The sequence below is a fragment of the Neomonachus schauinslandi genome, chromosome 8 (genome assembly GCF_002201575.2).
Source record: "Neomonachus schauinslandi chromosome 8, ASM220157v2, whole genome shotgun sequence".
Lineage (NCBI taxonomy): Eukaryota > Metazoa > Chordata > Mammalia > Carnivora > Phocidae > Neomonachus > Neomonachus schauinslandi.
The window spans coordinates 123260159-123332247 of NC_058410.1; the positions used below are offsets into that span (position 1 = coordinate 123260159).

Below are 72089 nucleotides of genomic sequence, written 5' to 3' on the forward strand. Positions count from 1 at the left end.
TACACCATACACAAACATAAACTCAAAACGGATTAAAGACCTAAATGTGAGACCTGAAGTCATAAAAATCCTAGAGGAGAACACAGGCAGTAATTTCTCTGACATTGGCCATAACGTCTTTCTAGATAAGTCTCCCGAGGCAAGGGAAACAAAAGCAAATATAAACCATTGGAACTACATCAAAATAAAAAGCTCCTGCTCAGCAAAGGGAACCATCAACTAAACAAAAAGACAACCCTCTGAATGGGAGAAAATATTTGCAAATGACATACCTGAGAAAGGGTTAGTGTCCAAAATATACAAAGAACTTAAACAGCTTAACACCAAAAAAAAAAAAAAAAAAATCCAGTTTAAAAATGGGCAGAAGACATAAACAGATACTTCTCCAAAGAAGATATCCAGATAACTGACACATGAAAAGATGCTCAACATCACTCATCATCAGGGAAATGCAAATGAAGACCACAATGAGATATCACCTCACACCTGTCAGAATAACTAAAATCAAAAACACAAGCGGGCGCCTGGGTGGCTCAGTCATTAAGCAACTGCCTTCAGCTCAGGTCATGGTCCCAGGGTCCTGGGATCGAGTCCCACATCGGGTTCCCGGATCCACGGGAAGCCTGCTTCTCCCTCTCTCACTCCCCCTTGCTTGTGTTCCCTCTCTCACTGTGTCTCTCTCTGTCAAATAAATAAATAAAATCTTTAAAAAAAAAAACTAAACTGAAAAAACCCCACAAGAAACAAGTGTTGGCGAGGATGTGGAGAAAAAGGACCCCTCTTGCACTTTTGGTGGGAATGAAAACTGGTGCAGCCACAGTGGAAGACATTATGCAGGCTCTTTAAAAAATTAAAAATAGAACTACCACATGATCCAGTAATTTCAGTACTGGGTAATTATTCAAAGAATACAAAAAACACTAATTCGAAAGGATATATGTGCCCCTATGTTTATTGCAGCATTATTTACAATAGTCAAATTATGGAAGCAGCCCAAGCATCCATCAATGAATAAATGGATAAATAAACTGTGGCGTATATACACACAAAGGAATACTCTTCATCCATAAGGGTGAATGAAAACATGGACAGACCTCAAAGATACTATGCTAACTAAAATAAACAAGACCCAGAAGGACAAATATTGCATGATTTTACTTATTTGAGGTAGCTAGAATAAGCAAATCATAGAGACAAACAGCAGAATAAAGGTTACATTAAGGCATGGGGAAGGAGAAAAGGAAGAGTTATTGTTTAATGGGAATACAGTTTATGTTGACAATAAAAGGTTGGAGATGATGAAAAGCGTTTGTGTATAATTGGTAGTGATGAGTACACAGCACTGTGGATGCAATTAATGCCACTGAGTTGTACATTTACAAATGGTTAAGATGATAAATATCATGGTATGTATATATTACCACAATTTTAAAAACTGTTAAAAAATAAAGGAGAAATAGTTACTCAGAAAACTAAAAATTGCCAAATTCTAAAATTCATATGGAAATGGAAATGGTAAGGACCCAGAATAGTCAAGCAATTTGGAAAAAATACAAAGTTGAAGGACTTACACTACCTGATTGCAAAACTTGCTATAAAGTGGGGCACCTGAGTGGCATAGTTGGTTAAGCATCCGACTCCTGGTTTCAGGTCAGGTCGTGATCTCAAGGTCGTGATCTATCCTCCATACCCTCTGCCCCTCCCCGACTCCATCTCTAAAATAAAAATACATCTTTAAAAAAAACTTGCCATAAAGCTACAGTAATTAAGACTGTGAAGTTTTGGTGTAAGAACAGACACATTGATCACTGGAACAGAATGGATAGTCCAAAAACATACCCATTCAAATATATCCATTTGATTTCTCAGCACAAGGACTAAGGTAATTTAATAGTGTTGGAACAACTGGATAGTCATGAGAAAAAAATAAAAAGAATCTTATCTCGCACTGTAACAAAAAAATCACCTGGACAAGCTAAAATTACACTATGCCTAAAATAAAACATCAAAGAAAAAAAGTTTCCTTCACTGAAAATACATTTCTTGTGTAACAAACTGTATGTATTGTAACAGATTTAAAAAAAATGGAATTAGTCACATATAGTTAATATGACTTTAGAAGAGCATTGAAACAAAAGCTGTCTCAAGGCAGCCCAAAAAGCTAAAATAAAATACTCCCCCAAAAGCAGTCAACTGTTTTCAGTAATGCTTTCTAAGTTCTCAAAGCACTTCATATTAGATTTATTTTTACAACAAGTTTAGAGAAGTTGTAATTTTAAAAGTCTCTGTTAGATATTTACCTAAAAGCTATCTATTATCAGCCACTTTTCTTATCAAATATTATGTCTTAAATCACAGAGCTGAAAGTAACAAACTTCCCAAGAGTGATATTTAGAGTGGATAGCGAAACATTTCAAAGAACAGAAAGAGGATCAGTAAGAAAATCACATAACTAAGAAGATAAACGATCATACCAGTTTTTTCTTCCATAAATTACCAACTCAAGGATAGTACAAATTAATTAAAGAAGTGGGTAGTTGTGTTGCCTCTTCCATGTTTCTTTTTTAAAGATTTATTTATTTATTAGAGAGAGAAGGGAGAAGGGGCAGAGGGAGAGGGAGAGTGAGTTCTAAGCACACTCTGCGCTGAGCATGGAGCCGGATGTGGTGCTCGATCTCACAACCCTGAGATCATGACCTGAGCAAAAATCAAGAGTCAGATACTAACTGACTGTGTCACCGAGACACCCCTAAATATATTTTTTAAATTTAGAGAGATATGTATAAAATCCTAACACACAGTGGAAAAGTGACAAAATTATAGCTGTGCTAGACCATTCAATAGGCATGGTATACTGCTAAGTTTTTCAGTTACATAGTAGAATACAGGTTCCCTTGGAAGAGCATTTCCTAGGACTCAGAAGTTGCTCTAATTCATACAGAAAAACTGGAAGTGATTCAAAACACCTCACTATTCTCAAAACCCTTTTAATTACCATGGAATACCAGTGGCCACTGCAAAAGAGCAGAAAGAAAAGAAAATTAAAGACAGTATGTCTTAAACAACTTGTTTTTAAATCCTGTCTCTGCCAACTTACTGGCTCTGTGAACTTGGAAAAATTACCTAACCTCTCTGTTTTGCAGATTTTAATCTGTAGAATGAAGATAATATTGCCTACTGCATAGATTTATTAAGAAGGTTAAATGAACTAATATGTTTAAAGCGCTCATTACAGTGTCTAGTACATAGTAAGTGTGTTTGTTATCATCATTATTACATTATTATTATTATGGAAAATGCTAGGAAAAAGAGATTTTTCAAAATTATTTACAAAAAGTGGTTAGGAAGATCAATTCAGCATATAGAGTCCAATGCCAATTTTGATGTTTGACTATTAATAGCTTTCAAGCCCAACATTCCCCTATCCTCCTTGTCCCACATCTGAGCAAGATGATAAAGTCCAAATGTCCCCTACTTTGGTGTAAATTCAGACCACACCAGCCTGGCCCCTGGCATGGGAACTCTACCCCTTAACCACCAGGATAGCCCCAAACCTGTCTTCTTTCCCTGCTCTCTCAAGCCATTTTCAAACCAGGTTAGGAGCCAGCTATGTTCTCCCCAGAAAGCCTCATTGTGTACATAAACTTTTTCATACCTGCTTGGCATATTTGTGGTGGCCTCAATCTCAACATCAGAACCAAATTCTGGGTGGGGTCTATCTTCCTTCTATGCAAGGTTTTCCAAAGAGAGAAGAACTAATCCAAACAAAAATTAATTATATAAAAAGGATTGAAGAATGTTATGAGAAAGCCGAGAAGTCAACTAAAAGATTCTGAGAGACACATATTATGGTGTCAAATGTATATATGAGTATCTAAAAAGTAACTATTATAAGAATTTCAAAACCTTCTAAAATATGTTAGTATCAATAAAGTGAAAAACAACAGGCCTTGAGTCTCTTCATTTTCATAGGTCTCAGGATTATCAAATTATTCATAAAATATACTGATTAAAAGGCAAGAGAATATATAATTGGGGAGGGGCTCTATACTCCTATTTCCAAATTCAAGTTCCATTTTTAAAACAGTAATACAGAATATTTTAATTAAAAAAAAATTTTTTTTTTATTTCATCCATCAAGTTTTGCCCTCCTTCACTGGTTCTACCTTTTTGTTTGTTTGTTTTGTTTTTAAGATTTATTTTAGGGGCTCCTGGGTGGCTCAGTTGGTTGGATGTCCAACTTTTGGTTTCAGCTCAGGTCATGATCTCATGGGTCATGAGATCTAGTCCTGCATCTAGCTCCATGCTCAGTGGAGAGTCTGCTTGAAAATTCTCTCTCTGCTCCTCCCCTCACTCATGCTCTCTCTCTCTCTAAAGTAAATAAATCTTTATTTATTTTTAAAGATTTATAAATAAAGAGAGAGCATGTGCCCACGTGTGAGTGGGGGGAGGGTCAGAGGGAGAAGGAGAGAGAATCTCAAGCATATTCCCCGCTGAGCCCAGAGCTGGATGTGGGGCTTGATCTCATGACCCTGAGATCATGACCTGAGCCAAAATCAAGAGTCAGACGCTTAACTGACTGAACCACCCAGGCTCCCCAGGTTCTGCCTAAATTTTAAATGATGAAAAATAACCTACAAAAGTGTCACATTAGATCTAAAAAAAAAAAAAGAAAAAAATTAAGGAAAATGCCAAAAAAATGGAACTGGAAGGAAATGTACCAAAATGTTAGTAGGACAATGTCTTGGTGGGAGAAATATAGATAACCTATTTTTCACTTTATAGTGTTCCATATTTCCTAGCTTATCTCCTAATAGCAAGCCACTTCCGTATGTTGCTGTTATTTTGTTTCCTTCACATTCAGTGTGCAAATGTGAATAGAAATTGTAGGCATGAGCACTGAAATGCTTGAGAATCTCAGGCAAAATTTTATCTGCCTAAAAAAAGCACAGGAGTATACAGATTATCTATAATCTTCAAAATGTTTGTGAAGACTAATCTGAAATGTTATTTTAATTCTATGAATTTTAGTGACTACAGATATCATTTAAACCTGCATCTATATACTTACAGATCAATATACACTGACGATAATAAGATCAATATATCAAACTAAGTCCTTTATAGATGAAAAAAGCACAAGAATAAAGTTACAATTTATAAAAGGGTATAACACTGAAAGATGGAAATCCAGGCTCAAATATAAAAATCATCCTTTCATATTCATACTGACCTCATATTTCTGTTTAAGGTAGCCTCCTCTTCATCCAAGTGTTTTACCCCTGCTCTCATCTGTTTCTCTTTTACTTTGGTAACTTTCAGTAACTAGTATTTGTATATACCCTTATAGATTACAATGTACTTTTCAATGTATTGTGTAATTAAGAGGAACCACTCAGAATATCCAAGTAAAACTGACATTTATAAATTTTGTTCCTGGAAAAATGAATGAACTTATGTGTACCTAAAAATTAGAAGTGATCTCACTGGCACCTTCTGGTATATATCATTTTAGAGTTTACAAGCCATTCTTATACACTATATGCTTTTAAAAAAGTTTCTAGTATTGAAGTATACTTGGCATACAATGTTCATTTCAGGTGCACAACATAGTGATTCAACAATTGTATACATTAACACAGTGATCACCACGGTAAGTGTAGTTACCATCTGTCACCATACAATGTTATTACATTAATATTGGCTATACTCCCAATGCTGTACTTTTCATCTCTGTGACTTACTTATAACTGAAAGTTTGTACCTCTTACTCCCATTTACCTATTTAGCCCTTCCCTCCAGTCCCCTCCCCTCTGGCAACCACTAGTTTGTTCTCTGCATTTATGAATCTATTTCCATTTGTTTATTCATTTGTTTTTCAGATTCTACATATAAGGGAAATCATATGGTATATGTTTTTCTCTGACTTATTTCACTTGCATAATAACTTCTAGGTCTACCCATCTTGTCACAATGGCAAGATCTCACTTTTTATAGTTGAGTAATATTCCATTGTGTATATACATACCGTACCATCTTCAGCCATTCATCTATTGATGGACACTTGGGTTGCTTCCATATCTTAGCTATTGTAAATAATGCTACATTGAACATAAGGGTGCATATATCTTTTTGAATTAGTGGGGTTTTTTTTCCTTTGGGTAAATACGCAGTAGTGGAATTATTAGATCATATGATATTTCTATTTTTAATTTTTAAGGAATCTTCATATTGTTTTCCACAGTGGTTGCACCAATTTACACTCCCATAAGCAGTGCACAAGGGTTCCTTTGTTTCCACATCCTTGCCAAACTTATTTCTTGTCTTTTTTATAATACCTATTTTGACTGATGCGAGGTGATATCTCATTGTGGTTTTGATTTGCATTTCCTTGATGATTAGTGATGTTGAGCATGTTTTCATGTATCTCTTGGCCATCTGTATGTCTTCTTTGGAAAATATCTATCCATGTCCTCTTACTACTTTTAATGGGATTATTTGATGTTGAGTTATAGCAGTTATTTATATATTTTGAATATTAACCCCTTATTGAATATATCATTTGCAAGTATCTTCTCTTATTCAGTAGGATGCCTTCTCGTTTTGTTGATGGTTTCCTTTACCATGCAAAAGCTTTTTATTTTGGTGTCATCCCAATCTTTGGGTTAATCTCTGTACACATCAGGACATTTAATACAAAGCAATTCCAATTTCCCCCAAAATACTACCTAGGACTTAAAACGGGGCAGTGCCAATCAACCAACCAAAGGAAATAGTGGACTTCCTTCCAGAGAGAACACCAAAGTTGCTACCAAAAGAGGAAGGAGCTCTCAACTGAAAAAGCAGAGTCAGGTAGCCAGTATCTCTTTCAAGATACAGGGAAAGTACAGAAATAGTTCCCTTGTAGGACTAATCCAACTCTGTAGCAGATCTCTTCACTGATAATCTATCAGACTCTCTACTAATAAGAATCAGATTTTTGGGGCGCCTGGGTGGCTCGGTCGTTAAGCATCTGCCTTCGGCTCAGGTCACGATCCCACGGTCCTGGGATCGAGCCCCGCGTCAGGCTCCCTGCTCAGCGAGAAGCCTGCTTCTCCTTCTCCCACTCCCCCTGCTTGTGTTCCCTCTCTCACTGTCTCTCTCTATCAAATAAATAGAATCTTAAAAAAAAAAAAATCAGATTTTCTACTAATAATCTACAACAGGATGTCAGTCATCAGTTTAATAAGCACCAAAAGGAGGCAGTATCTATTCCAAATAGTTTGTTGAAATGGCAGAAGACTATAAATAGATGGAAAATAACTGAGGAAGCAGTGGCAGAAACTGACAACATGCTTCCCCAGTGTATAAAAATGGCGTATGTCCCGGAAGCTTTGATTTTATGCTTTCTTTGGTCTCGAGGACATTCATAGTACATAGCTATCTACCATTTCCTCACTAGTTTGGATTCATGGCTATTAGGTTATAAAATTTAACTTATGCCTAGTTCCCTACTAATTTAAAAAGTTTAAAAGCAAACATCTATATAATTACATTTTATAATAATTTCAACAAGAAAACATTACAGAATACATTAAAACAAAACGATTTAACAGAAAAGAAAGTAAAGCACAGAGCATAGGCTAGCTCAAGAGAAGGAGCAGGGAAGACATGACCCTTGGGAAGGCAGTCTCATGCCCACAGTCCTTCTACCCCACTCAGCCACATAAGAACAGGCCGTGGGCGGGAACACTTCCTTACCAAGGTAAAGAGTCCACACAGCCTGTGTTGATCTTATCACCTTGTGTAGGAAGATATATCCCTGTTTCAGGCTCATTGTGTGCTCCTTTGTTCTGCTGAAGTGGGCACCTCAAAGGCCCTCAGACGTGCCCCTAGCGTTCAGTATTTCAGTCTCCACAGGGGAGGTGTCGGCGTCCTTCTCCCACAGCATACGCGGAGTTGGTGCAGGCCATTTGTCCTGCACTGGCTGCCAGGGGACCTGCTGGCCAGGGGGGACCAAAGCACACTGTTAGAGCTGATCTTGTTCTGCCCCTTCTATACTTGAGAAAAAGCATTGTTTCACAGTGCTTGACTGTGTTCTGTTTTCCTTGGCGACTCTGACATGAAGATGCTGTAGACAGGAGTGTCTGGACTTCTATTCCTGGGGGCTGGCACAATGATGAGCTTTGCTATCCTCCATATAGTTGGAGTCTTCTGGCATTGGTAACCGGTGCAGTGTTCGGATTAACAGTAACGGCAAAAGTCATTCCTCCCTCTTTTGTCTGATTAACTTTTCTAAGTATCATTGTAGTTCTCAAAGTATGGTCCATGAATCATTAGGGGTTCCCAAAACTTTTCTGTGGGGTTGACAATGTCAAAATGACTTTCATAATACAGGTATCCCTCATTATCTGAAAGCAGAGCGTTCCTATGAAACCTTCCATTAGGCAAAATGGGGTAAAGCGAAGAAACGATTACCATTAATTTATACAAAAAAGGTTCTAAGTGTTCCCAGACCCAATAAAACCCTCTTAGGCTTTTCTGATACCTTGCAACACATCTTGCTAATGGATGCACAAAATAAATTGAGATAAGGCACAAACGCTCACAGACACAGTTCAAAGCTATAGCGGCTCCGCACTGAGATGGCGAGGATAGCTCCTGGGGAAAGCGCTTGGCAGTGCCGCCCTCCCTACTTGGGGAGTATAGCTGCTTGCTGCAAAACAGATGCTGAACACTATTTTTGCTTTACGTAAAAGTGGAAATCCTCTGTGGCTTTCTTTCAGTTAGTGAGGAAAGAATATAACGTAGGTCTTTCATAAATGCAAGGTGGCATAATGCAAACTTTCAAAAATCAGGGGATACCTGTAATACCAAGATGCTGTCTGCTTTTGGCTGTGCTGATGTTGTACTGATGGCACAAAATCAAAGGTGGTAGAACTTCTGGCACCTTAGTATAAATCAAGTGGCACCAAACTGTACAAGCAATTCTCGTATTCTTCACCAGTTTTAATTCACAGTAAACAGACTGTAACTCTATTGAGATATGTCTTTAACTCTACAAGATTAGGGACATATATTCAAACATAGATTAAAAGGAGACAATGTAATACATACACTAGAAAATCATTTTCTACTCCTACACACTTTGATTATACCTAATTGTATCAAACTGCCTGAAATTATGCAAACGACAAGACGCTAATCATACGGTTACACTAAGACATGCAGGTGCCATTACTGTTTGTGTCTAAAATACAATTTGCCAGATATCATCGAAGACGAATGAATAAGAACAGCAATAACAACCAAAAGAAATGCTCTAAACGTACCAGTGAAATTACTGTGCAGATTTAAATAAGTTATCATCATGAGAAGTCTCCTGTGATTACGTACATGTTCAGCTTCACAGAAAGCTAAACATTCTGGACACTAAAAAATACCATGATGACTGATTCCTTTTCTTGGTGACTGATTCCTGTGCAGCCCCCCCCAAATCATTTTGTGTCAAGAAAACTTTTTCCGTATCAAGCACTCCAACCAGCATGTGAAATTTTAGGTGTCCTCCCTTTGAGTTCTATTCAGTCATTTGTCAATTACAACAGAAATGGACAAATCCAAAAAGTCTCTTTTGACATTCACAGTGTAAGTACACTTTGGTCTAAGATATCAGGCTATATAGAAGGCTTCTTTCATCGTAACATTTTAACAGGTGAATTCTTGTCATTTCTTCCTTCTTTTCTGCCTTTTTCAATTCTCTGTTTGGAAACTACTTTGGTCACTTAATTGTACCAAGGTTTTGAGATTATATACTATAAACTCTTTATAAACCAACAGTTGTAAAGCACTCAGACTAGGTCTTTTATCTTTCCAACCTGATTTTAGCTCAGAGGATATTAGCCACAGAGAGAAAAGCCCTTTAGCAGGAATTGTCCAGCTTCTTCAAATAGTGTGCTTGCTTCACGTGTGTGGGGTACATGAGGACTGTTGTTTTGACCACCTGGGGTTAGAATCAGCACACAGAACTCGGGTTTGGGCGTACTCTACATTGATAACAGAAAAGGTATCTTTCTCAAATTTTCTTTGTTTTCTGACTAATCTACACTCTAAAATTGTTGATGTTTCATCTGAGTCAAAATTTATTTCTAGTTCAAAACTGTAATGCCACCTATCCTTTAGAAGAAAATTAAAACGTGGTTCTTGAGGTTTTTCTTTGTGCTGCTGGTAAACTAGCAAATCTTGCACCTTATATCTAATGAAAGTATTTCAACCAGTTGCAACTTGAGCTTCAAAGTCCTTCCCTAGGGAAGAAAAAGGATTGGGCATTATGCTTTCCTCTGATAATTGTCAGGATCACATGAAATTTACTTGAATTTAAATTTGAATTCATTAACAACACAGACCTACAAATAAAAAAAAAAAACAAAAACAGAGAAATGAATGTATGAGAAGGCATTTTAAATGACTGGTGTTAAATTCTTTCGTTCTCACAGTTTTATTGAGATATAATTAACATACCGAAGGGCTAATGTTAAATCTTTGCTACAAGGCATAAAATTTTAAAAATAATCTATCGTGTGCGGTGCCTGGGTTGCTCAGTCGGTTAAGTGTCCAACTCTAGATTTCAGCTCAGGTCATGATCTCAGAGTCATGAGATTGAGCCCCCTGTTGGGCTCTGCACTCCGTGCAGAGTCTGCTTGAGATTCTCTCCTTCTCCCTCTGCCCCTCCCCTGGTCGTGTGCTCTCTCTCGCTCTCTCATAAATAAAAACTAAATAAATAAATAGATAAATAAAAATCTTTTAAAAATAATCTATTATGAATGTGGAGGGAATAATGTTGCTGAAATGACATCTAGTTATCTCTGATTCCACCCAGTAACACAATGATACACTTAGAACATATACAGGTCTATCTCACAAATTTGCTAGCTGAGAGGTTTTTTTTAATAGATTTATTTTTTAGAGCATTTTAGGGTTACAGAGAAACTGAACAGAAAGTACAGTATCAATATATACAGTAGTTTCTCCTTACCTGCAAAGAATACGTTCCAAGACCCAACAGTGGATGCCTGTAACCTCAGATAGCACTGAACCCTGTATATACTGTTTTTTCCTATACATACATACACCCCTATGATAAAACTTAATTCATAAATTAGACACAGTAAGAAATTAACAATTACAATATATTATAATAAAAGCTATGTGAATGTGGTCTCTCTCTCAAAATACCTTATTGTACTGTACTCACCCTTCTTCTTGTGATGATGTTTGATGATAAAATATCCATGTGATGAGATGAAGTGAAGTGAATGATGTAGGCACTGTGACAGTGCTAGGCTACAACTGACCTTCTGAAGATATATCAGAAGGAGGATCGTCTGTTTTTGAACCGTGGTTGACCATAGGTAACTGAAACTGTAGAAAGTGAAACCATGAATGAAGGGGTGGGGAGGACTACTGTACTCTCTCTCCCTCCCACCCTCAGTTTCCCCTATTATTAACATCTTGCATTGGTGTGGTACAGTCTTTATAATTAATGAACCAAAATTGATGAATTATTAACTAAAGTCCATAGTTTACATTAGGCTTCACTCTCAGTGTTGTACATTCTATAGGTATGGACAAACATATAATGATGTGTATCCATCATTATAGTATCATACTATGCCATGACTTCTTTCATATACTAAGATTTCTTTCACTTAGCAATGTGCACGTAAGATTCCTCCATGTCTTTTCATGGCTTGATAGTTCATTTCTTTCTATCACTGAATAGTATTCCAATAGTATCACATTCCATTGTATGGATGTACCACAGTTTATCCATTTACCTACTTAAAAACATAGCCAAAGAAGAACATAGCCTATTGAAGAGCATAGCATACAGTACATACAGATGTCTACTTCACAAATTGCTGCAATTAAAATTTTTTTAAATACAAAGTGCTTTAAATTCAAGGTAGATTTATTAAATTTTAAAAATTTTAGTGAAATGAAATTTCATGAATGAATGAAATGAATTTAACGAAAAATTAAATCACAATGTGTTGTTGAGCCTCTAACACATGGAAATATAACATATTTGCTAAAGGAGGTGGATAGGAGAAAAGCTGTACTGGGCTAAAGAAATTACTCCGAATGGTAACACAAACTCATAAAGACAATAAATGAAGAGAACCAGAAATCATAAATAAGAAGGTCAAGGTCAGGGGTGCCTGGCTCCCTCAGTTGGTAGAGCATGTGACTCTTGATCTTGAGGTTGTAAGTTTGAGCCCCACGTTGGGTGTAGAGGTTAAAAATAAAATCTTAAAAAAGAAAAAGTCAAGGTCAATATAACAAAAGCTATAAATATGTATATACTTGCTCTCTTTCTTTCAGCTTCTTTAAAAGATATAAAGTAATCATTGTAACAATATATTGTTGGGTTTGTAACATCTATATATACAATGTGTATAACAATTATACCACAAAAATGCAGAGAAATGGAATAAAACTACATTAGAGTGAGGTTTTTAATCTCATTGTAATTAAGTTAGCATAAAACTAAAGCTGAGTCTAGTAAATTAAGATATTTATGGCAAGCCCTAAAGCAACCACTAAAAAAATGCTTTAAAAAAGTGAAAAAAAAAAAAAAACCTATGAATAAACTTAACCAAGGTGAAAGACTTGTACTCTGAAAACTAAAAAACATTGATGAAAGAAATTAAAGATGACACAAATAAAAAGAAAGGTATTCTATGCTCATGGATTGTAAGAACCAATATTGTTAAAATGTCCATAACACACAAAGCAATCCATAGATTCAATGCAATCCCTACCAAAATACCAACAGCATTTTTCACAGAACTAGAACAAATAATACTAAAACTTGTGTGGAAACACAAATGGTCCTGAATAACCAGAGCAACCTTGAGAAAGAACAAAGCTGGAGGTATCATAATTCCAGATTTCAAGTTATACTACAAAGCTATGTAATCAAAACAGTATGGTACTATCACAAAAATAGACAAATAGATCAGTAAAACAAAATAAAGAGCCCAGGAATAAACCCATGCTTATACGGTAAATTAATCTATGACAAAGGAGACAAGAATATACAGCAGAGAAAAGACAGTCTCTTTAACAAATGGTGCTGGGAAAACTGGACATTCAAAAGAATGAAACTGGACCACTATCTTACACCATACACAAAAATAAACTCAAAATGGATTAAAGACCTAAATGTGAGACATGAAGCCATAAAACTCCTAGAAGAAAACACAGGCAGTAATTTCTTTGACATCAGCCATCACAAAATTTTGCTAAATATGTCTCTTTAGGCAACAGAAATAAAAAGCAAAATTAAACTATTGAGACTATACCAAAAGAAACAGCTTTTACACAGCAAAGGAAACCATCAACAAAATCACAAGGCAACCTAGTGAATGGGAAAAGATATTTGCAAATGATATGTCTGATAAGGAGTTAATATCCAAAATATATAAAGAACTCAAACAACTCAACACCAAAACAAACGAACAAATAATCTGATTAAAAACGGGCAGAGCACCTAAATAGATATTTTTCCAAAAAAGACACACAAATGGCCAATAGACACACGAAAAGATACTCAACATTACTAATCACTAGGAAAATGCAAATCAAAACCACAATGAGATATCACCTTACACTTGTTAGAATGGCTTGAATCAAATAGACAAGAAATAATAAGTGTTGGCAAGGATGTAGAGAAAAAGAAACCTTTGCACACTGATGGTGAGAATGTATATTGTTGCAGCCACTGTAGAAAACATTAAGGATGTTCCTCTTAAGATTAAAAATTACAAATAGAATGATCCAGTAATTCCACTACTGAGTATTTAGCCAAAGAAAATTAAAACACTAATTTAAAAAAGATACATGCAGGGATGCCTGGGTGGCTCAGTCAGTTAAGCATCCAACTCTTGGTTTCTGCTCAGGTCATGATCTCATGGGTGCTGAGATCAAGCCTAGCACCAGGCTCCACGCTCAGTGGGGAGTCTGCTTTAAGACTCTCTCCCTCTGCCCCTCCCACACATGTATGCTTTCTCTTTCTCTCTCTCTCTCTAAAATAAATATATCTTAAAAAAAAAGATACATGCACCCCTATCATTATTTACAATAGCCAAGATATGGAAGCAACACAAGTGTCCATCCGTAGATGAATAAAGACAATGTGGTACACATATACAGTGGAATATTATTCAGCCATATAAAAGGATGAGATCTTGTCACTCACAACAACATGAATGGACCTAGAGGGTATAATGTTAAGTGAAATAAGTCAGACAGACAAAGACAAATACCATATGATTTCATTCATATGCGAAATATAAGAAACAAAACAAATAAAGAAAAAAAGAGACAAAAAAATAGACCCTTAAATAAGAGAAAAACTGGTGGTTGCCAGAAGGGATGTGGACGGATGGGTGAAATAGATCAAGGAGGTTAACAGTACACCTATCATGATGAACACTGAGTAATGTAGAGAATTGCTGAATCATTATATAGTATGTCTGAAACAAATATAACACTGTATGTTAATTATACTTCAATTTAAAAAAAAGGAGGAGAAAATGTGAACAAAAATCATTAAAGAAAGTAACTGCTCCATTAGGAAATAGTCACCTGATGCAAAATAAAGCAGTAAAAGAGGGATAGAGGAACAAAAAACACATTAGATTATAGGAAACAAAGTAACATGGCAGACATAAATCCATCTTTATGCAAATGAATTAAGCATTCTAATCAAAAGGCAGAGGTCATTAGACTAGACTAAAAAGATCCAACTGTGTGCTGTCTATAGGAGACACTACAACAATGATCTCTCATGCAAGCATGAACCACTGGACAGCTGGAATTGTTGTATAATATGAGACAAAGTAAACTAAAATTTTTTAAAAAGTTACTGGAGGGACATTTGGTAATGATAAAGGTGTCAATCCAAATGGAAAAGGTTTGTAAACATGAATGCATCTAATGAGAGAAGTGAAAGGAGAAACAAGTAACTCAACAATAATTGAAGTTTTTAAGACCTCACTTCCAATTAGACATCTAACAGACTCCAAAGTATGATCTGACTAAAACAGAACTCTTCTTTCCCCCCACTTAAAATCTGTTCCTCCTTCAGTCTCTATCTCTGCTGTAAGCAGCAACTGCATCCATCCAATTGCTCAAGCCACAAACCTCTAAGTTGCTGTCTCTTGCACCCCACATCCAATGAATCATTGAATTCTATAGCTTGTCCTTTCAAAATATATTCAGGATCCAGCCACTTTTTCCATTTCCACCCTGGTTGAAACCACCACCATCACTCACGAGGATTACTGAATTACACTCCTAACTGGATTCCATCTTTCCCTTTCTGGTGCCCTGCTGTCTATCTCCATACATCAGCCAAATGAACCCTCCAAAACAAATTAAATCAGGTCATTCCTCAACACTGAACTTATTCCATAAATTCAAAATGAAATCTAAATTCTAAAACCTCCCTTTCCAGCTTTTTTCCTACTCCTTAATCACTGTACTCTCTTCACACTGAACACTTTATGATGCAATTCTTAAAAATAACAATGTATGTATATATGTATAAAAGGTGAGAAAGAATAGGCCCTACCATAAAACATGAATAATTATTTATAAATTATAGCCAAATATAACTTTTATTGCAAAAAAGTATTTCTAACTTATGTTTTTATGAATAATTTATATAGTAAAATATATAAAAAGCCTATGTATAAAACTCCTTAGACCCAGTGTGGTGATAGTATTTAACCATATACAAAATCTGGGAAAAAACCATGCATGTTACCAAAAAAAATCAGAACAAAAGAAATTTAAAAATACAAAAATCGAAAAAAACTTTACATGTAGAAATAGTTAGTTGGTATTTACTAATATATGATCCAGGCATTTTCATTCATTATTTCAATTAATTCCCATAATAACCCTTGTGATGAGAACTATTACCCTCATGTTACTGATGTGTAAAATGAGGCTCAGAAAGGTTAAATAAGTTGCTTGGTAGAGTGGTGAAGCCCAAGTCAACTCCCCTTGAATGGTCACGTTCTAAATACTATTCTAAATATCGCTTCATCATAGTCATATACAATAGTGCAAAACTGAAATGACATACACATCCACCAACAAAGGAAAAAAGAGACATCACCTGGTTATAAAAATGTTTACTGAAACTAGAATTATGTAAAAATAGATGGGTGTGGTACATGAAAAAGCCAACTATCGCATTCTACTCATGAGTACAAGAAAACTTAGTATTTCATATGGAAATAAGTCAAACCAAGCCAATATATTAATGTTGGTTCAGTTTGGACAATAGAACTCTAGGTGGTTTTGTTTGTTTTCTTTTGCTTTTTGTATTTTCCAGATTTTCGTGAATGCTTCAGAACTGTTTTTAAAACAACAAAAAACTAAATTTCATGGAACAAAAGTCAAAGTTCTTGATTAGTAATAAAAGAAAATTCAGTCTCAATGTCTTCCAGCTACGGATTCGAAATCTAGATCTAAACTAGATAAAACCTTAAGTATTATCTAAAAGGCGATCTACATTCTTTTAACTGACATCTGAGAACTCTCCATGGACCAGGAGTTTTTTTCAAAGGATTTTATGATACTCTCTATTTTGTTTGTAGCCTACGTTAAGATGAGCTAAATTAAGAGCTTATCGGGATTGATGACTATGTAGCTTAGGTGGTCCAAACGTTAATAATCTCTTTCCATAGGAGGAACATAATTCAAAAGCACTTTCAAACTACCCCTGGAGTGTGTATCTTGCACGAAAGTAATAATACTTAAAAGGAAGCAAAGATGGTTAAAAAAAAGTCAAAAATGCATGCTTGTTCTCAAAACCTTGTCTCCGGGCCAGAACACTTTTTTGGTATTGTTTGGTAGTGAGGCTCCAAGCGTTGTGGGTTTTACGCTCCCCGTCTGCAAAAGAGAGTCAACGTCCGCTTTTTTTGAATTCGGCTTTTCGCGGCGGTCAGCAAAGCGTGCCAGGTACCCCCAGCCGCAGGCCGCGGATTTCGGACCTACTTACTACTAGTCGGGCCGGCCCTGCGGCTCCGGAAAACCGCCTCAGCTCTAAAGGTGGCAAGAGCGGCGAAACTGACAGGGGCAAAAGAGCGCGGGCTCAGGGCCCGAAGGAGTAGCGCAAAGGCTGGGCGGCTCCGCCAGGCGCGACGGAAATGTACTGACCATAAAAAACCAACTCTCAACCTACAACCGCAGCTACAGAAAAGCTACCGCCGGCAGCGGAGGGCCGCTGCCTCCCTCAGGCACGCCCACCCCTTTCGCCAGACGCACGCATGCACGCACGTACGCACGCACGAGCGCGCTTCTCTGGGCGCGCGGACGGAGTGCCCACGGTCGGGAAGCGCGTGCTCGCCGAGGCCCCGCCTGTTCAGGGACTTCCGGCCGGCGGGTTCAGCCGCTATACTGTCCCTCCCGCGCGGGTCGGGTCTAGCTATGTCTGCACGTTTTCGGTGCAGCGGTTCCCAAACTCTGGGAGGAAAAGCAGAAGAGTGAAAACCTGGACTTAAGTTTGTCTTTTAATAAACGTTTGCTGACTTATTTAAAGTAGTAAATGATGTTTGCCTTAATTTTAACTCCGCCTTCCCTAAACCCCATTCTTCCAAAACTACAACACAGTTTTGGGTGAATCCTTAACAAATCCCTCCTAGTGCGGTCCGAACTGGTAGTAACTGTGCAAGGGAAAGCGAATTGGTGAGAAAATCTTAAAGGAAATTTGCCAGCATCATTTTCTGAAATGTTTTGTTTTTGTTTTTACTATGCTCTTTTTAAAAAATTTGAAGGGTTTGCCCAAGTCCAAATTTGAGCCAGTCATAATGTGGCTTCAAACCTGAACAACTTAGCGTCTATTCTCCCCACCTATCCTCCCTTAACCACACTCGTACGGCATGGTGAGCATTGTCAAATCACTATGTATACATTTGAAACTAATAAAACATTAATGTCAATTACACTTAAATTAAGAAATTTTTTAGAATCAAACAGCAGAGGTGACAAAGGAGATAATATTGTGGTTGAGGAAACTGAGATTTGCCTATGAGCTTTCAGCAATAAGCTACTCAGCATTAAGGAAGAGACCCGGGGAAAATAAGGTATATCTGGATGCCCATCCATTGCTCTTTCCATTACCTTTAACTGAAAACACATTTGAATATCAAAGAGCTGTGTAGGTGGGTGCTCAATAAGTAGATGCTAAACAAATGACATTTCTGTGGGAAGCAGCAGAGTAAGGAAAGAGCACAGACAGGAGTTAGATTTCATTTCATATCCTGGCTTGGCAATTGGGAACTAAGTCATCATAAGTTACTTTACCTCCTGGTGCCAGTGTGCTAGGCTTCTTTTGCCCTAACGTATATTCTACTTTATATCCAAGATGAGATCTCTTGCAGGTTTGCACTTATTTCCAAGAATAAATCTGAAATAGGTTTGTACATACATAACTATGTTCATCTATTTTAATTTTAAATTTTATTTTAAATATTTTTTGTTATTTTAATAACATTTGAGCCAATCTGGATACAATGACACATGGCCTTGCCTTCATGGGGGCTGGGGCAGAGAATATAATAAACCATAAATATAAGAATAAATTCATGAATTCATACTACTTTTGAAAAGATACATAGAGATGAGAATCTAGAGGCAGAAACAATTAGAACTCTGAAATCCCAACCTACACACTATTAGTAAATAATAGATATAAACCATCTTTAACATACTTCTGAAAACTTTTTCCTGTGGAAAAAGTCTTCCAAGTTATTATACCTGAATCTCATTGTTAAGGAGAAAGAGAAAAATCCTTCACAAAGAAAGCAATGCAATTAAGGACCATATAAAGAAATGCTACAGTGGAGTCAGGGGAGAAGAGGGAATCCCCAAAAATCAGTGTTAGTGTTCCATATTAATAGAGTCCACGAAGGTAAAACGTTTAACATTTTAAACACGTCTAGGATTAAGCCAACGAGGGACTCATTTTGTAAGAATATTTGTATATCTTCCCCTCTGAAAACCAAGATACAGAGCAAGCCCAGATATTCTGAGGTCAAATTTCTATGGTGAAACCAAACTCAGTTGATTACAAGAATGAAAGCGATCGTCACCCTGATTTCAGGTTCCAGAGTATAAAGAAAGATATTTTTGAAAGAGAGGGAATATAGAAACCTACGTGGTGTTAAAAGCTCTCCAAGAACCAGTAAATATTTTCTCATAAAATATTTCATTTAATCGATTACTGTAGAATTCATTATAGAAAAACAAAATCACATAAAGTGATTTGGACCAAAAATATTACTGAACCAGCAAACCTAACGACTCCCGAATCGTTACCCCTAAATTAAGCAAAAGCTGAAAGGAAATGCAAAAGTTTCAAATAAATGTATTAATAATAATTCCGTATTAAAAGACATTTACGTTCTAGATACAGTCCTAACTTCCCAGTATTCTCAAAATGTCTTTCTACAAACTTTCCCTTAATGCCACTTCAGATTGGGTTATCTATCCAGTAATAAGGCATTTACTATGTCTCCTACTCAGCCCAGCAGCAAAATCATCATCTTGTCCTAGTTTGAAAATTAACTCAACTTGTGGGTCCCTCAGTGAAACTAGTTCTCGGAACCGCACACAAAATACCGGTATCTGACTCGCTCTGTCCCTTCTTTAGCAAGTTTTCAGAACCAAATGTTCGGTGCCAACATTCACTAGCGGGTAAGCCTAAGTAACTCACCCCTAAACCCTTAGCAGGTGCCGTCTATACCTCCTCACGCCCAACCCCCGCCCCGGAAGTTGCGTCATGGCGCTCGTGCGCCATGTCCCCGGATGCACTTCTATATCCGGATTCTTAGAGCGGACTCAGAGCTCCACGGTTCCCTACGCGGTTAGCACATGCGCGACGGCTCTGCTCCCTCTTCCTCCACTTCCACTACCTTATACCGTCCGGGAAGCCGCCGCCACCGCCGCCGAGGAGTCAGGAAGTTCAAGATGGCCGCCGCGGAGACTCTGTCGGTGCGGGAACAGCCAGAGTAAGTAGTCTCTGTGAGCGGTGCGGAAGGCCGGCGCCCAGGAGGCCGCCGAGTGGGAAACCGCGGAGACCTGCATGGGCGGGCGGGAAAGTTCAGGCCTAACGGCGAGAGCCAAACTTTGTCTTTCCCCGCGCGATACGTTGTTGGGCGGGCGGGCGGGCGGCCTTCGAGCTTCGCTCTCCCGGAGGCCGCGGCTGTTGGGTCGAAGGCGGCCGCGGCCTGCCGCGCGTCGTTGCCCTGGGAGGCGTACGCGCGAGCGGCCTCTACAGGTCCCGTGCGCGAGGCGGCTGCCGCGACTGTGCGGTCGCGCCTTAGTATTTCTCCCTCTGGGACCGAGCCGAGCTCCCTGGTTGCAGCATTCAGTGCATCGGTTTGGGGCACTCGAGGAGCAGTGGCGGGAGAGGGGCAAGCCATAAGACTTTCTGCCGTCGTCCTGCTGCTGGTGTCAGTTTTAGGACCTGAAAGCAGGGAGGAGAAGGGATGTAGGGCTAACCTCTTTGACCATCCCAGAGCTATATAATAGTTTGTCGCTAACCGGGTACTTCATTTCCCCATCTCTGTGCTCTTAACTCCATCATTCGATCTATTTTTTCCCCCCTCTGCCTATTGGCAGCTTATTTGCCAACTTGCAAACTTGAGGCAAAGTAAGATCAAGTTCTTGGTTTTGAGGCCTGACATTTTTGGCCTGAGTTTGTAGGGCTTCTTTGGGAGTACAAGGGGAAGAAGTAGTAGCTACTTCCAAACCCAAGCACTTTATGTCTATAATTAAGCTAACGTAAGAATCGATGCGGCCAAGTGAAAACATAACTTGTATATGCTGCAAAGTCTAATCGTTGCTTAAAAGCAGTATTTTGTTCTCCTGTTCATATTGGGAAAACTCAAACAAGAACCCAAAATAGAGAGTGCATTTTAAAACAGAATTCATAGAGCGATCGTTTTGTGCATCAGCATTATCTGATTTTTTAAAAAATCTGTTTTAGGAAAGAGATACAGTCTCCCAGCAACTAGGGACTGAGAGGAGAAATTTTTACTACCAGGCGCCCCAGCACTTCATTGCTATGCATTCAGTTCTGGACTCCTCAATCATTTGCTTTACTCAGAAAATTAAACTAAGTTGAAATTAAGGGCTTTTGAAGACTGCTCTGTTATCTTCACAAATTGACTTAGAAGAGAGCAGATGGATTCTAAAGTTTTAACTAGACTTCACCTCCTTTTGTTTCTCATCGAGTTCACAGTGTGGCACGTTCCAGTATTTATGCCAGTACAATACAGATGTTATGCAGCTGTTTTTTCTAGCAATCTCTTCAAAGTTCTGTAGTATCATGTCCATTTATTTGATTTCAGGGACCGTTCAGATTAATTTTGAGGAGTGCTGGGATCATATTTATATGCATATTCAAATACTAGACTTGATAATTAGCATTTATTTATGCCTTTGCAACATGAATGCCCCTGAAATAAATAGTCTTTAATTCTACCTCGCCTCCTCACAGGACTCTTGGTATAAATGGAGTATTTGGTCTGTTAAGTATCCCACTTAAAATGTTTAACAAAGATAAATTTTGTATGAAAGCAAGTACTGTGCGCTGCTCATAGTGAATGCTGGAATATAGTGTCTGAACAGTTCTTTAGAGGACACTGAGTAGTTTACAATTGTATGATCTCTATTCGAAGTGGAACATTTGGGACGAAATAAAAAGTTAAGTTCCCTGAAGGCTTTTTAGTGGCTTTTACGTTTGTCCTTTAGCTCTCTTTAGTTCAGCCTCTTTGATGGTTTTATTTATTTATTTATTTTTTTTTAAAGATTTTATTTATTTATTTGAGAGAGAGAATGAGACAGAGAGAGAGAGCACGAGATGGGGGAGGGTCAGAGGGAGAAGCAGGCTCCCCGTCGAGCAGGGAGCCCGATGTGGGACTCGATCCCGGGACTCCAGGATCATGACCTGAGCCGAAGGCAGTCGCTTAACCAACTGAGCCACCCAGGCGCCCCTCTTTGATGGTTTTAAACATTTAAATTTTTATCGGCATTCACTTATTTGCACTTACCAAGTACCAGATACTGTTCAAAGCACTGAACAAATATTTTATCCTTATAACGACCCTATGGAGGTAGATGCTGTTATTTTCTATATTTTACAAATGGTTAAACTGAAGCACAGAGAAATTAACTTACCCAAGGTCACACTAAGTGACAAACCCAGGATTTAAACCCAGGTAGTCTAATTCTAGAGCCCTGCTCCTAACTATTGTACTGTGTACTCGCCCACTATACATTGTGGCTCCTTTTAAAAATAGCCTTTAAGGTTTGAAATCCTTTTTATTGACTTCCAGTGTCCCAGAAAGGTCCCTTTTTTTTGATGTGACAGTTCTAATTCTTTGAAGCTTAATTTTCCACACCCGATTTGGAAAAGGAGGGATGGAGGAGTTCATTTTAAGACTAGTTGGTCTTTTGAATCCATTCTTATTTTTACATCTACATTAATTCTGTATTAAAGTAGTTGAAGTTGTCAGAGAAACAGGCTTAATTACTTTCTTTGTAAAGAAGAGAATGCTCACCATTCTGTTTCCAGAGCATAAATTGAATGCCTCCCAGATAAAATGTCATTAAGAGTATTCTTTTTAAAAATTTGAAAGACGAAGTTAAAATAACACTAGTGGTTCGTAATCAGTCTTTATTTTAAAGTTGTTTCATTGTGCCAGATGCCCAGAGACCCTTCTTTGAAGGATGAAACTTATACGTTGCATTTAACAAAATAAATGATAACACTTCCATATAGTCTGCACTTCAAATCAGCTTCATTTCCAAATAATGTGATTTGAAGGATATTACTCAGTTCTCAGTAAGTACTGTTTTATGACAGTCTTGTTGTAGACAGTTTTAAATGTTGGTTTAAACATAGACCTGCTAAATGTGTAAATTGTAAAGTGTTAAATTGCAGAACGTAAATGTTAAAATGTAAATTTACATATATGGAACTTAAATACCTGTATTTATTATAAACATGAACTATGCAAGAAGACTATGAAGTTTCTTATCAGGGTAGCTTTCCGTAAAGTTTTAGAAGAAAGTTGTTGATGATGAACCTAAATTAGCTGTTTTAGCACAAGCTTGTTACGTGTAATATGCCATCAATTCATTGAGTTCACGATTTCCTGATGTACCTAGTCAGACTTCAGTTGGTATTTTCTATGGAATTTGCATTGAGAGAGCAACTTGAGGAGGGTGAAGGTCTACTAACCCCAGTGTAGGAGAACTCTAGAATTATTAAGGTTAAACTAATAGGCCCTAAGTGCTTATAGCATCTTTATCAGTAGTGTAGTCATTTCTTTAGATAACATTCATTAAGTTACGTTAGAAACTAGGGACACTCATGGAAATAACTCAAGTGACACTGGACATCTTGATGTAGCTTCTAATTCTCAGAAGCTTTAGGAGCTAGGTTTTCTTTTGAAGGGAATTACTTCCTCTGTGGGTAAACTCTTAAGAATTTTGATTTGCAATTCCTTGAAGACTTGTAAATTGTAGAAAGCACTAGAAAAGAGTTCAAAGAGTAGATTTTTCTTGGGGAGGGAGGTAATTAAATTTAAATCATTTTGGGACACTGCATTCACCAGATAGGTGTATGCACGGTGTGAGGCACTGGAGATAGAACCGAGCAAAAACAAAATGGTTCCTGTCAAGAGATGAGTGTAGTATAGCCAGTAAGCACAGCTGTAGTCTAATGAATACAATTTTTATGTGTTATTCTGTATAAATCATTTATTGACACAACAAATTACTTATTGAGTACCTGCTTACTATAGGTTAGAAAGTTTACTAGGCCTTAGGGATAGAGCAGTGAACTAAATAAATTAAAATTCTGCTCTCATAGGGCATGTGTTACAATACGGAGAGACAAACAAGAATTAGGTGGTGGCAGTTACTTTAGAGAAAAAAAATAAGCAGAGAAAGGGGATATGTGGTAGGGTGAGGGTTGTGATTAAAATGAATTGGTGAGGAAAATTTGACTGAGAAAGTAATTTAAGCAAAGACCTGAGGCTAGGCAAAGGAACCAGCAATGTATATGTTTGGGAAAAGCATTCCAGGTGGAGAAACAGCAAGTACAAGTACCAAGGCCCTGAAGTAGGGTTTACCTATTGTTTAAGGGGAGTGGTGTGGCTAAAGCATGGTAAGTGTGGGAGGAAAGTAGTAAGATCAGTGTGTTGGGGAGGTTGGGCAGATAGTATGGGGCCTTGTAAACAATTTTGGTTTTTATTCTCAATGTGATAGGAAGCAATAATCAAGTTTCACACAGAGTAGTGATATGATCTGACATTTTAAAAGCATCTTCAATCAAATGGAAGAGCTCTTGACTGACTTGGAATGTAATACTAGCCTTCTCACTAGCTTGATGTGTGTTTGACCGAAGGCAGGACCCTTAAACTTCCTTGAAACTTAGTCTCCTCTGTCCTGGAGACTTAGTATTTCTTCAGTACTTTGTGTGGTAGCCTTTTATATATGAACCAATTATTGCTACAACAAGCCTGTGATTTATCAATACTGTTATTTCCCCAGTTTGTACAGTTGAGAAAACTGAAGCTTGGAGGAGCGACTTGCTTAAGGTTAGACTAGGTGTGTCATGTTGGAAACACCATTTGAACAAGGTAGTTTGACTCAATCCATGCTCTTTGACCATATTACTGAAAATAACATTCTTAGTATCAGCCCTGACAGCTCCACAGTGTCATGGTGAGTAAATATTAATCCAGTTTCTGAGGAAGAATAATCTCACTTTTGAGGCACTTCGTTTGTGCTAGGCACTATTATGAGCCTTAATAACATCTGTTAACAACCATGCAATCCTTACAGTTTGCTTTGAGGTAGATACTATTTTCTCCAGTTTGTAGATGAGGTGCCTGCAGACTTGAGGCCACACAACTAGTATTGGAATCAGGATTTGAAACCAGATAGTCTGGCTATGGAGACTGGTTCCTAAAGACACATTAGAGGATCTTTAGATAGTTTGAGTTTTAGCTTATTGACTAGAATTTTGTACTTTGGACACTGAGATTTTATATGCCTGAAAATCATTGTCGGCCTTTAAACAGGTTCTCCATACTTGTCTGCATATCTTGAATTAGCCTAATTCAGTTTTTCTCACACGTTTCCCCCTATAAGTCGAGTTTCGGCGCGGGGAAAAAAAAACCTATACTACCACTTTCTAGGTTGTGTGATGGGAGATTTCAGGGTAAGGGAAGTGGTTACCTATATGAGGATATAGCCTATATAAGGAACAAAGTTGAAAAGTCTTTGTATCGGGGCACCTGGGTGGTTCAGTCGGTTAAGCGTCCGACTCTTGGTTGCAGCTCAGGTCGTGATTTCAGGGTCCTGGAACGAGCCCCATATAAGTCCCCATGCTCAACGGGGAGTCTGCTTAAGGATTCTCTCTCTCTCCCCCCCCCTCCTGCTGCCTCTCCCTGCGGGTGCTCTCACATTCTCTCTCTGTCAAATAAAAACCTTAAAAAAAAAAAAGAAAAAGAAATGTCTTTGTGTATTCTACTTAAATCTGTGGTTTCCCCCCTCTTCCCACCATAATAGAACCATGTTGTTTGTTTGTTTGTTTTTTTTTTTTTTCACATAAAGATATTACACTTTCTTTTTCTAAGTCTTTGAGAAAATTTGATGATCCAGAGAACCCTGGAAAGCCTCTTTGCAAAGCCTCTTTTCTCCACTGGTGCCAAAAGTTCAGTTGCAGCTTCTGCAACCATTCGGTATGGTCAGGGGGGATTTATTTTTTCCCAACAGAGAAGAACAACCATTAGCAGCCTTCTGTTTTTGATGTCTCGCCCAACTGTGAGGAATGTGCTAGTTTTAATTCATGTTGATTCCTGTAAGCATTTGACTGTCTCAAGTATTTCCCCCAGAACTTTTTCAGGAAATGGAAGTCATTTGGCTGATATTTGCTTCGTGACTCCAGGTTCCTTAATTTATTGGACAGAGATAGTAATTTATTTTAAGGACAAAGTGATGAAGTGGGGAAATATATAAAGCTAAATATTATATATTTTATTTTTCATACGTGTTTGAAGTGCAAGTCTGTGGAAATTTCACTTGTAGGACCAAGTTGACATGCCCATCTTAACATTGTATGCTACAAGAACTCTTCTGATGACGGAATTTTGATTAAAGTGCCCTGGAAGATGCAAATATATATATATATACTGTCATCTTTGTTATATATTTATTTTTTGTTTATTTATTCTGTCGTCTTTGTTCCCCATTAGAGAGAAGTCAGTCCAAACTAAAACCTCTCAACCAGAAGATACAGCTTTCTCTGCAGCTGTCTTCAATACTTTATTCTTTCTCACAGTCCACATTACCAAAATGGAGATTGGCAGTCTGACAAAAATTTAAATTTCCTGCCATGTGGTAGTTCTATGTTCTTCATGTTCTCCACACCACCTCATTGTTATCAACTAAGAACTTTTCAAAAATACCTCTAGTATGTCACCTCCCTCCTCAGCCCTTCCAACTTTACTGAAGACTGAGACCTGACTGGAGGACCAGATTTTCCTCTGACTCCTGCCATAATGGCAGTGTCTTTACAGACCACCATCCGGCAGCCTAATCCTGCAGTTCCTGGGCCTCTGACCCCAGTGAGCCTCTAACTCTATCTCAACCATTCACTCCCAGAATCTGCTGCAATATCTTTTCATCTCCTGGAATTGGTCCATTTGAGATCTTAACCATTAGACCAGTTTCTTCACAAGTTTGATGCCTGGCAACACTGATCTGCTTATAGTTTGCTATTTATAACTGTACCTTTTGTCACCTTTTTTTTTTTTTTCCTATCTAAAGTACTCTTTTCCCTTCTCATTAATTTCTTACTCATTCTCTAGGACATTTTTACACAACCTTTATTTTATAATCTATGTACCTTCTCAATAAACATTCCTTCTCTCCTTTCAAAGTCTCTGCTTAACAAGTAGCTGGGGCTTTTCTGTGATCTCCTTGACCGTTTTCAGAATGATTTTAGTTGATCCTTCAGTGTTCCCGTAATGCCCTTATTTGTGTCTTTATCATTGCATTCTTCCAGTGTTTCATGTGACTTTCTTTTCCCCTGAACTATGATTTCCTTGAAGTGGCAGGTACAGGTCTTGTACATCTTTGTTTTCCTGCTACCTTTCTTAATGCCTGCGTTAAGTGTAGTGATTTAAAAAAAAATATTAAAAGAAATTGAATTCTGAGGCACCTGGGTGGCTCAGTCAGTTAAGGATCTGACTCCTGATTTTGGCTCAGGTCATAATCTCAGGTTCATGAGATTGAGCCCCACATCTAGCTTCACGCTGGGTGTGGAACCTGCTTAAGATTCTCTCTCTCCCCCTCCCATTTCTCCCCTTCCTTCTCTTAAAAAAAAAAAAATTCCTTAGTTCTTAATTTTGGCACAAATAATAAATTTAGTAAAAGTACAGTAGTATATAACTTGAAGGACTTGGACAAAATAATCCATATCTTCCTCCAAAAATAGTGTGTCTGAATCCAGATGATTTAAAGTCTTATGTTAGTCTCACATTCTGGGATGTGATGTTTTAGTATGGAATGATTTTAAAGGAAAAGGTTAAATAATACTATTGTAGTCTGTGTTTAACCTGGGATTAATGAACAGCAAGGATTTAGCAAAATAATTTAGAATCATAAACTCTTTCAGCATAGTCTAAGCATTTAAGCACAAAAGCTACCCCTTTGATGTAATTAATTTTATTAATATATTTTTTTTGCATGGCACCAATCAATATGAGTGTATTTTGGGAAAGTAATCTTTCATTTGAAATTTAAAGAGACTAAATAGCCTGTTGAACAAATACTGGTTGAACTGTAGGCTTTTGCTGATATTGGACTATTGTTGACCTGCAGGAGACCCTTTGATGTGATTCAGTGGTTGCTCAGTGGCCACTACAGGCTGAGCATCCTAACTCCTTGTCAGCTCACTTTGAAATTTTAAACCTTTGGGGGGTTAAAACATCAGCCACCAGTGCACACTTAGAGTGCTTTTTTTGGATATAGCTGAATATTGGTTGTAAAGATTATAAAAAGAAAAAGTACACTTTTCAATATAAAGTGGAGAAAGAGATTAGTCTCCCAATATATGGCAGTATGTTTTCTGGAAAAAGAAAATAGGGGGTGGGGCATGCCTTTGGTGTTAAGTCTGTGTGGGAAATTATGGTTTAAAAACAAGTTACTGAGTGACTTTAAATCAATATTAACATTTTACTGTACTGGTTTTGGATTTTCTTTTTATTAAGTGTGATTATTTTGACTTCCCTCATTATGTATGTATTCTGTGTATTTGAGTTCAACCATTAGAAACAAATTGAAGTTAAATCACTAAGTCAGTTTTTGCCATATATCTTTGCAATTAAATGTCTGAAGCTGTTCTGAAAATATTTCAGTGACTAACTTCATGTATTACATTGAGATGTATTTTATCATTATTTTGTTATGACTAAATGCTTGATAAATGATGAAATTTTAAAATGTGTTTGATAAATTTATAGGATGGAAGATGCTGATAATTCCGAAAAGAGTGTAAATGAAGAAAATGGAGAAGTATCAGAAGACCAGTCTCAAAATAAGCACAGTCGTCACAAAAAAAAGAAGCATAAACACAGAAGTAAACATAAGAAACATAAACATTCCTCAGAAGAAGATAAGGATAAAAAACATAAACATAAGCATAAACATAAGAAACACAAAAGAAAAGAGATTATTGATGCTTCTGACAAAGAAGGTATGTCTCCAGCAAAAAGAACTAAACTTGATGATTTAGCTTTGCTGGAAGACTTGGAAAAACAGAGAGCCTTGATTAAAGCTGAACTTGATAATGAGTTAATGGAAGGAAAGGTCCAATCTGGGATGGGGCTCATATTGCAAGGCTATGAGTCTGGCTCTGAAGAAGAGGGGGAGATTCATGAAAAAGCAAGAAATGGAAATAGGTCTAGTACCAGATCATCAAGTACAAAGGGGAAACTTGAACTAATGGACAATAAAAATAGTACGAAAAAGCGAAGTAAAAGCAGATCCAAAGAACGGACTAGACATAGGAGTGATAAAAAGAAAAGTAAGGGAGGTGTTGAAATAGTTAAAGAGAAGACAACTAGGAGCAAGTCAAAGGAGAGGAAAAAGTCCAGAAGTCCATCCAAGAGAAGTAAGTCTCAAGATCAAGCAAGGAAATCAAAATCTCCTACCCTTAGAAGGCGATCTCAAGAGAAAATTGGGAAGGCCAGATCTCCTACTGATGACAAGGTTAAAATTGAAGATAAAAGTAGGTCAAAAGATAGAAAAAAATCCCCAATTATAAATGAAAGTAGAAGTCGTGATCGAGGCAAAAAATCCAGATCCCCAGTTGACTTAAGAGGTAAATCCAAAGACAGAAGATCACGGTCCAAAGAGAGAAAATCAAAACGGTCTGACACGGATAAAGAAAAGAAGCCAATTAAATCTCCCTCTAAAGATGCTTCTTCTGGGAAAGAAAATCGGTCACCCAGTAGAAGACCGGGTCGAAGTCCTAAAAGAAGAAGTTTGTCTCCAAAACAACGGGATAAATCAAGGAGAAGTAGATCTCCACTTGTAAATGACAGAAGGTCTAAACAAAGCAAATCACCTTCCCGAACTCTGTCTCCTGGTAGAAGAGCCAAGAGCCGATCCTTGGAAAGAAAACGAAGAGAACCAGAAAGGAGACGACTTTCTTCTCCAAGGTAACTTGTTTTCAAAATGTTAATGCTTTTTACCAATGCCCGGATTTTAAAAAGGAGAAACTAGAACTTGTGGACAATAAAAAATGAGGTAGTGCAATCAGTCTTACAGTTTTAAGTAGATCCTGTCCACTAACTAAATTAATATTTGTACTTTTTTCAGTGAGTAGCTTGACTGAAAGATTTACAAATACTGAACTTGGTGACAGAATCAGTTTTTTTTCCCCCAGGTTCTTAATTTAGTATCAATTTTGCAGAATCACTGCTTTAAATCCAAGTAATTTGGCTGATAAATCTATGTATACCCATTCATGTATTCCCATTTATGGGAAGTGAGGGGAATTTCTAGAGCAGGGATTTTTCATTGAACAGTATAGGCTGAAATTTTTAACTTTAAAAAAGGAGGTGTCAATTTAAGGATTGTGATGTATCCATTCATTTGAATTGGCATGATTTTGAATTCCAACAATGTAAATTGGAACTACCAAATTTTTTTTTGCCCCAAAAATAAAATTAAATTGAAAGTGGACATTTTTTTGTTACTAATTCATATACCTATAATCTCATTGTTTAAAAAAAGTAGTATGTCTTAAGTTTAGGAAGAAGAATAGTGTAAGAAATGATTTTATTTTTTTACCTATAATAATGAAAATAATTCATATTTGTATAATGCTTTTAGCCCATCGGTTTTTTTCCTCAAATTCTCCTGATTATCTCTCCTCATAAAATGGAGTGACTCTCATATTCAATTTATAAATGAGAAAATAGATTGAGAGATTATTCCATTTACCTAGCATCATAGAACTAATAGGTAATCAAGGCACATGAAGGATTTTAGCAGAGTGGGTGGGGATTGTTTAGACTAAACTATTTTAGAAACTGATTTTTTTTAGTATCCTTATGTTGAATAATTGGACATGTGAAATTATCAGCCAGGTTTAGCTTAAAAGAAGGTTGGCTTATACTATGTAAAGATATAAATTCCTAGCCAATTGTGTGTGAGTATAAATACAAGTTGACCTTGAGGTTTAAATCGTTTTTTCTGAAAAATTTCAAGAATGCTGTTTTCCCAAAAATGCTGCATCTTAGATACTCTTAATTCTTCTAAGTAGCATTGTAATTAAATGGCCCCCTTCTTCCTTTAGCTTTCTAAATTGAGACAGTTGTTAGTGTTGCTGATTATGTCCTCTAAAGTGTTTCTAAGTGATCTTTGTCTCTTTCAGTTTGTCTTCCCTTTGAAAAGAAAATTCAGAGGAGTTTATTAAGGACTAGTGTTGAATATTTGAAACAATTTTAATTACAGAAAAGATACTAATTAAAGAGAAATTCAGATAAGGCAGAAGCCTGTAAAGTCTTTACCTTTTCATCCTTCCACTACCAGTCATAAGAATACGTCCTTCTAGTTCTTTTTTTATGCATGTACAATTATATGAATGTTCTTTCATACAGAAATGGAGTCCTACATGTTAAAATGTGATTTGCTTTTTTCATGAAACATTTCTGTGACAGCAGAGATCTTTTTTAGCTCTTTATATAGCAGCACCATATTTCACAGTATAGATATACAAAGTTGAGCTTTGAACAACACAGGGGTTATGGGCACCAGTTGCCCACAGAGTCAGAAATCGGCATATAACTTTTGACTCCTCCAAAACTTAGTTACTAATAGCCCACTGCTAACTGGAATCCTTACCAATAACTTACCACGTATTTTGTATGCTCTAGTATCGTATATACTGTATTGTTATAATAAAGTAAGTTAGAGGTAAGAAAATCCTAAGGACTAAATACATTTACAGTACTGTACTGTAAAAACAATTTGCATGTGAGTGAACCTGTGCCGTTCAAACCCATGTTCAGGGGTCACCTCTAATCAATCCCTCACTGAAACATGAAAATTTTGGTTGGTTCCAGTTTTTCAGGATTGTATGCAAAGATGTCCATTGTTTATATGTGAAGTTTTTTGTAGAATAGATTCATAGAAGTGAAACTGCAAAGTCTAAGGTAACATACATTTACATTTTATGAAGTATTGTCGAATGTCTTTCCAGGAAAGTTACACCAATATGTATTTCCTTGACTAGATGGACTGTCCCTTTCTCTAAACCCTCACTTTGATTTTCTTTGTTGTAAGGGTAACAGTGATTGTAAGATGCTGTTGTATGTAATATATTAAAATAAGACTATTACAAAAATGTCAAGATTTAGGAAGAAAACAGTCTTCAAACTGAGGAAATGGAATACTGTCACTTAGACAAGTTTTATTTGAGTTGTTTATCTGGAATTAGAATCAGTGGTTTAACAACGTGAATAACCTTTATAATTTTTCAAATTGTGAGACCAGAGGAAGTAGACCTTCTACTGTGTGCATACCATAACACCAAAATGTCATTGTGATTTTCTGAATTCAAGTTTTGTTGCAAAACATGTTAATGTGTGTGTTCTGTCTTCAGGTTAGTGTGCCCTTAAGATGTCTTTTATGTGCAAAACAAATTCATTAATTTAATGTATTTTTCTATTAACCTGTATTTGGTCCCCTTAAGAACACGACCTCGAGATGATATCCTCAGTAGACGTGAAAGATCAAAAGATGCCAGCCCGATCAATAGGTGGTCTCCAACCCGAAGAAGAGCAAGTAGATCTCCCATCAGAAGACGGTCTCGTTCCCCACTCAGACGTAGTAGGTCACCCAGGAGAAGAAGCAGGTCTCCTCGGAGGAGGTAGAGATATGTTACATATGTTGACCTTTTTAATTCATTAAACTCTGTATGCTTCTGAAGCTTCATATTAGCTCATTAGGTGAGTTTCCTTAAAGACCATTTTTCTCTGAAAAATTGAAGCTGTGATCCCATATAGTTCCCTTTTTACCAACATGTGATATTTCACACACACTGATTTTTCTTTATCTTTTTTTCAAATTTAAATCAGTGGTTCATTAAAAACTCAATCTTTTGAAAGGGGAACACTTTTTTTTTTCCCCTAATTCTTAAGAAAGAAATACTACGTGAGCTATGCTTACTGGTTTGTTTTGTTTTGTTTTAAGCAGGATAGATCATAAGGTAATAAATAAGTAGCCCAGTTTCCAGTCATTATGTAATTGCAGGTCTCTATTTTTCTATTAACTTGTATTTGGTCCCCTTAGAACATGACCTCAAGATGATAGCCTCAGTAGTTGTGAAAGACTCTCTTGGCAAAAACCTCTTTAACTTGTATTTGGTCCCCTTAGAACATGACCTCAAGATGATAGCCTCAGTAGTTGTGAAAGACTCTCTTGGCAAAAACCTCTTTAACTCACAGTAGTAGAAACCATTTTATGTAAAGCACATGTAGTGAATTGGTTAATCAAAATGTTGGTTTGTAAAGCAGGAATCATTTTAAAGTATATACATTGAATTCTTTTTTAAAGGTGTATCTATTTTAGAGCATGCATGCAAGTGGGGGGAAGGGCAGAGGGAAAGAATCTCAAGCAGACTCCCTGCTGAGCACAGAGCCAGCCTCAGGCTCCATCTCACAACCCGGAGATCATGACCTGAGCTGAAACCAAGTCTACCACTTAACCGACTGAGCCACTCACGCAGCCCTGTGTGTTAAACATTTTAACTCAAACATAAGTGGACTTTTCATTTGCCAATTTTTTAACATTTTTAATTGAGCTAATACATGAATGTAGTTTAAAAAGATGGCACACCAATGGCTTATATTCCAACTAGTGGATACATCTTTACATTATCTCTGAGTATTTTTGTATACTAGATTTCTTGAAGTAGAAGTGCTTTGTTTGAGGTTGTGTATGTTTAAATTTTTGAAGTTATTGCCATGTTATCTATTGATTCAATCTTACTTTGGACAATTTCTTTTCTTTTCCTTTCTTAAGTAGACTCCGCGCTCATAGTGGAGCCCAGTATGGGGTTTAAACTCAAAACCCTGAGATCAACGCCTGAGCTGAAATCAAGAGTTGGACGCTTAGCAAACTGAGCCACCCATGCACCCCAACAATTACTTTTTTTAATTCCACCCATCACACTTTCTTTTCTACCTAATTGTATCACATTTCTCTATGTTGTTGTTACAGTCATTATGCTCTTGTGCCTATTGCTCATTGCTGAGCAAGTAGTCAGGGGAAGGGGGCAAGGAAAGACCTTCCTCCTAATGCTTCTAGCCTTCTGTCTCCAAACTGACTAATAGGCCTGCTTGTACAGTTATTGTAGAATTTTTTTCCCTTTTCTGTCCTCTGGATATTCCCTTGTTTCTGTCTTATTTTGTGGTTCCCTTTCCTGTATCCAGCATCTTCAGGTTTTACTTCCTTGCTTTGTTAATGCATCTCCAACAGCTTCCTATGAAAAGGACATTTTTGGGGACTTTTGTTTCTTAAAAGCCCCCCCCCCCTTTTTTAAATCCCCATTGCTGATTTGATTTGTCAAGGAGTAGAATTGCAAGTTGAAATAATTTTTTTCTTAAGAACTTTGAAATTGTTATTCCACAGATTTCTGGTTTCCAGTATTGCTATTGAGAAGTCCTGTTCTGATGCCTGGGCATTTCTTAGAGGACTTGCTTTTTCTCTCTTCCTCTCTTTATAATAAACGTCCTGCATTCTGGAATTCCACTATAACGTGCCTTGGTGCATGTCTCTTTCCATTGATTTTGCTGGGCACTAAGTAGGCCCTTTAAAGCAGAAATATTATGGCTGCCTATTCTGGGAAGTTTTCTCTCTTTTGTTTTGGTTTTGGTTTCCTTCTTGCCCATTGTCTCTCCCCCCTCCCCCCCACTGGACCTTCTGTATTGTTCCACTGATTTCCCCCCCCCACACAGTCATCTTTGATGTTTGTCCTTTTGTTCTACTTTCAGTCTAGGAGATTTTTCCCATTCACCCTTCTTACCTTTCTATTGATTTTTTTCCCTTGTGCTCATGTATATTTATTTTTATTTCTAAGACTTGTTGGCTGTTTAATTTTTTTTATGACATTTTACTCATGTTTTATAGAAATAGCATCTCTTAGGTCAAAGATGATAATGAATTTATTTTATGGAGTTTTTGTTCTTGATAGTTTTCTTACCTATACTTTGTTTCTTCCCAGATTCCTTTTGTTGTTCCTTACCTTTTTTCATTTGAGGACTTTACTCATAAACAGCTGGATCCTTCTTGTTGCCTATTCTCATTTAAAACTTAGCCACTGTGAAAGCTGAATGGAAGCTTTCTTCCATTCTGAGAATGTAGAATTTGTGGATTAGTGGGTATCACTTCAGTGTAACTAAATCTCTTTAGCATATCAGTGACTATAGTCCTGTTCTTTTGGGCTAGCAGGTTTCCAGAATCCTCTCATCTGCTGGAGAATATTGTCATGTTTGCCTGGAGAGTGGTGGTTCTTCATAATGTAGACTTTCCCTTAATCCTTTAGTGTTCAGTACTGTGCCTCCCTGCTACCTTGGGTCAGTTTTTATAACAACCAACACCTCTCTATAAAATAAATTTTAAGTATTATGCCAGAATGTGAAGGGGGGTTTTTGGCATTTGAACTATACAGAGGCAAGCTGTTGCTAAGGCTTTCAACCAGTTCTTTTTAGCTTTTACCTCACACCACATCCAACAGAATACGGTGTCTCCAGTTCGTGAGGCTTTCTTGGGTTTTGTGGCATGCATTTACTTGTTTCTTATTTACCTTGTCTATTCCTGTTGGACTGATATTTAAATTTGATTTATTACTATTCTATCCAATTTACACATCAAGATTTTGTTGACATTTCTGTTGTCATAGTTCTTCTCATTCTCTTTGCCTGAGGGTTTTCTTTTCAGTTGTTCCTTTCATGTTATTTTAGTAAGGTTTCTTGAGAAATGTGACATAAGCATGGTAGACAGATGTGACATTAACCAGAGTTTGCCAATTCTTTGTAGACTTAGCAGCCTTTTGTTTGGAGTTCCATAGCATCTTTCCAACATAAACTTCACCTTTAATGCTTGAGCTGTAATATCAGTTTCTGTTACACATGAGGCAAGATCTTTATGCACTTATAAAAATGTCTGAGGGGCATGTTAATTAGACTTGGAATTTTTGTCACATTTGTCTTTTCTATACCTTATTAGCAGTGATCTCTTTTTAAACTCGGTTTTATTGAAACATATTCACATAAAATAAATTCACCCTTTTTGCTGTAAAGTTATATGAGTTTTGACAAACACATAATCACCATAATCAAGAACATTTCTGTTGCCCCCAGAGTTCTTTTGTGCCCCTTTGCAGTCCAGTAAGAACAATACCTGTATTTTAGTTCTCTTCAATTAAGCTGATTAACCCAGTCTTTTTGATCTGTTATTTTACTTTAAATTTTTAATTAACCCCTTTTTAAAAGATTTCATTTTTAGAACAGTTTTAGGTTCACAGCAAAATTGAGCTTTTGAAAAGTACAAAGAGTTCTGTATACTACTGCCCCCAACACACCCACAGCTTCTCTACCTTTAATTGACCTTTAAAATGTGTGTATGTATGATCCCCCCCCCCCAATAGGGACAGAGGTCGGAGGAGCCGGTCACGCTTGAGAAGGCGGTCTCGATCACGGGGTGGTCGTAGACGTAGAAGCAGAAGCAAAATAAAGGAAGATAAATTTAAAGGAAGTCTTTCTGAAGGAATGAAAGTTGAACAAGAATCTTCATCTGATGATAAGTAAGAATGGAATTTCCCATAATTTCCTTTTTCCAATTTAGACAAGTACTGTTTGACCTGGAAATCTTTTAATTTCCACCTGGATATTGTAAGTGAATCTATTAATTAGGTCCTGAATTTAAAAATTAATTTTTTGTGTATATTTTATAGGTTAAAATTATATGGCAGAGGTCATGGTTTTCTGAATTTAGAGGTTCCAGTTTTGACTGGAATGAATATCATGAGCCTTCCCTTTTTCATTTTTGTTAGAGACAACAGATCTGTTAGATAGCCCTACCAATCTTGATTACCAGTTTTACAGTGGTTGGGGGTGGGGGGTATAGTAATTTTTAAACTTTTCAGTTCGTGTAAAATGACACATCCTTTGCAGTTGAAGCTATCTGGTGTTAGGTATGCCTGTTACAGTGTGGAAAATACAGAAACATTTCACTGTCTAGTGGATAAAATTTTTTTAATGTGAATTTAGTTGTCTAGATAGAACATCTCAAAAAATAAGATAATTTAGAGCAGTGGTCCTCAGCTGGGGGTAATTTGCCTTTCTGAGGACATTTTGGCAATCTCTAAAGGTATTTTTGGTTGTCATCTTGTGGCTAGAGACCAAAGATACTGTTCAGCATCTGCTAATGCACAGGACAACGCCCTCTTCCGTAACAAAGAATTATCAAAATGTCAGTAGTGCTAAGGTCAAGAAAGCCCAGTCAGAGCTAGGTGATATGCAAGTTAAGGGAAGGGTGTTAAACATAGATCCTGATACCTTGAGAATGCAGTTTGCTTACTGGTGTGGAGTGAACATTCAGCAGATCATAAAAGAGGCCGTGCGGGGAGGGATTGTAAAGATTCGGAGTTCTTCGGGAGGAAATTGGGACCAGTGGGGCAGTGTCTGCGGGTAGAGCCACATTCCTCGTCAGATTGTATGCGAATATTTACATACATATTTTTGATAGGGAAAGGATCCATAGCTTTCCAAGGATCTATAGCTTTCTGTGACCCAGAGAAGGTACTAGTTTTCTTACGTGTCTCTTACTCTTAGGGGTTAAAACTGAGGCTGGCTAGGTGAAATGACTTTAGTAATAGCAAGGTCATGGTAGAGCCAGGGGTCACTTTTTTGAACTTAAGGATCTTTTGTTCCCTAGTTTGGTGCCATGAAACAAGTGAGGAGGAAAATGAGATACAGAGGGTTAAATTACTTGCCAGGATTCCAAACCAGGCAACTGAGAGAGTTTAGAAACAGGAGAGAGAGAGTAAGATGGCTTAAGACTTGCTGGAACTTGCGGATGACCTATGTTTTCTAGCTTTTATTTTTAAACTGTGTAATAGTTATGGTTTGTGACTGTCTAAGGATGTTTGAAATTGTGTGTATATATGTGCAATTTTTTTTTTTTAAGCCTTGAAGACTTTGATGTAGAGGAAGAAGATGAAGAAGCCCTAATAGAACAGAGAAGAATACAGAGGCAGGCAATTGTTCAGGTATGTGATATTAGTAAAGTTTGAGCAATCTTTTTAAATAATTACTCTCTTAGCAAAAGGGTTTTTACTTTAATAAAGAATCGATGGTAGTAGCAATTGATTAAGTCTTAAGGAAACGTATATGTGAGATTATGAGATTTGAAAAGATGATAATTTCTTAAGTTGAAATGGTTGCCCTTTTTTTGTTATATATTAGGATTCAGATATAAACTATAAGGCAAAATTTGAAGTGGTTTTTTTTTTTTGGTTTGTTTTTGTTTTTTGGAATTTCATTTAGCAAAAAATTATGTAATTACATCTATTTCTGTGTTGGGGGGGAAACCATTTTAATGTCTAAAAAAATAACAGATTTTCTTGTGTAAATGTGATTGCTTAAATGGGACATCTCAAAAATAATTTAAAAGTAGTTTAGAGGTAGGTGATTAAGCAAATGGGGTGGGGAGAGGGTATTGTATATAAGTCTTTGTGTAGTCATTTAAGATTACCTTCCTTGGAAGATTGTCCGTTGTGCCTCGGGCATCCTGAGATAGAACCATGGCCACTAGATCCTTTGTGGATGGCAGTCCCTGTAAAGTGTAATGCTTTCTCTTGATCATGGGAAGGTGAGTGATGGAATAAAGAACACATTCTGGAAGAAATGAAAAATGTTTAGATACTATAAGGAAGATAGCAGGCAAAAGGAAAGAATAGTTGTGCCAGCTTACACATACATAGCAAATCATAAATCTAGCACTGGAGGTCAGAGCAAAGGAAAGAACTTGAATCACCAGGGGATGTAGGGCAAAACTAGAATTCCAGAGAAACTTGCTTTTCTGGGGCACTGATGAAATTGTTGTTATTAAACTGATATCCCTAGAGACTTGGTTGAATCTTTTTTTGTTCTTGCCCAGGTCCACAATCCCTTATCTCCAGCCCTTGGGGCCAGATGTGCTTCAGAACTCAGAACTATTTGAATTTTAGAAAGGTAATATGGTGCATCTATGTATATTATTTAGCCCCATCATTGGGGTCTAGAACAGCACCCCACTATCAAACGCATTAGTATTTCTGCAATGAGACATACTATGTTCACACTGGGGGAGATAAAAATAAGACTACAAATAGTATCGCATCTGTTTAGGTGAGGTTTTGTCACCTAATGAATGTGCACCAAACGTAGAAAAACTTCTTCAGAGTTTTGTGGATTTTGGAAATACATGTAAGGGATTGTGGATCTGATTCAATCAAGACATCAATACCTTTTTAAAGTTTTTAACATTGATAGTCTTTTCAGTGCAATACCTCTTAGCAGATACGCATCAGATTTTACGAAAATAATATGTTTTTTATTGTTACAGAAATACAAATATCTTGCTGAAGATAGCAATATGTCTGTGCCATCTGAACCAAGCAGCCCTCAGAGCAGTATCTGTACACGGTCACCTTCTCCGGATGACATTCTGGAAAGGGTAGCTGCTGATGTGAAAGAGTATGAACGGGAAAACGTTGATACATTTGAGGCCTCAGTAAAAGCCAAGCATAATCTAATGACTGTTGAACAGAATAATGGTAAGTTAGATTTTTGTTTTGACATGCTTTTCTCTGAATTTTTAGCTCTAAATAATGAAAAAGATTGTTTTGAAATGGGTAAAAGTGAAAGGGATTAGAAATGTTGCCCCTCCTAAATCGTAATAACAATGTTAAATGTGTCCCAGTAAATGTCCTTTATAAATGTTTTGATTAGTTCACATAACCTAAACAGTATTGTACTGAATTTCATGTATTCATTACCTTCTGTTTGGGGCACCTGGCTGGTTCAGTCAGTAGAGCATGTGACTCTTGATCTCGGGTTTGTGAGTTCAAGCCCGGTGTTGGGCGTAGAGCTAGCTTAAAAAAAAAAAAAAGTCATGACCTTCTATTTTGCTTGCTAGAGTCATTTAAAGCAAATCACAGCCATGATTTCATCTCATAAATGAAATTGTGTATCTCTTCTAGATAAGGACTTTAAAAAAAAAAAAAAATTACTTGGGTACCTGGGTGGCTCAGTCAGTTAACCGTTCAACTCATGATTTCGGCTCAGGTCATGATCTCAGGGTCCTGGGATTGAGCCCCATTTTGGGCTCCATGCTGAGCAGGGAGTCTGCTTGAAGCTTCTCTCTCTTCTCCCCCCCCCCCCCCCCCCCCCCCCGCTCGCACTTTCTAAGTAAACAAATAAAATCTTTTAAAAATAAAAAACATTATACCTAAAGAATTGATCATTTTTAAATATCTTTCTAATTACACTTGGTTGGTTTGAATCAAAATCCAAATAAGATGCACATCTTTTAATCTCCAAGTCTTTAGTAGTTAGTCTCATCCTTCCCATTTTCTTGTGAGGATGCTGAGGCCATGTGTCCTATAAACTTTTCTTTCTTTTGTGATTTTGCCACATTCTTGTTTCATTTATCTTTATTTCTTCTATCCTCCAGGTTTCTTATAAACTAGTATAAGTGTAAGAGACCTGAGTAGATTTACATTAATTTTTTTTGGCAAGAATACTGCCTAAGTGGTGGTGTGTACTTGCATCGCATCAAGTAGCATGTGCTGTGTGCTTGTCCTATTTTTATTGATATTGAGATTGTGTGTTTAGATAAGATGATCACATCTGTCCAACATGAAGTTGCCCTTCAGCTGTTCACCTGGCAGTTTCAGCAGCCATTGGTCATCATTCCTTAGATCCACTATTTCATGAGGGGTGAGGGCAGGTGGGCACACTCCGAAGCCGTGATTCTTAAATTTCCATAATTCCTTTTGAATTATTAGCTATAATTCTGTAAAAGAAGAGGTTTCCATTCTTTCGTTAACCAAGAAATATAGTTTGTACAGGAAAGTCAGGATAAGTGCTTGGTTATTTTCTTTTATTGACTGATAACTTAGGGTAGAATAGAATTGGTACATTAACAACCTCCAGAGATGACCAGTGAGATTTGGGTTGTTTCTGTTAGGTTTTTATTATTTGGTATCATTATGTACTAAAATTCTCTCTCCAACTGAGATGGGGAGGGAGGGAGCATTTTTAAGTTGGTTTCCAATGTCTTTTTGATCTAAACCCTACAGGATTTATTGGTATTAATATATTATGTTTCTTTCTAGGACGGGCTGGCAACTGTTTAAGGTCAGATAGTCAATATTTTAGGCTTTTGTAATTTAGCGTTTTTTTTTCTCTGTTCCAACTACTGAACTCTGCTGTTGTAATGCCAAAGCAGCTGTGTTCCGAAAAAAACTGTGTGGACATCAAAACTTAAATTTCATATAATTTTCACATGTCACAAAATATTCTTATGTTTTTCCCTAAAACCTTTAAAAATGTAAAAATGGACCACATAAAAACAAGCAGGGGACCAAATTTGCCCCACTCTGTAATTTGCAAACTCCCGTTCTACCACATTGTAAGATATCACAGGCTCACCTTGTGCATATCTTGTCCCAGAATAGAAGCAGCTATTGCTCCAAGGAACCCGGGTTCCATTTAATAGGAAATGCCATTTAGACTTCACAAAGCACTTAGGAGTGCCCATTATTCATGGGATTTTTCAGTGGACCAAGCTAGGACGTGCATTTCTGCATTTTTGGAAAGGGGAGGTTCATACTGAAAAATTGCCAATTCAAACTTGAGATTACAGGGTTTTTATTAACATCTTTGATTTTTGACTTGTTTCTTTTATAGTGAAAAACATGATTCCCAATAACATTGATTATTTAGGTTATTTTGAAGCTTTTATTTACAGTTATCAGTATGATCACCAATATTGAATGTAGTGAATGCAAATTGAAAATTTAATGATTCTTTTTATCCTTGGGATACATTCCAAGGTGTAAAGTCATTTGAAATACTTTGGTATGGTTATACCACCCATTTGATAGATTTGGGTTTATTTTAATTGCTTTTGATTTTTAGGAATTTTCTGTTTGATTATTAAAATGTCTTTCACATGTGTATTTGTATTTTGCCTACACAAGCACACACAAATATATACACACTCATCAGTATGAAAAGATCTTCATTCCTTTTTATAGCTCTGTGCTATTCCAGTGTAATGAATGTGCCAAGGCTTATTCACTGTGTCTTCTAATGGTAGATGTTTGGGTTGTATCCAGTTGTTACTATTCATTGGAGCATTAATTATAATGGTATTGTGCATTAAGTCATTTTTTTAATGCTAAAACTGTATCTTTGAAATAATTTCCTAGAAGTGGGGTTGCTGGGTCAAAAGAGTATAATGTGCTATGTTTCCAAATTTCACTCTGTAAGGCTTGCACAGTTTTGCCTCCTGCAAGTAATGTTTGAGTACTTGCTTATCAGGGCCTTGTTACCAGGATGTTATCATACTTTCAGGTTTTTTAGCCTATCTCAAAAGAGAAAGGGTATTTCTTTATAATTTTAATCTATATTTCCCTTACTATAAGTGAGATTGGGTGTGTGTTCATATCCTTAAAGCCCTTGCATTCTTTCTTCCTTTCTTTTTTTAAGGAACTCCTTTTATTTTGCCCAGTTTTTCTTGGGGATTATTGGACTTTTTAGGGGAGAGATACATAGAGATCTAGATCTATAGTGGGGGTATTAACCTTTTGAGATTTTAAGTTGCAATTTGGAAATGGAATTTTTTAAAGAGGAACTTTGATTGTAATACATAATCATTATTTAGCTATTAGCATATTAATTTAACAGTGGAGAAAATACTGACATTAGGTCTTTCAACTTTCTAAAATGCATCCTTTTAGTAAAAAATGGATAGCTTTCTAGATCTTAAGTGTTACAAAGTGACTTTAAGTTGGGTATTAGTGAAAAACTGATGTGCAGGTTTGAATTGCTAGTGATATTACATTAATGACTTATTTGTGTTTTAATTTGTATCCCTTCATTTTTCAAATATTACTGTTAATTTCCATTAAGGTTCATCTCAGAAAAAGCTCTTGGCACCTGATATGTTTACCGAATCTGATGATATGTTTGCTGCCTACTTTGATGTAAGTAATTTTAAGTCATAAAAACATAACTATTAAAATATATATAGGGGTGCCTGGGTGGCTCAGTCAATTAGGCGGCTGCCTTTGGCTCAGGTCATGATCCTTGGGTCCTGGGATTGAGCCCCACATCAGGCTCCTTGCTCAGTGGGGAGCCTGCTTCTCCCCTGCCTGCCGCTCCCTCCTGCTTGTGCTTGCTTGCCCCCCTCCTTCCCCCGTGTGTGTGTCAAATAAATAAAATCTTTATTAAAAAAATAATTATACATATTTATAATAAGTATGTGTGTTATATATATAGAGAGAAAAGGATTAAAGCAAATTAATAAATGTTAACACTTGGACAGTGTAAATGAATGGTATCTGGAAACTCTTTGTACTAGTTAGTTGCAGCATTTCTCGAAGTCTAAAATTAGGTTAAGATTTTAAAAAGTATGGCAGAACAATTTGAGAGCTTCCGAAAAGTTAAACACCAAATGACTTAAACGTGTAGTTATTTTTTTGAAACAACTTTTTTTTGGATTTACAAACCGGGGCAGGGGGGCAGGGATACATAGTTAGCTGAGACAAGATGATGTCAGTATTTCCAGGCCTGGTTTAAAACAGAGTCCACTTTGGGCTTCTATATTGTGGGTGAATGAGAACTTAGGATTTGGATCCTAATACATTCACTGAAGAGTTGGGAATGTTATTACAAAGAAGGGGTTAAGAAATTTTGGTTTTTTAGTTATTAATGACTTTTCTTGAAAAAGTTTTAACATATTTAAAAGTATGAGACCATTTTCATTATAAATTCAAGAGAACATGAGAAATAAGGAGGCTTTGGCAAGGGAAAGTGGAGGGCCAAACATAAAATAGAGAAAAAAATAGAGTAAGATTAAACAGTCTGTGTCTAGGACCCTGAAGACATTGGTCATTGGCTTAAGTAATGTATCTATATTTTGCAACGGGAACACCAAAACAAAGCTAGGTTAAGAGAGGATGAAATGATGAAGCCAGTGAAAGTATCCCGGCCCATCATTACTTGGATGATAGTGAAGGGTCTTCCGGGTATCACGGAAAGTGATGTGTCATACTCTTCAGAAGTTACACATACTCTTAATTTCTCACACCAACTGTTAGTGCAGCATATATGGGAAGAGAAATCAAGGGGTGTTTCGTGGACAAAGCAGTAAAAGAAATGTGAAAATTGGTAGGAGAGAGAGTTGAACGCTGTTAACTGAGTGCCCATCTATAATTTTTGTCCTCTGTCTATTAATAACTGTAAAAACCAGATCTGGTTTTGAGTTTTTATTTTCATTTATAATCCCCTAGTCATATTACTAAGTTTTTGAAGATAACTTTGTTAATTTTTTTCCTGAGCATTACTGTGATGTGAGACTTTGGTAATCAGTCATGTTTTCAGCTGTATTGCATTTACGTAGGTGACGGTAGGAGTTGACTTAATTTGGCTAAAATGTTTTTATTAAATTATAGCTGGTTTTCCCCATTTTGGTTTTAAAGGAAGTGCGTTAAGTATCTGCCTGATGAGTAGTAGCTGTTAGATAAATGGCTCTCTTGTTGCCTCCTCCATTTCAGAGTGCTCGTCTTCGGGCTGCTGGCATTGGAAAAGATTTCAAAGAGAATCCCAACCTCAGGGATAACTGGACAGATGCAGAAGGCTATTACCGTAAGTTCACAGTTGTGATTAATTTTAGGGTTCGTTACAACATTTTGTAGAAGTATGTTGCTTGATGAAGTTACATGTTGGAGAACTCTGAAAGTCACGTCACAGTGCCATCACTTAAAATGTGTGGCACATCTAATAGCTGCATGAACCCATGTTGTATTCTAGTAAGCAGCTCAGGAGCTTCATGAATAGAAGTGAGGTGAAGACTTGATGTGCAACTTAAATCTATTCAAAGTTGTTTTCAGCCATGAGATAATCCTCCAGGAGGAATGGGGAACGTCACTTGCTCGTCTTGATCTGAAACCAAGAAAAACGACATACAGGAACTTGGGATGCCAGTCATGCAGTATTTGTCATGCAGGACTACAGTTGGAAACACTTCAGTGAGCACATTTCTTCCCTACTCAATGTTAAAATCCTTAGCAGTTGATAGGAAGTGGGCATGCAGCTTGAACCACATTATGAAAGAGTGACTGATGGAGGCTCGTCTTTGATTCTCCGTGGTGTCTAGGAAGCCAGGCACACAGTAGAGATTTGACACGGTTTTTTTTTTAAGTGACTGCGCTGTGTTTCTTTTTGCTTTATTATATGTATCTCATAGTTTTGTTAAGTAAGTATTTACTATGGTTGAAATTCCCGTTTCTTAATTTACTTTTTCAGGTGTGAACATAGGTGAAGTCCTAGATAAGCGTTACAATGTATATGGCTACACTGGCCAGGGTGTCTTCAGTAATGTCGTACGAGCCAGAGATAATGCAAGAGCCAACCAAGAAGTGGCAGTAAAAATCATCAGAAACAATGAGCTCATGTAAGTTCAGAAGACCTATGTAATGAAACCTAAAAACACAGGTAGTCACAAAAGAACATTTTTAAAAAGTAACACAATCTGTAAAAGTATTGAAGTTATAAAATAACAGAAGTCTGGTAGTGAATCTGCTGCCTTTTTTTCTTTTATATAATAGAGGTAATTGCCATACCCATAGGTTTTAATAAGCACAGTCTATACCACACACTGAGCTGATGTTAAAGTCAACTTGCCATTGGCTTTAAAACACTGGGAATAATGTTACAGATGTATATTAACATCTTCAGCTGCCCTAGGCTTAGAAAATATTTTAAAGCCATTTTAAAAATATGGCCTATTGACAAATTATAACTAGAATTTTAGAGGAAAACCAAATGTTAATACTTGGTAAGACATCCATTCTTAGTTTCTTATATAGTGTGGTTCCATTTTTGTTAAAATAGCATTTACATCAAGACATTTTTTAAATAAAAATATGCAGGATTGGGGGCACCTGCATGGCTCAGTTGAGCGTCCAACTCTTGATTTCAACTCAGGTCATGATCTGAGGGTTATGAGATTGAGCCCCACATCTGGCTCTGAGCTGGGCGTGGAACCTGCTTAGGCTTCTCCCTTTCCCTCCACCCACACCCCCCCGCCCCCAGAGAAAAAAGAAAATGTGGAAGATTGAATTCCCTTCAGGCAGGGTGGGTTTGTTCCTCCAGTGTTTTTTTCTGTTAATTACTGTGGAAATAAGCTCCGTGGAAACCATATTTCACTAAATATAAAGTATTGCGTGAGTGACCTACAGACTTGTCATTCCTCAACAGATTTACTATTAGTACTTAAAAATCCAAACTACTTATCACCTATGGTAAATCAGACTGGAACTAGTAAATATTGTTTAGTTTTCTTAAATTCTGTATTCAGTTTTGAACTAATTTTCTTTTCAGGCAAAAAACTGGCTTAAAAGAACTAGAATTCCTGAAAAAACTTAATGATGCTGATCCTGATGACAAATTTCATTGTTTGCGACTCTTCAGACACTTTTATCACAAACAGCATCTCTGTCTCGTATTTGAGCCTCTAAGGTACACTGTCAAACCTGTACATTACTAAAAATTTAGATAAACACCATGACAGATTTCTGGATGTTTATTTTTTCCAGTTAGCTCTGGTTTTTTTTTTTTTACTTTTGGTTAAGAACTAGCTTCATGACAATCATTAATGTAAAGACCGTAATTGACCACATACTATGTGTCAGATAGTAACCTTATGTAGCCTTCAGCTCAACAGAGATTCTCTGAAAGTTAAATACTTCCAAGGAAGGATCACAATGTAATAAAAAGAAATGGGAGTAGTGAAGTAGAAATAGTTTTGATCTTCAAAAGTACGGCTTCAGTTTTGGGCTTTCAAATGTAAACCCATTCTAAAATCAATAGGAATTTTACCATTGTGTGTCTTCCCTTCCATTTATTTTGAAAATTGAGTTTTATTGGAAAACTGTCTTATTTATATACAGGTTCATGTGCTCTCATTTTAGTGTAGAATAATTTATTAAACATCTGGGCTCATGAACAGATACTTTCATTTTAGTTAATGTTTTGGATTTGATTTTACTTCATGCTTGAACATGGTTTTGCCTTTTTTATTTCCATTTTGCATTTTAAGCCCTAATTTTGTGGGTTTTTTTTTTCTCTCCTAAAAGTATGAATTTACGAGAGGTGTTAAAAAAATATGGTAAGGATGTTGGTCTTCATATTAAAGCTGTAAGATCCTACAGTCAGCAGTTGTTCTTGGCATTAAAACTCCTTAAAAGATGCAATATCCTACATGCAGATATCAAGCCAGACAATATCCTGGTAAGTCAAACAATCAGGCTACCTTGTATATCCATATAGGTTCTTGCCAGTAATGTGATAACCACTGTATTATTCTAGAAATGATGTCTTAATAACTCAGCATATTACTCGTTACAAAGGACTTAACCAGTGTTTACTTTTTTGGAAATTGGTCCATGAAATTTTATAGTAAAGTATAAAGAAAGAGGAAATAGGCTATTGTCTCAATTTTTTCCCTTAGATTGATGGATTTGGAGTACACACAAATCCCAAAAGTGCCTTAATGTAGTAATGATGGGCTTCCTCTGGTATCTAAACACAAAAATGCACATGTTGCTGTTTTGAAATGGTGTTCACAGCTCTTTGTTCTCTAATTTGTGGTCTGACAGGCTTAGAGACATTTAAGGAATTATCTCTTAAATAGAGGTATGGAGTAGTGTTTTATAGATGCCCAGGAGGGGCCCAAAGACAGCAGAGCTAGGTTGTGATTAGATGTTATGTTGAAAGGCGTTCCTTTCACATTCTTAATCTCTTAACTGAAGACTTCTGGGATGGTAATATGCAGCTTTCACAGGGTTTGTGTTTTTTAAATTTAGAAGTAATACATTATCATAGGGGAGCGATGAATACACACATACCGCTTCCTTCCCTGGCACCATTTATTCACCCCTGTTCTGAGGTATTCAGAGTTGGGGGTGTGTTCACAACTTGGGGAATTCCTACCTTGTCTGCCAATAACATTCTACACTTTTTTTTTTTTTTTTATGATTTTATTTATTTAAGACAGCACAAGCAGGGGGGAGGGACAGCGGGAGAGGGAGAAGCAGACTCTCCACTGAGCAGGGAGCCCAAAGTGGGGCTCGATCCCAGGACCCTGAGATCATGACCTGAGCCAAAGGCAGATGCTTAACTGACTTGAGCCACCCAGGTACCAGTTTTAGAAGATTATGATGCCATTAAAGTTTGTTAAGGACTCCTCATCAGTAGCTTAGCTCTTAGTTCAGATTTTTCTTCTTTTTTAATATCTTAAAATATATCCTTCCCAGACTATCACGTTAATAATGAGACATTCCATCTTAATAGGTTTTGTTTGACTTTACAGTGTGTTACACATCTAATATAACCTGGGGTTAGAGGAGCTAAGTAATTACAGTGAAATAAATGAATTGTAGACTTCATGTTAGGATTGAATTGTAGACTTTTCAACTTCATAGTTAATTCTTACCTCAGTTTTGTTTCTCTATTTTAAATTGTGAAGTATACCATCTGTATCAAAGAACGTGTAAAATACGTAAAATTTAAAGGTAACTATGCAGTGAACATCTGTGTAACCACCGTAGAAGTTAAAGAGTAAGACATTTGCCAGTATCTTAGGAGCTCTTGTTTTTAAAACTTTATTTTCCTTGAGTTACTGCTACTCTAGTATAAGTTTACACATGGACTTCAGACATTGAATGTTGTCTCCTTCCTGAGAAAGGAGGAAGTAGACATCAGAAACCAGAGGGAGCTGTTTGTGAATGAAAATCCAATGCTTTTAGCCCAGGATTTCAACCATCAGTGTGGTAGGAGCACCATGTTCCTCAGGGAGGATAAATGTTGTCTAGGAGTGCATATAAGTGTGGATACCCTGAGGTTGTTGAAGGCATTTTAGCCAGCCCAAGAGTCCTACTGATAGGTTTTAATTTTAAAATTGTCTTGGGATTTCTCTGGGTTTTAAACTGCATCCTTAAGTAGCTGAATGCAGTTTAGACTTTAAAAAGTTTCGGAAGTACTTGTGCATTTGAAGATACCGATTTTCTTGATTCCCCAGGTGAAGAGAATGGTTATGAATATGGCAGTGAAAAATAATCATTTCCATTAATAGCTTAATTCTGTGGATATCATCTGTAATGGGCCAATCTGTAACACTGACCAAGCTTTATGATATCCCAGTAGAAAGTGGCTAGGACTATTTATTTAAAGTGTTAAGTTTCTTTGGGGTGGGAACCGTAGGCCAAGTTCAAGTCCCAACTCGGAATTTGTGTGTGTCTCTTTTGAAGGGGGGAAGGGACTCTGGAATATGAATTACCTTCACTTGTTAATCCTGAACATGCTTCTGACTCATGAGTGGCAGCAGCCATGGGAGCAACTCCAGCCTTTCTCAGCAGATGTCACTGTTACTGTGTATGTTGAAGTATTTACAAAGGAAAAAAAGAAACAAATGACTAATATAGAGTTCATATTTATCAGTTGTGCCAAATATATTTAACATTTTCTTGACTAATACCTTCTTTATATTTAAGGGATTTAATATTTTTTAGACTTGAAGTGATTGCTAAATTTGGGATGGTCTAGCAGCTTCGGATGAAGAATGTTTTTATTCTGTTTTTGTCCAGATTTAATCTGAATCATCCTCTGCTTTCATTGCTATCGTAATTTTCTGGCAACTGAAAGTTACCTTCAGTTAATTGAAAGTTAATCTAAGTCTGATCCCTTATTAATGAATTGTCTTCATGTTCCTTTAAATAGTAACTCGACTTTATTCAGGTATTCTGGGGATTTTTAGAAGATGCTTTACTTCAATAAGATTTTTCTCTTACTACCCCTCCCTTTTCAAAGTAGCATTGGTTAAAATTAAGTGTACTTGGTATTATCCCATATTTCCTCACTGAAAAAAGTTATTTTACTAATTGTAATCAAATATTTGATAGCTCTTAATTTTTTATAATTAGGAAATTGAGTTATAATTAGAAAAGGAATTATAAATGGGTAACTTTGTTTTCAGTATTGGAAGTAACTTCTCAAAGCCAATTATTTTTATCTGATTACTTGTCTTAATTATTTCTGGCATGAATTAAACTTCCATGATAAAATGTTTTGCAGGTTAATGAATCAAAAACTATTTTAAAGCTCTGCGATTTTGGGTCGGCTTCACATGTTGCGGATAATGACATAACACCTTATCTTGTCAGTAGATTTTATCGTGCTCCTGAAATCAGTAAGTTTCTTCAAATGTTCTTTGACCTGGGCCATCATATGCAGTGGAAACAGCATATTTAATGTCTAAGTACTGTTTTCCATCGCACTTCAGCAGCTGCACGAGGTCATTGATGAGGAAGGGAACCGTAGCAAGTTCATCCTCCTCAGGTGGAATGGTGGTAGTTGTGACAGGAGTCTTGATCATGTCTGACAAGAGTAGCAAAACAATTGTGGAAAATCCTCGGCTTTAGAAGACTGCTCTTGATTACTCAAGGTCTGATTATCAAATTTATGGATTGTATGGGACCTTTGTTTTTGCTCTTCCTGTTGCCTTGGTTGAGGCTGGTTAGCACCTCCACCAAAGGTGAAATGAGAAAAGAAATACACATTTCCTTCTGCCCCCCCCCCATTCCTTCCGCATTCCCTCATTTTTTAAGGTTTTTAAGTTTAAGAGTCTGTTAAGAATTAGTGGGGAAAAAACATGAGGCTAATGCCAAAGCGAGGTATTAAGATTGCAGTTATGTAGGCCAAGCTAAATTAATCCCCTATTAATGAAAATAAATAGTTGATTGTTTCTGACATCATGTATTAAACTTCCATTTTGTTTTCAGTTATAGGTAAAAGCTATGATTATGGTATAGATATGTGGTCTGTAGGTTGTACCTTATATGAACTCTACACTGGAAAAATTTTATTTCCTGGCAAAACCAATAACCATATGTTGAAGCTCGCCATGGATCTCAAAGGAAAGATGCCAAATAAGGTAGGACATTAATGCGAGCTGTTATTTTTTTTTTTTTCCCCCCAAGGTCTTAGCAATAGTTTACTGTAGACCAGTGGATTGCTGACACTTTACTCATCACTAGTGGCTGTAAAACCATTTCAGAAAGGCAGGTGTATGGCTACTGTAATTCCTTAGCTTTTGTTTATTTCTGCTGTTTAAAAAATAGTGGGTCTAATCAGCCAAGAGCTATCAGAAGTGAATAAGAGAACTCCATTTTCCTGTTCCCCTCTAATGTCTCTCTTTGCTTTTCTTTACCCTCTTAAATTAAGCAGGAGGGTAGGGGGCCATAGTTTAGAGTTGGAATTGAGGAAGAGAGATTGATGAGCATAAATTTGTTAAGCAACATACATGTATATTTGACTGTTTCATATCTTTGTTCTTCCCTTGTTCCATTTATTATCCTTTAATGATGGGCAGAGAAGCAGCCTTGGGAGCACACCGTTATTGGTAACAGCACCAAACATGCTTGAGAGGTGGAATGAAAAAAGATGCAGGTCAGGTTAGTTCAGATGTGAAGAAGGGCTCAGTTGTCAGAGAATGACGGGTGAATATTGGAAAAGGAACTTGATGGCAATCAGTTTATTAAAGATTGGAAGTTATTTGGGATAGGAAGGTACCAAGAAAAACTCACTTAAAATTGACATCTTTCTAACATAAAACTCACCCTTAATGCTTCAGCCACAATAATTAGTTTCAGAAATGAAGCAGAAACTTTAGGCATTTATAAACCTGTCTGAGGGCCATATCTTAAACTTTGATGATTTCAGCTTATTTGCTGAATTTCTGAGAGATTATACAGATTTTTCCCCATATAGGTCAGAAGCCATTACGTTTTTTAGGTACTGTCCAAATTCTCTCATGTTGGACTTGTTTAGAATAAGTTACACAGAAATTAGTTATGTTGGTATTTGTTTTAATGAGGTCTGACCTGTATCATTTCAGGGCTATTGGAACATAATTTGTAAAACGTCATCGGGTTTCTTAAGCTGCCAAGAAAAAAGGCCCCAACTGTGTAATATTTTTCCTAGGAACAAATGATTTTTTGTCTTTGTTTGAGTCTCAGTTTTGAATAGTGAAAGCACAACGTGATATTATAATTGGTTTAAGTCACTGCCTGGGAAAATATAATTTCAAGTTACTGAGTAGTTTCAGGCACAGCATTTATATTAGCTTTTTCAAAGATGTTAGACTCTCCAGAGCAAGGAATCTAAGTGAATCTTTAAATGAGGAGACTAAATAAGTCCTATTTGTGACTTGTTATGTATCAAATTGTTGGTAGGCCAGACTGTTTATAATAGTTCAAAACCCAAGTTTTATTTTGCTTTATTGCCAGATGATTCGGAAAGGTGTATTCAAAGACCAACATTTTGATCAAAACCTCAACTTCATGTATATAGAAGTTGATAAAGTAACAGAGAGGGTAAGTCTCTTTTAACTGTGCTACAGTAAATGATTGTCTTATTGTGAATGAGCTGAATACTGGGTGGTAGTAGGAGCTGTGAATATTTAAAACACTAAAAATAAATCCTTTTTGCTGGTGGCCAATTCCTGAATAAAACACAATGAGGTTATGAGAAAGAGGAAGGATTTTAAAATGTTTGTCTAGTATAATGAGTCTGTTTTTATCATAGGTCATAATTAGACCCTCTTCCTCTGTTCTTTGGATCATTTTCTTTCTCTGGCCTCCCATCCAGCTTCTGGACTGCTTACCAGAGTGATCTTTTTGAAAACAAATCTGATCATGTTATTCTCCGTGCTTAAAATCCCTTCATTGGGTTCCTCTCTGATGAACTCTGCCTCTGCTGTCTTGAGCAGTTTGCATACCCCCTCATGGTACTCTGTAAACCCCCGCCCGTTCCATACTTGGCAGGCAGCTGTGTCATACCTCTCTGCCTTTGTTCACAGACCATCCTGACCTTATTTGCCTCCTCTCCTTCCTCATCCCCTAAATATAATTTATCCAACTTCAAGCCTCAGGGGAAATACACATTCTCTATGAGCCTTTCCAAATCCTCCAGGTTGAAGTAAGGACTTCTCTGTTTTTGCCCTGTTATATTGTCTGTTCCTAACTTTGTCAGAGCCCTTAACAACAAACACTTCCATGTCTGTCTGTCACCACTTCGGGGTAGGGAGAGGACAGTTAAAACAGGAAGTGCTTACTATTAATTATTATTAATTACTTAACGGTGTGGGGATTTTCATAGACTTCTTTCTGTTAGGAGTTTGATATTTTTACAAACTTGGAGTATGTTTTTTAAAAACTATCATAGCTAACTTGGGGTTGATTTTTTTTTTCATTCAGGTTTTTCGGTTACTTCTTAAAAAGATGTAGGGAATAGAGGAAGTCACGTAGAAGTTTTAAATGAGTAGATAATATATATATATGATATATATATACACACACACATACGTATATATATTAGAAGTTTTGATACACCCAAGCAGTCTGATTTAAATTAAGGTACATATGTTTAGTAACTCATGTAGACATACACATTTTTAAAAATTATTTTTAGGAGAAAGTTACTGTCATGAGCACCATTAATCCAACCAAGGACCTGTTGGCTGACTTGATTGGGTGCCAGCGACTTCCTGAAGACCAACGTAAAAAAGTACACCAGCTAAAGGACTTGTTGGACCAGATCCTAATGTTGGACCCCGCTAAACGAATTAGCATCAACCAGGCCCTACAGCATGCCTTCATCCAGGAAAAAATTTAAACGAGATGAAAGAAGCTCCAAGGGTTTGAGTAATTAAATACAAAGACTGAAGAAATTTCACAGCAGTTTATTAATGTATATAAACTTATAAATATTTCTCCAGCAAATTTGAGGAAGCATGATATATTTGAATTAACACCAAGGGTGATATTTCTTTTAGAAATGTTAGTTAATCTGTTTTGTGTCTTATGTGAAATTTCACTGTAGAACTGTTTTAATTGCCAAGACTGCACAAAATTACAGTGCTAATGTATATGGTTGCAGTTCACATAAAAGACAAAAGCATCTGTTATAAAATGAGTAGTAATACTGGGTGGTTGATTTATTTTTAGCAAACTTGGCTTCATATTGGTCTTCAGATAAAATGGCCAGCATAAATGCTGTTTATATTCACGTTTTCCTAGGTGTGTGTGTGCAGGCCACAGCAGCATGCCCTTGGTGTAGTCAGTGCCGAAAGGGGTCTGTTCCTTCTTGAGCCTGCCTGCAGGGATGGTCTCCTCTTTTAAAGCAGGTTGTGTACAACATTCAGTACACTGAAGGTAAGCTAAACCATCAACATCACTGGTGTTTTAAGATGTTATTTTACTGGAACAGTTGACAAATGAGGGATATTAGCTTTGTGGCGGAATTCCCTGCATGTGTGGTAACTGATCTTGTTTTATTTTTTGGCATTGCAACTGTGGCATAGTTACAGTTTCTGTTCTGTTCATCACATTTAAAATTGGAAGAGTACGCGCTTGATGGATAGAGCGCCTTCAGTGTACTGTTTCTTATTAACTTTAATTTTTTTAAATCAACTTGCTATAGACTTTATATACATTTTGTTAAATACAGTTCGTAGTGACGTAGAAACAAGGCATAGTTTTCCTTTACTAATTACACATGTTGAGGCCTAATTCTGAAAGTCCTCATATTTAAAAGTTAGACAACATAATGAAATTTTTAACTATTTGTATGTCATTTTGAAAATGTACTGCTTTATGGTAAAAGTGTTTTTCATTTGTTCATTGTTTTCATTATTTGTGATCATGTTGTCTTTCAATACAGGCATAAACCTTCCACTCTTGAACAAAGCAGCTGCTTTTTAAAAGCGGTAATTGCTTCTTTACCTTTTATTTCTTTTGTAAATGAAGCTTTTCTTTAAGAATGTGACTTTAAAGTGTTGTCTATTGCATAAAACAGTTGACACTCACTTATTGTAAAGTGAAGATTGTTCTCCTGCATGTGAAGTGGACCATGCAGATTTCTGTATGTTCTCAGTATGCATCACTAGATAATAAAGTCTTTTGTGAACAAGGCATTTGTAGCCATTTTTAAAAGTTTTTGTCTTCAGTGCTGGTAAGTCAGGTAAACCATACATAGTTAAAAAGCAATCTTTCATTTCTTCCTTTAAGTCTTTAAAAGATTTATTTGTTAAAGATGTAAGCTTAGCCACAAGTTGATCATTTTATTAATAATCAGGATCCTAACTATTTCATCAAAAAAAAAAAAAATCCTACAGATATTGTCAGCTTTCAGTGTAGTGAGATAATTCCTGTAGGTTACAGGGTGTAATTCAAGATTTAACTAATGTTTCTGCTATTTTCTCACTTTTCCTTTTGATGGTGCGGAAAGAGAAAAGGAAAACGGGGCACAGGCCACTCACCGCCTTCTCCAAGGGGTCTGATTTGCTGAGACACCAGCTTCACCTTCTTAACAAGGTTATTTCTGACAGCATGTGTAGTTAAACATTTAGCAACGATTTAAAACAAAATCCTGTAAATCAGCTTGGTTTTGCAACACAAAGGAATTTGTATTTTTAACATAGTAGGAGAGCATTTTCAGAAATGTATGTACATCTTTTCTGTTTGGGTGGTAAAATTAATGCTTGTCTTCCTGAGCATTGTGGAAAATAACCAGATTTTGGGGGTTTAAATAATATTTTTAAATTGTAAATGGGATTTTTTTATTCACCCAGGCACCTAATTACAACAAGCATGCACATTTTGGTGCATTCAAGAATGGAAAATCAGAATAGCAGCATTCTTCTGGTGGGTTTTGCTCCATTTAAAGACATGAAATGAACTACAGCCAGGAAGGTGATAGATGATATAATAAGCCAACTTTGAATCTACACCCCGTCTCTTCATGGTTTAGACTTACTAAAAATAAATAAAAGGTGGTTTCCATCTTCAGGTAGAGTGAAGCCTTTTAAATAAGGCATCACAGGTGCAGCTGTCTACCTTACCAAAATGGGTAGTGATTTTCCCACCATGACTTACTTTATTTTGGTGATAATATGCTGCATATTCAAGTCTTTGGTAGTTATTTTCACTCGAAATAGTTACATTTTGATGCTTCTGGTGATTTTCATGACTTCATTTTATATAATTATTTAATAAGTAAGTTAACTTCCACTAGAAACAGTTCATCTTATGCCTTCAAAACTGTTACGTATTCTTTAAAAAACAAAGTTGCTTGTTACTTGTTCTTTGTGTTTTAGGTGCAGTTCAGTGGAAGATGATGACAGCCAGAAGACATGAGCTAAGGTTTCTGTCCTATAAAAGATTTAAAAAAAAAAAGAAAAAGAAAAAAAAAAGAGTTCTCCATTTAATTTTTGTCTAATTTTTTAGTTTTCAGCATTATGATTTGGGTTTCCTTAATGTTTGGCACTTAGAATAGTAGTGCTGTTGTGGTGTACATCTGTAAAGTGCTTGTTTTATCATGCTTCCTGCCTCCTTCCCCTCCCCCCCCAATAAAAACAGTAGTCAAATTTAGTGACTCTTTATGAAAGAGTCTTGAATGGTGAGATTCCACATAACACATGGCCATCAAAATTGGTTCCTAGGGGTTATTAGAAAAATAGAAACCACCAAAATCACATATATCAAAAAGTAGTCTTTAGCTTTAGGTATCTTATCTCCTTGGCAGATGCAAAAGAATAGAAAGTGGAACTTTAAGACCACTGTTACTCAACTCCTTTAATACTCTAGTCCCCAACTTTCCCTTTTAGTAACTGTTTTTGCAAGTGCTCCAGTCATGGTCTTAAGATAGACAAAATATTTAGAACCACTGTCCGTTTTTCTTCTTAAGTGAGAGAAGTAGATCTTTGTTCCCAGATTTAGCATTCCTAGATTTGTCTATTCTAAAAACCCATAAACATTCTTTATGTACATATACATGATTTTATTAGAATTAATAAGTTTGCTGAGGCAGAGATTTGGAACTTTGTAAGACCTCTGTTAGATGATGGTCATAATTTAGTGAATTATCTTTAGCCTGCATTCATATTTCAGAGTAGCTGTATAGTTTTCAAATAAGTTAATCTCTGATGAAGCATTTGTTTTATTATACTTAACAGCAAAAATATCCCGTGATTGTCAGATGTCAGGGTTCCTAAGTCGTAGGATCTAACCCTCAAAAAGATCATAGTTTTTTCTGTAGTCAGGGGGCAGGTGAGATCCAGAATGCAGATACACTGTAGACCCTGTTCTCTATGTGAACAGGGTCATGGTTTTCATTTCATTTCATTTCATTTCAACAGGGTCATTATTTTCAAAGTCATGGTTTAGAGTATCGAGGTTGGAGTATCAGGTTGGACTATCGAGGTTTTGAAGGAAGGGAACATCTTAATTTTAAAGACCTTCCCAGTATTCCCATTCACCCCTTAGTCCTTATTAGTTGCATCCTGTTTATTCCCCAATGTATAACTCATTCCACTCTACTACTTTCAAAATAAGTTTGTTTTTAAGATACTGTAATTTTTTTCCCATTACAATAACCACGTTTTTTCTCCAAAACAAATACTCAGGACATGTCTACAATACAAAAAAATGTATGTTTTATGGTATGTGGTAGAGGCAGAGAAACGTGTAATGTTCTCAGATCTGTTGCATATTTGCATTCCTCCTACTATGCTTTACCTGTTCTTTATCATTTTGTAACGCTAGCTGGGTAGATAGAAATAAATCTCTGGAGTGAAACAGAGGAATCACATATCTTCAAATTTAGGCCAAGTAGTTAAAGAATGCCCTTTTAAATGTTGGAGATAACTCAAGTAATTTCCTTTCATTAGTTATAATGACATTAGAAATTGGGCTTCATAAAAAGTGTTTCTTTCCTTGTAGTATCGTAGTTCAAGCATATATTCAACATGAGTTTATCATCCTCCTAGATGGAATATCTTCCTTATGGAAATGTTCACTACAAATTCATTTGTGTGTTTTTACATGTCAATAGTGTACACTAAATTGACTTTTAAAATGTTTTCCAGTTATTTGATAGATATCATCATGGCATCCTTAATTTTTTTTTCTCCTTCTGTATGTAGGGTAAGGGACTATTCTTCTGAAGAATCTTTCCATTTAGTGATCAAGATATGGAAGCTGGTCTCTGAAAATACTCAATATGTATCCCAGTAACTCGTGGTATCATTTGAATTGTAACTTGCATTTTAGAAGCAATGTTTCCAATTATTGGGAAAACTTAATAAAATATGCCTCTTGTTACCATATTGTTTCCTGATTTTTCCTCCGCTGGAGTTTGCTATTTTACATTTAGTTTTAAGTTCACCATTTCCTACCTAAGGTTTCTTAGATGCTATTTCACTGGTGTTCATAGATGTGCTTTGAAGGGTATTCTGTGCCTAAATATGATTGGCAACTGCCAGATTAAAGTTAGATATTTATGTTAAAACTTCTCAGAAGATATCTGATGTGCATTGTGAACCTCAGTGAAAGGTGTGGAGAGAAGTTTACCAAACCACTTGGCAGAACCTGCTGCATGGAAACGGCTAATTTAGTATGATCTTCCTTACAAACATCAAAATCTTTCCTAGCAACTAAGTACAGAACACATGCCAAAGGGTGTGGTATTCACGTTCTTGTTATATACATTTCTGATTTGGTTACCTAATAATGAGATAACACCCTTTTCTGTAATGATTTAAATCAGTTGGTTCATTGTAGATGGGGAAGCCTGACAAATAATTGGACTGTATCCTTAGTCTATCCGCTCCTCATTTTCTTTTAAGGAAACATTCTCAGAACAAGCAAAAAACCTGTAAAATACCTAAGAGGAATGGGGAGATTGAGTGAATCTTTAATGCAAAGCAGGACTGGAGGAGGCAGGGCCAAGGGTCTGGCTGTGTGGGGTACACCTGACCAAGCAGGTGCCACCTTCTCTACCTAGTTGTCAAGCCCTGGTTTTTGTAAGAGATGGGCCGTAAAAGTGGCCCTGGACAGCCGCCTTGCAAAGGCCCCAGCTGTAGTTTTCTACTTGGGCTGGCAGAGGATTAAGAACTACATACTTGTCTGTCTAAAGCAACTGACAAGGGTCGTGAGATCATCTTTTGTTAGGGAAGGTAGTATGCAGGGTGCATTGGGTTTGGGAGGCGGTTACGGCAAACTTTGAAGAGAACTTTTCTACATGTGCTTTCATTGACAAGGAAGTCAGAATCTGCCTCGGGTAAGATCCAAAAAGGAGCTAAGAAAAGGTGTCTGTACTGGACAGCCAAAACATGGGGAATGTACAAGCAAGCCAGAGAGCCAAATTCAACTAAAATTTCCTGAACAGAATTATTTCAGTTTATATGTGTCTGTTAGAAGCTGCCAAGTGTTTCTTCAAAAATAGTGGTAGAAGTTGGCTTCCAACAGGTTTGAAAAACAGCCGAGTCTTTCAAATTTGTTGGTAACTACAGTGCTCCCACCCCCCAATGGTAAGTTTTTCTCTTGGCCAAATATTTCCTGTTTTACTCCCATCACTTCACAAGATAAACTGAAGATGGCTACATCTACTTCCTATGTAGATGTCTCTTCTAGCCTCATTTCAGGGACTCCATTTAAAAAATTTCAATTATTGGGGAACCCTCCTACACTGTTGGTGGGAATGCAAGCTGGTGCAGCCACTCTGGAAAACAGTATGGAGGTTCCTCAAAAAGTTGAAAATAGAGCTACCATATGATCTAGCAATTGCACTACTGGGTATTTACCCCAAAGATAGAAAAGTAGGCATCCGAAAGGGTACGTGCACCCCGATGTTTATAGCAGCAATGTCCACACTAGCCAAACTGTGGAAAGAGCCAAGATGTCCATCGACAGATGAATGGATAAAGAAGAAGTGGTATATATATGCAATGGAATATTATGCAGCCATCAAAAGGAATGAGATCTTGCCATTTGCAACGACGTGGATGGAACTGGAGAGTATTATGTTGAGCGAAATAAGTCAAACAGAGAAAGACATGTATCATATGACCTCACCAATATGAGGAATTCTTAATCACAGGAAACAAACTGAGGGTTGCTGGAGTGGGGGGTGGGGTATGTGCTCTGGTAAGCACTGTGAATTATGCAAGACTGTTGAATCTCAGATCTGTACCTCTGAAACATAATGCAATATATGTTAAGAGAAGAAGAAGAAGAAGGTAGCGGGAGGGGAAGAATGAAGCGGGGGAAATCGGAGGGGTAGACGAACCATGAGAGACGATGGACTCTGAAAAACAAACTGAGGGTTCTAGAGGGGAGGGGGGTGGGAGGATGGGTTAGCCTGGTGGTGGGTATTGAGGAGGGCACGTTCTGCATGGAGCACTGGGTGTTATGCACAAACAATCATGGAACACTACATCTAAATCTAATGATGTATGGGGATTAACATAATAGAAAAAAATTAAAAATTTTTTTCAATTATTTTTACTAATGATCATAACATTAAAATAAGTACCTTTGCCTCATAATTGAAGTCAGCATTGCTGCTAATGCATTTTTTACATAGTTATATTTAAAGCAATTTGGGACTAATTGAAAACTGGTAGGTGTGTCAGTAACTCCTTTTTTAGGTCTAATGGCATCCTAAATAAAGTAGCCTGGTTATGTTTCCAGTGAGGAATTTGCCCTACCTATCTCTTAAGACATCGAAGCCCAGAATCCGTCTCCTCCCACCCCCCCCCAAAGCAATCCTTCAGTGCAGGAATGTATTTTTTGGAACTGCTGACACAGTGATCTATTACCTCTACCTCTGTAGTACTACTCCGTACCTCCTGTTTCCCGTCTCCCATGTCCACTCCCACTCCTGGTCTTCCTGGAAACCAGGGATTGTGTCTTCGTCACTCCACAGCATGTTCCTGACGCCGGACACATGCCTTGCAAGAAGCAGGACGTGAACAATCGGAGTTGTTACTCCAGTGACAGTTAATTCAGTGCCGAGGCAGCTCGTTCCATCCAGTGTGCCCTCCTGTGTCATTCCGGTTTTTCCCCTGATCTATTTTTTTAATTTGTCAGGCGCTTGATTCAATCCTCACATGATTATATGAGAGAAAAGGTCCGAGCTGAGGTTAAGGAACCTGCCCGAGGTGCAGATGTGTTAAGTGGCAGAGCCTGGCTGTGGAGCGGTGATGCTGAGCCACATAACCGGCCTCAAGGCTGGGCCAAGTCCTTTCGTTAATCCAATACTTGGAAGGGATCTACAGACCAGGCGATGGTTGTTCAGGATAAGAGTGGTGAACTGAACAGGCAGGTCCCTTTCCTGGCGCTTTTACAGATAAAAATTACATCATTACGAACCTAAAGGTGAGGGGATGAAATCCAAGCAAGTGAAGAAGGTAGAAATGAGAATGGGTAAGAGGTCTCCCAAATAAGGCTCGGGACTCAAGTTAGAGTTGTAACAATGAGAGGAAAGGGGGTTGACGGGAAACAAAGACCATTGCAAGCTGGGATGGAGTGAAAGCATGAGTCCGTTTTTACATTCTGTTCTGTGAAAGGGATGTTCTACCTCTTTGGATAATGACACCAGCTGGGATTTAGGTAAGATTCTGTTCTACGATAAGAACAGTTAAGTTTATTTTTCTATTGCCATGTTGATACAATTCCAGAAAATTCTTTGAAATTAATCTAAAAACTGCCTACTCTCTTTGACCTCTGCTTCTAATTCTTTGAGCCTTATTCTTTTACTAAAAGTAGAATAGCGGGAACTGAAGCCACAGTTGCTCTCTGTATTTGAATTGTCTTTTAATTCATCACCCCCATCCCTATCTCAAATATTTCATCTGGCTTGGCCGGGGCGGGGGGGCGGGGGGGTGCCGCAGGGAAGATGATACACAATATTGACCGTGCCTTGGCAGGGGGCTGGGGAGTAGGAAGCCTTTTACTTCTCAGTTTCCTTTGGGCAACGCTTGAAGTTTTCATTGTGTTATTTTTTTTTAATGTTTAAGAAAAACTCATTTGAATTCACCAAACATCCACTGAAACCAAAGCACACTATCCCTACCCCCGCCCACCCAAACATCCAGACTCTGAGCTATGCATTTTACACCAACTTTTTCCTTTACAATGTTTTTCAAAGTGTGATCCAAGACCACCCGCATTAAAATCACCTGGGATGTTTGTTTACAATGCAGGTCCCCAAGCCCCACTCTCGGGTTCCGTGTCCTTGGGCCTGGCACAGAACCCTGGACTCAACTTTTTTGTTTCCCTGATTAGGTGCAGTAAGGTGTGTCAGTCACATAGTCTCCCCTACACACACACACTTTCTATTAATGAGATAAGAAGCTTTAGCTGTTTGCTTTTCAACTAACTGAGGTTAAGACTTGCAGCAACAAAGAAATTTGGGAAAAAGTTCCATTAACATGAGATTTTTGGCTGCTCTGTGGACAGCAACCTTTTCTCGTTTTTCCTTTGACATTCTAAAACTGTTAGGTCTGAGTAGAAGAGGGTTGTTTCATGCCTACAACTATCATTCAGCCCCAAGAAAACTGATCTCACTTTCATGTATATGACAAAGGACCTGGGAAAGGAAAAATTTTTAAGATTCACTGGAGGATCTAGAGGGTCTTGCATATTTTTTTTTTAAGATTATTTATTTATTTATTTATTTGAGACAGAGAATGAGAGACAGAGAGCATGAGAGGGAGGAGGGTCAGAGGGAGAAGCAGACTCCCTGCCGAGCAGGGAGCCCGATGCGGGACTCGATCCCGGGACTCCAGGATCATGACCTGAGCCGAAGGCAGTCGCTTAACCAACTGAGCCACCCAGGCGCCCTAGAGGATCTTGCATATTAATTCAACAAAATCACAAGTATCTTAGCTTTTAATGGCCAAAAAAAATACTCAAAAGATAGGTCAAGATGATAGACAAAGGAGATTTTAGAGCTAGCAAAGGAAAGAAAAAAAGGTACCAGAGCGGGAAGAACTAAAAAAATTAATTTGCTAATAGAGCTAATGTACTCTTAAGACTATAATGGAACACAAAATACACCAGCAGTCAGTCGATTACAGCATTTACTGATGATGGAATTCTACTGGGAAACACAACAAAAGAATAATCTTTTGAATAGTTTACAAAGTGAAACATTCCTTTGAAACATGACACGCAAAAGATTGTCAAATATGTCAGGATGGAAGCCCTTGGATTTATATATAGACATCTCAGCAGTGCTTTTCACAAGTTCCACTGCACATCACATCAAGTTATTCATGTGTGTAATACCTGTATCTCGGCATGATGAACCGTATTTTAGCCAAGCTTCTTGGAAATAGATTTGCTCACATTGAGATGCAGGAGAGAAAAGTTATTTTTGGTCAATGGGTGAACACTTATCCTTACCTACAAAGGAAGGCGATAGACAGTTTAACTTCTGAATATAGAATGGTTTGTTCAATTCTATGTTTTTTTGATAAGGTTTCTTTTTGGTCCTTGGTGCCTTAATGTCTTCTCTGTGATTTTCAGGAAAAGAGAGAGGTGTAGGTGAAACTGGTATTGGAGACCTTGGTGGCAGACATCTTGTTGAGACCATCTTAACCAACAATTGAGTTGTTTGGGAAGTAGTGGGCTTGGTTGAGAGTTCTTGGCATGGATTCAAAATGGAGCTTTTGAGATTCCTAATGTCATCACAAGTTGCCATCAATTGTTTGGTGGCAGATGAACTTTTTAGAGACGGTGGTCTAGAAGTCCATTTGTATGTATTGCCAGCATTGCTCCAATTCCATTTGGAAGCATTTTGTTCAAGCTTGCAAGATCCAGAACTGCTTTTTCTTTTTTCATGACTTTTATCTACACAAGTTGTCTGAAGACTCAAAGAGTCCGAAAGTTTTGGTTGTCTCATTTTGGAGATAGCTTTGGAGGAAAAGGGTCGCTCAGTAGCTGCTGGAGCGCAGAAGGTAGTTTGAAGTCTGGGCCTCTCTTTTTGTATAGTCATGTGTTGTAACCTTTCCATTTCCAGTAAACGAGTTATCAAATGTTCAATAGAGCTTTCGGGAGGTTCCACTGTCGCTTTCCAATTTTCAGATTTTGAGAGGGCTAATTTGTGCAAGTCCAGAGTATTGAAAGGAGAAGGGAGAAAATCAGGATATGGAAATACTTCACTTGGTTCCTCTGTGAAAGATTCCTCAACATTTTCTATTGTTTCTGGCTTTAAGTTCAGGTCCATCTTTTTAAAATAGCTGAGCAAACTATCATTTGCTTTTTCATTTTCTGATAAATCACTTTCATCTGTTAAGTTTTCTTCCACACTGCTGTTTCCATATTTCAAATTCCAATTTGGGGCAGATAAACTTTCACCATTATTGTTTTCCACGGCTGAACATAAATTAACATAAGGCTCATTTCTGTCCTGAAAAAAGTCTCCATCAGCATAGGGCCAGCAGAGACCCGATGGTATCTGGAGGCCAGAGTAAGAACCAACTTGCTTATCGACCGAAGCACTTGTCAGGGTGGGATTCAGAGTGAAGAGCCTCATGGGATTATTGGCTACATTAAAGCCAGTTTCCACTGCAGACTTCTTGAAATCCCTTTAAAAAAATGATTTAAATAGTGAATGGTGTGTTGACTAGAATTAAAATGCTGTTAAAATGATAATAAGCAAAATTATCAAAGACTGGATAATGTTTAGTTCCTAATGGCCTATGTGTACCTGTCTGTAACAGAGATATGTTCATTTCCAAATATGGTCAATTATATAAAACTATATACATTTTTTAAAGTATAGATTAGAATATTAACTGGACACCCCTTTGTGCATGCACATGTGACGAGATCATTCTACCCACAAATGGGCTAGCTGTGTCTATGAATGGCCACTAGGTTAAAAATGGCTAATTATATCTATTTGCCTATGAACATATTGTACATGCAGTGATGATGTCTGAGAAGGGGGCTCTCCAACTCAAACTGAAATTATGGTGAAACATTTATGGACACAAGATTAGATAAAAGGAAACTCAAAGAATGTAATTAGGTTACTCAATAAAGCCTTCTACTTTAGCCATTGTGGTTTTAAAAATTGTGCTAACATAAAAGGAAGCAAAACAATGTTTACCAAATCTTATCCCATAGTAAAAAAAAAAGAAAGAAAGAAAGAAACTATATAATTTAAAAAATTATCCCATAGTAATTTTCATCTGAGGGTCTTTTATTTTCTGAGTAATGCTTCTAGGTACTATATTAGAATGAAAACTGCAAAAGAGCCGTGTTGTAGAATACTGAGTTTATAGTTTGTTTCTTTTAAAAGCTTATTAGAAATTCTGACATTGGAAGAGTTGAAGCATTAATTGACATATATAGTCTCATTATCTTCTTGCTTCCTTTAATGCCAGTTTACAGTAAAGACAGCAAAGTGTTCTTGAAGGATTTTGAAAAATACTTTTATTTCTATAGAAAATGTAAAAATTTATTGATTTAGCTAAATATTAGTTAAACTCACTTGCTTTTGTAAAACCATGGGAAAGTCATTTTAAATCTACAATTGATAAGAGACAGAATCCATGCTGTTTAGTGAAAAGAGCATGGAATCTGGGGGTGAGGACCTAGGTTTGAACGCCTTTGCCACCAGTGAGCAGAATGGTAATGACAGTCCCAACCTTGGGGTTGTCTGAGAAGCAAAACAATTGCATGAATGTACTTTGCAAAATGTTAAACACTAAATCAAAAGTATTTTATTCTTGATGGCATACTGAGGAGAAAAATTTCAGTGATAGAGTATTTCACTGATCCTGGACTTCTAACACTGCAACATACTTAGGCTTCCCCAGGATTAATAACAAATACCTACCAAACACATGATTCTGTTTAGTCCTCACAACAACCCTATAAGATAGGCGCTTTTATTTTCTACCTTTTATGGGCAAGGGAACTGAGGCACAGAGTGGCTAAGGTCACACATCTGGTAAGTGGTGGAGCTGGGATTTAAACCTGAGTGGTGGCACCCCATGTTGGTAATCCTAGCCACTGCCCTCTACTGACTCAGTTTATGTTTGCTGTATGTTAGTATGATAAAATTCAATTTATTTCATTTGACCTCTTGCCTTGAAATCCTTGTTCCCAGCAGAGTTCATTCTAGTAAAAGTAGCTTTTCCTATGCCCCTCACACTGACATTCCCTTGGGACATTAGTCACTATGGTCCCTTTAGCACTTCTTGGACTTATTTCAGCATTAGGTTGAGTTTTATCCTGAGCCTCACCGAGGTAAAGTCCTCTGACTGGGAGACTGCTACCAATGAGCCACCTACTGTCAAAAGTGGGGACAAAACTGAGGAACTAATTCTAGTTCTGATCCAGAACTCAAGATCTCCATTAAACAACACACTGTATGTAAAAGTGAGCCGGTGTTCAATAAATGGAATCTCCACATAGTAGTAATCTGTGTTTGTGAGAAGCATTCCAGCTGGTTCTAACACACATTCAGTTTAAGAACCAAAAAATAAGAATTCAAACCCAAGTAAATTCTGAGAAGCAATATACTGTAGTGCTTGAGAGCATGAATCTGGTTCTGCCGTTCATCCATTGTATGACTTTGGGCAAGTAACATACCTTGTCACCCTGACTCAATGTCCTCATCTGTAAGATAGGGATGCTGACAATAGTGTCTTATAGGATCATTGTGACGGTTAAATGAATTAATATACGCAAGGGACAGAAATCATTCCTGCCCCATGGACTATTATTTTTCTATCACAGTTTCTATTACAGTTCCTTTTCCCTTCGACAAGAAGCCCCAGCTCTATCCATGGAAACTCTCATTGTTAAGGGCACAGGAAACTGAATTCTTCTTATACTGATGATCTCTGTGGTGTACGCCAGCCACTTCCTATTTTAGGGTGAGTTTCCATAACTTCCCACAAGTGGCACACAATACTTTTTCTTCTGGTTGTTTTTCTCTTTGTCTTTCAGATGAGTAGTTAACTCATTTGCATTTAAATGTATCTCACTAATTTAGGGGGTTACGAAAATAGATATTCTCTCACCTGTTCTCCATGGTACTTCCTTCGTTAAGAGGATAACTCCACAACTGAAATATCCCTTGTTTACTATTCTGGAAACAAAAAAACCATGGACAACATTTTAGTAACTGCATGCATTAAAAAAAAAATACTTTGATTATGATGAATAACATCTCACCTGTGTTCTTTTGTGAGCATGCTCTGACAAATTTAGTTCTAGCATCAGTTGCTCTATTGGAATTTCCAAATGGTTCTATAAAGCAGCAGAAAACTTTTAAACACAATACATCTCTAGTCCCTGTTACTGTTCTAAGAATGTATAGTTCTTGTTCTAACCAACAAATATATTGTAAATATATTGTAAAGTCATAAAATACTCCCTTTTATACATACAGATATCATGTTTTTACTGACTTCAGCAGGAACTAGTTACAAATACCAACAGTGTTAACTAATGAGCCTCGAATATCATTAAGATTATCTTTATTTTACTAACAGTTAAGTGTCTTATATTTTGATCCAAAAAAGTAGATGAAAGATAAATTTCCTCACTATTTCAAAACAAAATATTAACCATTTTAACTGCCTCAGTATATCTTAAGAGCTGAGACTACTTCTCTTTTGGAAATGACTACAAAACACTATAGTCACTACAATGTTAATTTCCATTTCTGGTATTCTTATATTGAAAAAATATATAATAAAATGTTAACTTAATGACCAGTTTGCAGCCCAGAAGAACAGAAAAGGCTTTGACTTGTTTGAAGAACTCTACAGAAATGAAATTGAAATTTTTAAAGAAAGAAATTTTTTTTAATGAACATACATATAATTTTAAAATAATGTTTTGTGAATTATTTAAAACCAAACATTTATCCTTACCTTGTTAATTTTGCCTGAAAGAATGTGTATGGAAAAAATGACAATTAATAGTTACATAAAACTGGTTGTATTAAAAACAAACCCCCTTTAATATGTGTGGTTATTCGTATTATAAATATGAATGAACATAAATTTGCAGTATTTATAAATATAAATACACACATCTAGGATTTCTTACCACCTACTGCACTGTCCTTTCCAGGTGGGAGATTTTTATTTTCAGGAGCAGGTACTTCTGAATCCAAATTCCAGTGAGACAAGTTCTAAAACAATATTTGTTTTAGGATAAACTTAACGTTAAGAACACTTTAAAAGCTCAAGTACATAATTTTTCATGTCTGTGGCTAAAGTATGAGAAAGGCATAAAGTTTCATGACACATTCCCCTTCCTATAAGGACACTACCAGAATTTTTGAGAAGCATGCAGTGTTCTCTTATCAAACTTATTATCAGCTTGATAACACCTATTAGGAGATAGGCTTTTACAATAATTTACGGTTTCGTTCTCATTTTGTTAAAAATAATGACACACGGGTTTTCAAAATTGATTTTAAAAATATAATAAAATATCCAGTTCAGTGTGTCCCTGGTACACAATGGCACATTTGCCAAATTTTCTGTATCTGAACACCAGATCTGATAACCCTATAAAATCTTTCCAACCACCAAAGAAAATTCTCTAATCTTCACATTGTACTCAACACTGACCAGCCCACTACTCATTCTAGACTCCAGACATTGAAACACACTCAGGAAATATTCAAAAGCAAGCCAAAAAATGAATAGGGAAAGGCACTAATATGTACTATTTATGTTCCAGACATTGTGCTGAATGCTGTGGGGGAAAAATGTGGAGTGTGTGCAGGAGAGGATTATTAACAATTTATCCTGGAATAGGGAAAGTGAAGAGGTGAGGAGTTTATTAAAGAAAAAAAAATAATTTTTTGAAAGCAAACTCAGTTGTTTTCTATCTCCAAAAGAGAAAAGCCTTTGTAAATTACACAAGTAAAATGTTAGGTATCATCCGCAAACTAAAGGAGGAACAGGGAGAATAAGCTTAAATACAATATGAGGATTTAATTGGCCCACAAGAAAATTATCTCCTGCTGGGAAGGGTAGCTGAACACTGGAAGGTAGGCTGCAGATTATCTTTCTCTGGAGGTTAATTCCCTGCTCCCCAAGATGACACATAATTAAGTCTAGTCTCTACGTGAGAATCACCTGGGGAGCGTTTTAAAAATGATACTTGAGGGGCACCTGGGTGGCTCAGTCGGTTAAGCATCTGACTCTTGATTTCAGCTCGGGTCATGATCTCAGGGTCGTGGGATCGAACCCCGGGTTGGGCTCCGTGCTGGGTGTGGAATCTGCTTAAGATTTTCTCTCTCTCTCTGCCCCTCCCCTTGCTTGCGCTCTCTCTAAAATAAAATAAATACATCTTTAAAAAATAAAAATACTTGAAAAAAATTACTACAAGGTCTGACTCAGTAGGATGAAGGTAAGTCTCAGTTATTTGTATTTTTAAAACCTCCCTGACAGATTATCAGGCTTCTTTCAGCTCTCTGATCCTGGCCCACTAATGTACAAAATAACATGTGACAGAAATACCCTTACAGTGACACGTAAAGGGAAGCTGATGAAAACTGCAGTTGAGATCATATAATAAGATTAATATAACCAAATTTGTCAACTGGTAAGGGAAGCTATCAACTACACACGAGGTCCGCTAGATTGCAAACTCCTTACAGGTTGGGAATTGATTATGCTTTCTGATACCGCCTCCTGCCTTACCAACATTTCTCATAGAATATGTGTGAGAGAATTAAAAAAAAAGGTGAGCACAGCCTGAGGGAGCAAGGCAGCATCTTTCAGGAAATCCAGTTGCAATAAGAACCGGTTTGAGATTTGGAGAGAAGCTGGTTAATTTTTCCTTTGTTAAAAGAAAGAAAGAAATTTCCCACTTGATATTCCAAATGTGCCAAGAGGAAAACTCAGTACAAAGTGCTCACTAAGAGAGAAAGCAGCAGGGATGTGGGCAGATTCAGCGGGAGTGAGGTCTTGACCAGGGGAGGTGCCCAAACACTCAGGTTAAGCCATTAGCCTTACCTCATGGGAGATGTTGGACCCACGCGGGTTGGTACCACTGTTCTCACCATTTCTTCTCCCCGTTTTGGTCCTCTGTTTCCTTAAAATCCTACACAGGTTGTGACAGGCACATTTATGGGTAAGGTAGAACAACGAGCTTTTAAAACAAAAGCTTGAGCTTTGGCTCCCTGTCTAAAGGAGGTCCAACGATGCTTTGAGTGCAGGAGAACGGGGACTATGAGGGCAGAGGAGGGCTAACAATATGAAATCAGCCAGAAACCAGGGGGACCAGACCCCCCCCCCAAAAAAAAACACGGAGAAAGCAAATTGTAAGATCTGACAGAAGATTAGGATATTAAGGTCTTAGGTGAGAACAGAGACATTATCAGAAAGATAAAATACAAATCAGAAAAAAAATGATGAATTATCTGGAACTTATAAAGCAGGGCCATGAACTCTTCTTTTAATTATTCAAAACAGGTGCTACGTTTGAAAGCAGGATTAACCTCGCAGGCAGAACAGGCACCGCATGCGTGTTTCCGGGACACTAAAAGGCCCACAGGGCCAAGCATTACTTTCCACGCCCAACTGTCATGGTATCTAAGCCCGCTACTGTTTAAGGTAGAAGGATCAGAAAACTATCAGATAACAGGTAGAACAATCATTAAGGTAGGACTATCCGGAAAGAATCACAAATTAAAGCCACCGCGGTAATCAGTATATTTGCGAATCGTTTACAATTTATTGTCTCCTAGAGGGAAAGGTGTAACCTGAAGAAATAGAAAGTACAGTTCAGGTAGGTTTTGAATCAGTAAGTATTGATCCACCTGCTCTATGCCGGGCCCTGGGATGGAACAATGAAGGAGGAGGGGGTTTGCTGAAGAAGTGGCGCTGCGTGGGGCCATCCACGTGTGTGCCACGGAGTAGGGCACCGGGCGCCTGGACGAGGCCACCGCGCCTGGAGGAGGGGCCCGAGGACAAGGGGGCCTTCGTGACAAGGGGTCGGGAAAGGAGCCGCGGGTCAGGAGAGCAGGGAGGTGCAGGTGGGAGGCCCAAAGCCCGCGGGCGAGCACCCCCTCCCGCCTTCCGTCCCGGGGTGGGGGGCGGAGCGCAGAGCAGGGGGACAGCAGGTGGGGCTCGCGGGGGCGCCCCGGGCCCCGGCCTCTTACCCCACGGCGCCGCAGGCCCACGTGTCGTCCTCAGCGTCGTCTCCGAGGGCGCTGCCGCCCCGAGGCCCCGGCCCGTCCGCGTGCGGGGCGAGCGGCTTGACGGGCGCCCCCTCGGACCCGGCCTTCCTGCGGCGGGAGGACAGGGAGGGCAGCGGGCGGCGGCCGGCCGGGAGCACGGCCCCCTCGGCGCTGGACGGCCTGCGGGCCGCCGGGACCCAGGCGGGGCCCCGCGAGGCCAACCTCGGCCGGGGCTGCGGCTCCGCGGGCCTCCCCCGCGGCTGGGTCGCCCGGCAACTACCATCGAGCGCCCGCGACGGCGCCGCGTTCCACCGGGGCCACCGGTATTCGGGGGTCACCAGGCCGCCAGGCCCGCGGGACGGGCGACGCGACCGGGGGAGGGCGCTGAGCCGGAGCCCGGGCCCCTGCGCCCCTCCGCGCCTCCTCAGCGGCGGCCCGGCCCACTCGGCCATCGCGGGTGGAGGGGGCCGCCCGGGGGCTGCGCGCGGGCGGAGGTCACGGCCGCCGGGCCTTCCCCGGCCTTCTCCCGCCCCGGCCCTGACCCTGACCCCGAGCTGAGAGCTCTGCGTGGCGCCCAGTGGGTCCCTGGCCCCTGTTCGAATAGAGCCAGGAGCTCGGGCGTGTAGTGCGCTAGACGGAGCAAGCTGTATGTATTCGCATGGTTATATGTACAGTTCTGTCTGGGCTTATAGTATATACTATTTAAATAATTAAAATGGAAGAAGGAAAGTATTCCAGCTGAGAGCAAGCCCACCTCTGGTCGTTCCAGATCAGTCATTGGTGTTACAACAGGAAGAACAAAAGATGATTTTTTTTTTTTACTACCTGGGACGCATGTAGATGATAGGCCAGTTTTGCCCTCCAAATGCCTGTCTCTGACTTCAGTTCCCTGAAATAAGTGTGTGGGGTGGCAGAGGAAGGAGTATATATACACGTATATAATATGGATATATTATTATATATGCATTATTATGTACATACATATATAACATAAATATGTAAGTGAACATTTACATATTTCTGACTGATATATGTGTATAAGTAAGTAAACGAATACTAAAAATGTCAGAGATATTCTTTATAATAAAGCATTGA

At 37.7% G+C, this 72089-nt stretch overlaps 2 protein-coding genes across 14 annotated transcripts; one reads left to right on the forward strand and one right to left on the reverse strand.

Annotated features, from left to right (window-relative positions):
• Positions 1 to 19898: 19898 nt before the first annotated feature.
• Positions 19899 to 58151, forward strand: PRPF4B (pre-mRNA processing factor 4B). 13 transcript variants are annotated; one of them, XR_006540469.1, is made up of 19 exons: positions 19907 to 20066; positions 28602 to 29801; positions 32342 to 32518; positions 36299 to 36454; positions 37840 to 37921; positions 39259 to 39469; positions 42834 to 42907; positions 44480 to 44570; positions 45231 to 45378; positions 46308 to 46445; positions 47063 to 47216; positions 50058 to 50172; positions 50765 to 50916; positions 52271 to 52357; positions 53454 to 54196; positions 54705 to 54750; positions 55272 to 55357; positions 56140 to 56185; positions 57967 to 58147. XR_006540469.1 is itself a non-coding variant. In XM_044917263.1 (15 exons), the coding sequence occupies exons 1-15, from the start codon at positions 19930 to 19932 to the stop codon at positions 53655 to 53657; spliced, it is 3126 nt and encodes a 1041-aa protein (XP_044773198.1). In that variant the 5' UTR covers positions 19907 to 19929; the 3' UTR covers positions 53658 to 55369. The 13 variants fall into 13 exon arrangements, 2 of the variants coding, with proteins under 2 accessions (XP_044773198.1, XP_044773199.1); XR_006540470.1 differs by having other exon boundaries at positions 53454 to 53732; positions 54062 to 54196; positions 56140 to 58141; XR_006540467.1 differs by adding an exon at positions 55615 to 55687 and having other exon boundaries at positions 53454 to 55357; positions 57967 to 58151.
• A 4747-nt stretch (positions 58152 to 62898) lies between these two features.
• FAM217A (family with sequence similarity 217 member A) lies at positions 62899 to 69519 on the reverse strand. Its single transcript, XM_021697227.1, has 6 exons — positions 69514 to 69519; positions 67904 to 67988; positions 67726 to 67739; positions 67022 to 67096; positions 66868 to 66935; positions 62899 to 64416 (listed from the first exon to the last, which is right to left on the reverse strand). Exons 1-6 carry the CDS (start codon positions 69517 to 69519, stop codon positions 63198 to 63200), a joined length of 1467 nt encoding a protein of 488 aa, XP_021552902.1. The 3' UTR covers positions 62899 to 63197.
• Between the last annotated feature and the right edge of the window lie 2570 nt (positions 69520 to 72089).

Bases quoted from the DNA above. Each gene is read 5' to 3' on its own strand.
- FAM217A (XM_021697227.1), bottom strand. The intron at 66,936-67,021 runs GTGAGATGTTAT...TTTTGTTTCCAG, and splicing joins ATGCTCACAAAAGAACACAG to AATAGTAAACAAGGGATATT. The intron at 64,417-66,867 runs GTGAGAGAATAT...ATTTTTTTAAAG, and splicing joins GGAAGTACCATGGAGAACAG to GGATTTCAAGAAGTCTGCAG.
- PRPF4B (XM_044917263.1), top strand. From the start codon at position 19,930: ATGCGCGACGGCTCTGCTCCCTCTTCCTCCACTTCCACTACCTTATAC. The intron at 37,922-39,258 runs GTATGTGATATT...TTATTGTTACAG, and splicing joins AGAGGCAGGCAATTGTTCAG to AAATACAAATATCTTGCTGA. The intron at 44,571-45,230 runs GTAAGTTCACAG...TTACTTTTTCAG, and splicing joins AGATGCAGAAGGCTATTACC to GTGTGAACATAGGTGAAGTC.